General features: G+C 46.8%; 5 protein-coding genes across 5 annotated transcripts; 3 read left to right on the top strand and 2 right to left on the bottom strand.

Annotated features, from left to right (window-relative positions):
* Window positions 1-23951: 23951 nt before the first annotated feature.
* LOC122689184 (interferon lambda-3-like) lies at window positions 23952-25594 on the bottom strand. The gene is made up of 5 exons (XM_043895390.1): window positions 25409-25594; window positions 25061-25138; window positions 24327-24470; window positions 24138-24221; window positions 23952-24050 (listed from the first exon to the last, which is right to left on the bottom strand). The coding sequence occupies exons 1-5, from the start codon at window positions 25592-25594 to the stop codon at window positions 23952-23954; spliced, it is 591 nt and encodes a 196-aa protein (XP_043751325.1).
* A 5818-nt stretch (window positions 25595-31412) lies between these two features.
* LOC122692764 (interferon lambda-4-like) lies at window positions 31413-33190 on the bottom strand. Its single transcript, XM_043900595.1, has 6 exons — window positions 33163-33190; window positions 32722-32801; window positions 32213-32284; window positions 31984-32127; window positions 31673-31747; window positions 31413-31511 (listed from the first exon to the last, which is right to left on the bottom strand). Exons 1-6 carry the CDS (start codon window positions 33188-33190, stop codon window positions 31413-31415), a joined length of 498 nt encoding a protein of 165 aa, XP_043756530.1.
* A 7938-nt stretch (window positions 33191-41128) lies between these two features.
* On the top strand, window positions 41129-42891 carry LOC122692762 (interferon lambda-4-like). Its single transcript, XM_043900594.1, has 6 exons — window positions 41129-41156; window positions 41418-41596; window positions 42020-42091; window positions 42177-42320; window positions 42557-42631; window positions 42793-42891. The coding sequence occupies exons 1-6, from the start codon at window positions 41129-41131 to the stop codon at window positions 42889-42891; spliced, it is 597 nt and encodes a 198-aa protein (XP_043756529.1).
* A 2946-nt stretch (window positions 42892-45837) lies between these two features.
* On the top strand, window positions 45838-47286 carry LOC122689167 (interferon lambda-3-like). Its single transcript, XM_043895360.1, has 5 exons — window positions 45838-46023; window positions 46296-46373; window positions 46768-46911; window positions 47017-47100; window positions 47191-47286. Exons 1-5 carry the CDS (start codon window positions 45838-45840, stop codon window positions 47284-47286), a joined length of 588 nt encoding a protein of 195 aa, XP_043751295.1.
* Window positions 47287-67990: 20704 nt separating this feature from the next.
* On the top strand, window positions 67991-69400 carry SYCN (syncollin). The gene is made up of 2 exons (XM_043895474.1): window positions 67991-68423; window positions 69235-69400. The coding sequence occupies exons 1-2, from the start codon at window positions 68029-68031 to the stop codon at window positions 69242-69244; spliced, it is 405 nt and encodes a 134-aa protein (XP_043751409.1). The 5' UTR covers window positions 67991-68028; the 3' UTR covers window positions 69245-69400.
* Window positions 69401-69785: the final 385 nt, after the last annotated feature.

Here is a 69785-nt window from a genome sequence, read left to right as displayed (position 1 = left end):
AGAGGATAAAGGTAAATCTGTGAGGAGTGACTGAGAGGGGACAGGTGGGCAAGGTAGGGGAGGGGAGCCACAGCTGGAAGAGAAACTGTGAGAAGGTGGAGTGACGCGCTCAGGGAGTTGGGACCCTGAGGAAGTTGAGAGGAAGTTAGGGGAGGGAGAAAAGTGAGGAGAGACAGTTCAGAGAGGCTGGGGAGAAGAGTCTAATGAAAGGGCCGGGTGAGGCGACCGAGAGGCAGGAGTTAGGACACTGCTTCTCTCTGACTTGCTCCTTGCTTGTGCCCGCCACCCGCACCCACCGCCTGCACCACTCAAATGTGTCTCCTCACCTCTCTGTCTTCTACCTGACTTTGAGAGTCTCCTGCCCCCCTTAACCTGACCCATTGTCCTGTTCAGCTTTGACCCTCACATATACCCATCTTTAGGCTCCCCCAACTCCTCGCGTGCTATGGCAGGTCTCAGCTTTCCCATCCTGTTGGGGGGCAAGCAGGAGCCATGTCCACCAACTCCCTGAGAATTCTTTCATTTTATATGTATGTATGTATGTATGTATAGTTTGTTTATTTTGGCTGTGCAGGTTCTTCCCTTGCAGAGTGCAGGCTTCTCTAGTTGTGGAGCTCAGGCTTACTTACCCCATGGTACGTGGGATCTTAGTTCCCCGATCAGGAATTGAACCTACATCCCTTGCATTGGGGATTCTTTATTTTTAACACCAAAAAGATTTTGTATTGGGGTGAAATTGAAAGTCTCTCAGTCGTGTCCAACTCTTTGTGACCCCAAGGACTACACAGTCCATGAAATTCTCCAGGCCAGAATATTGGAGTGGGTAGCCATTCCCTTCTCCAGGGGATCTTCCCAACCCAGGGATCAAACCCAGGTCTCCCTCACTGCAGGCAGATTCTTTACCAGCTGAGCCACAAGGGAAGCCCAAGAATACTGGAGTGGGTAGCCTATTCCTTCTCCAGGGGATCTTCCTGACCAGGAATTGAACTAGGGTCTCCTGCATTGCACGTGGATTCTTTATCAACTGAGCTGTCAGGGAAGCCCCTTGTATTGGGGTATAGCCGATTAATGATGTTGTGATACTTTCAGGTGAACGGCGAAGGAACTCAGCCATACATATACAGTTCTCCGTTCTCCCCAAGCCCCTCTCCCATTCAGGCTGGTACATAACATTGAGTAGAGTTCTATGTGCTATATAATAGGTCTTTGTTGTTTATCCATTTTAAATATAGAAGTGTGTACATGACCTTCCCAAAGTCCCTAACTATCTCTTCCCCTGTAAGGGGGATTCTTAATCACTGGTCTGCCAGGGAGGTCCCTCTCTCGTCATATGTTAATGAGCCTGTACCGTGGGCAGAGTGGGAGGGGGTCTCAGCCCACAGAATGAGGGATGGGGAGGGGGATAGACCTCAGTAGTAAGAGCTATTTCTGTTGTCTCCCAGTGAAGGAGAGTGTGAGTCCACAGAGGCCCTGAGAGAGGCGTGCTGAGAGTGGGAGCCCTGGAGGTAAGCTTTTAGCGGGACAAGTAGGAAGTCATAAACCACGGTGGTGATATTTGAATGCTTACCCTATACTAGGCCCTGTTCTAAATGCATCACTTGTGTTATCCCCCTAAATCCTCAGGACAGTCTCAGGACCTAGTCAGACATATTATTTCTATTTCCCATTTTCCAGATGAGCAAATTGAGACACAGAGAAGTAAAGCAAAGTGCCCTAGGCCACACAGCTTAGAAGTGATGGAGTCCATTCCATCCCAGGTGTGCCTGACTTGAGAACTGCTTAACACTCACGGGTGTGTGCATCTATGTCACTTCAATTGTGTCTGACTCTGTGATTCTATGGACTGTAGCCCGCCAGGCTCCTCTGTCTATGGGATTCTCCAGGCAAGAATACTGGAGTGGGTTAACATGCCCTTCTTCAGGGCATCTTCCTGACCCAGGGATCGAACTGATGTCTCTTATGTCTCCTGCATTGACAGGCAGGTTCTTTACCATTAACGCCACCTGGGAAGCAACATTCATGGGAGAGGCTCACAAAGATGGTGAGCTTGAGCTGCTCTCTTGAACTCCTGGGGACTCCAACCTCACAACACAGCTGTATCTCCCAGGTGTGTGCCCCTAAATGTGCCACTTGGACCACGGCTGGACCTGTGGCCCTACCTGCTGGATGGAGAGGCTGAAGGGATAAGGACATGGCAGGGAAAAGTGAGTCATGGCTGGGCCACGGACTGGGCAGAGGGATAGATGGATAGACAGACAGATGTTGATCAGGGGAGGGAGGACGGCCTCACCCAGATTTGCCTCTAACTTCTGTGTGGGGAAGGGGTTGGTGCTTCTTCTCTACAGGTGTATTTCTCCTGGAATCTCTGTCTCCCTTGTTGGGTGAGCCTGGGTTCGGCTTTTGCTTTTTTTTTTCACAGCACTGGGTCTTCATTGCGCCTCTCAGGCTGATCCTCAATCAGACCAGGGATCGAACCCCATGTACCCTACATTGGAAGGCAGATTCTTCACCATTGGACCACCAGGGAAGTCCCTCGGTTCAGCTTTTGACTTGGGTTTCAGACTCTGGCTCTTTGCCGCTGTCTGTTTTCCGGCTCTGGCCTCTATCTGGGTGTGTGCATCTCCATTTCAGTCTGTTTTCATATTTTATCAATATCTTTGTGGCTCCTGAGGCCCCCTGGGGAGGGGCCCGCTTTTAGCCTTGCTCTGTGTTTTTTAGCCTCAGCTGCACTTTAGAAACAGCTGGGAAGCTGATAATATAGCAAACACAGCAAGTGTTTATTGGGTGCATATCTGACACTGTTATAGTTAGGTTAACTCATTTAATCCTGGTTATGTGCTTATAAGGTAGGTATTATTATTATTCTCATTTTATAGATGAGGAAACCGAGAACTCAAGAAACCACTTCCTAATCTCATAGTTAATAATAGGCAGCACTGGGATTGAGCCTAGTACTCCCTCAACTTTAACATATGTATGAATCACCTGGGGATACTGTTAACATGCAGATTTCTGATTCAGTATGTGGGGGGTTGGGCCTGAGATTCTGCATTTCTAACACTCTCCCAAGGTGATGCTGATGGTCTGTGGATCACACTTGAGGAGCAAGAATTTTAACTATTGTAAGTTACCACCTCTTGGTATAGAGCAGTGGTTCTCAAAGTGTGGTCCTTGGGCCAGCAGTATCAGCTTCACCTGGAACTTCTTTTTTTAATTAAAAAATTTTTTAATTTACTTATTTATTTTTAGCTGCGCTGGGTCTTTGTTGCTTTGCAAAGTCTAGTTGCGGCGAGCGGGGGTTACTCTCTAGTTGTGGTGCGTGGGCTTTTCATTGCGATGGTTTCTCTTGTTGTGGAGCATGGGCTCTAGGGCGCGTGGGCTCAGCAGTTGTGGCGTACAGACTTAGTTACCCCTTGGCATGTGGAATCTTCCCAGACCAGGATTGAACCCATATCCCCTGCATTGGCAGGTGGCTTCTTAGCCACTGGACCACCAGTGAAGTCCCCTGGGAACTTCTTAGAAATGCAAATTCTCTGAGCTACAGTGAATCAGAAATTCTGGTCGTGGAGTCCAGTCTCCTAGGGTTTAAGCCAAGAACTCCAGCTGATTTTGATCCACATTAAAGCTTGAGAGCACCACTGATCGAGTATAACAATTAAGACCAATCAAATCTCTGGGACAGCAGCCCAGACACTGGTGTCTTTACAGTTCCCCAAGTGATTGTAAAGCTAGCAAAGACCCTGAACCGCTGGATTGGCTGGAGGGACAATCCTAGTTTATGTAAGTAAACAAACACACTAGCTGAATTGTAATTTGCTGTCAGAGTTTGGTCCAGCCTGGGGAAGCCTCAGTGGGCATGGCCAGGAGATGGCAGATGAAATGCTGAATTTGGGGGAGTACCAGAAAAACTGAATTTGGGAGGCTAGGGACTTCCCTGGTGGACCAGGGGCTAAGACTCCATGCTTCCAATGCAGGGTACAAGGGTTCGATCCGTGGTCGGGGAGCTAGATTCCTCATGTTGCAACTAAAGATCCCGCATGCTGCAAGGAAGATTGAAGGTACCTTGTGTTGCAACTAAGACCTGGAGCAACCAAATAAATAAATAAATAAAAAGGAAAGGAGGCTAGAATAGGGATCCTGGGATCCTTCCAAAAGAACCCTGGACAGGCACATCCTTAGAATCCATAGAATGGTGGGAGGGGAGGACGTTGCCCTGAGTCTCCCCTATTTTCCTTGTGAGGAGCACAAAATAAGGGAGCAGATGTTTTTGCATAAATTGGAGCATGGAAGAGGGCTTTCTTGGAATCCTAGGGGACATATGTAGGGTTTGGGGGGGGGGTGCCAGAATAAAAAAGATGGGTTTAGATGAGTTGTTTCAAACACCTTCCATAATAAATAATGATGATGGTGGTATATGAAATGTGCTAAGTGCTCTATACCCATCATTAGAGAGATTCCCTGAGATGAACCTATGCAATGTTGCTTTCCTTTTCCTGTTGATAAAATTGAGGCTTCATTGTATCCATCAAGTCATCCTTGATTTTCCTCTTTCTCCCTCTGTCTGTCTGTCTGTCTCTTTCTCACACCTGGCCCATACTGTTTTCAATTTATCAGCAAATCCTGCTGGCTGGTACTTTCAAAGTGTTTCCAAATTTATCCACTTCTCATCCTCTCCACATTCCCCATCCTGGTCGTGTTATGCCCACCTCCTGCTCAGACAATCACAGCAGCCTCCTCCCTGGTGCTCACTCCCACCCTAGTCTGTCTCCCACACACAGAGATTATGTCCCCTTTCTATTCAGGAGCCTCTCATGACTCCCATTTCACTCAGAATCAAATCCAAACCCCTACCATGTTTTACAGAGCCCTTTGAGGGCTGGCCCTCCAGGTCTTCTAACTTCATCTCCCTCTTCACCCCTCTCTCCTCTACCAAATGGCCTTATTACTGTCCCTTCAACAAACCCCTTCCTGTCTATATCTGTCAGGGCTTTTAGTTGCAAACAACAGAATCCACACTGGCTAGAGCAGTAAAGACATTCAGTTAAAGACTTTGGGAAGCTTGTGGATTATCAGAAAGGGCAGAATGGCAGCTTATGAAGCCAAAGTGAAAGTGAAAGTCGCTCAGTCATGTCTGACTCTTTGCGACCCCATGGGTTATACAGTCCATAGAATTCTCTAGACCAGAATACTGGAGTGGGTAGCCTTTCCCTTCTCCAGGGGATCTTCCCAACCCAGGGATCAAACCCAGGTCTCCCGCATTGCACGCGGATTCTTTACCAGCTGAACTACCAGGGAAGTCCAAGAAAACTGGAGTGGGTAGCCTATCCCTTCTCCAGGGAATCCTCCTGACCCAGGAATCGAACCGGGGTCTCGATTCTTTACCGACTGAGCTATCAGGGAAGCCAAAAGCCTGGACTAATCTCCAACCACACCATGAGGGCCTCTTTGGGGAAAAAAAACCCTGTACCTGCTGCTTAGAATCGCTAAAGGTCAGGATCAGCCTCCATGAAAGTCCTTCACAACCTCCCCCAAAGAACCAGAGGCTTTAAATAGATTTTTATTGAAGTATGCTGTGCTGTGCTTAGTCGCTCAGTCGTGTCTGACTCTTTGTGATCCCATGGACTGGAGACCACCAGGCTCCTCTGTCCATGAGATCCTCCAGGCAAGGATACTGGAGTGGGTTGCCATGCCCTCTTCCAGGGGATCTTCCCAACTCAGGGATCGAAACTGCATCTCTTGTGTCTCCTGCATCGCAGGCAGACGCTTTACTACTAGCGCCACCTGGGAAGCCCATATATACATATATCCACTCTTTTTTAGTCTTTTTTTTTTTTGTTTTGACCATGCTAGGAGGCATGTGGGATCTTCGTTCCCTCATCAGGGATCGAACCCATGCCCTCTGCATTGGAAGTGCAGGGTCTTAAACAGTGGACCACCAGGGAAGTTCCATAGATTCTTTTCCCAGAGGCATTTTATTGTAAAAGCCACTGAATGACTGCTTTCCATTTTTGTGGCCACCTACTGTAGCTCTCTCCCTCTCCTTTTTTAAACAACAAAACCCAAGATTTATTGAGCATGTTTTATCTCCCAGATATTGTTGCCTTCTTCATTTAATTCTCACAACAAGTACATGAAGTAGATATTATTATTATTCCAGCTATATAGATGAGGAAACTGAGGGTCAGCAAGGTGAAGCAACCTACTCAAGCAATTGTAATGTGGCTCCAGGCTTTATATTCAAGTCTGTCTTCTGTGCTTCAAACTGCAGATTCTCGGTGGCAAGGAGTCTGCCTGCCAGTGTAGGAGATGCAGGAGACACAGGTCGATCCCTGGTTTGAGAAGATTCCCTGGAGTAGGAAATGCCCACCCACTGGGATATTCTTGTCTGGAAAATTCCATGGACAGAGGAGCCTGACAGACGGCGTGGCAAGGAGTCTGTATCTCTACCTGACATTGTATTACATATTTTTTGGTAACAGCTTTATCAAGATATAATTCATACTCCAAGTAATTCACCTACTTAAAGTGTACAGTTCAATACTAACACAACATTAGGATTTTCCCTGGCAGTCCAGTAGTTAAGACTCCATGCTTCCAATGTAGGGGGTGCAGGTTCAATCACATATGCTGTGCAGCCTGGTCAGATTAAAAAAGAAAATAAAAAAAAATAATAAAAGGGCCCTTTAAACAGCGACTACATCACCCCAACCTAGTCTCCCTTGCCAGTGGAAACATCTCCTTTCATCTGAGGAGGCTGTTCCTCTCTCCCCAAAGCAATCTTGGTGTTGTCAGTATAATTGGGAAAATAAAAATTCTTCAAAAACAAAACTAACACAACATTGTAAATTAACTATACTTCAATGTAAAACAAAAGAGTACAATTCAATGGTTCTTATAGATTCACAGAGTTGCAAAGCCATCACCACAATCAATTTTGGAACATTTTCAACACCCCCAAAAGAAATCCTGTATGTTTTATCAGTCACTCTCCATTTCCTCTCAATCTCTTCTCTTCACATACAGCCCTGGTGGTGATCGTTTAGTTGCTAAGTTGTTTCTGACTCTTTGCGCCCTAGACAACCACTGGTCTACTTTTTAGGGCTTCCCTGGTGGCTCAGCTGGTAAAGAATCTGCCTGCAATGCAGGAGACCCCATTTCTATTCCTGGGTTGGAAGACCCCCTGGAGAAGGAAATAGCAGACCACTCCAGTATTCTTGCCTGGAGAATCCCATGGACAGAGGAGCCTGATGGACTACAGTCCATGGCGCTGCAAAGAGATGAACACAACTGAGTGACTACACGCTTTCAATCTACTTTCTGTCTCTATGGATTTGCCTATTCTAGCCATTTCATACAAATAGAATTATATAGCATATGATCTTTTGTGTCCGGCTTCTTTTACTTAGTATGATGTTTTCAAGGTTCATCCATATTGTAGCATGGATCAATACTTCTTTTCTATTTATGGCTGATAATATTCCATTGTATGGATATACCATATTTTGTTCATTCATTTATCAGTTGGTGGACCTTTGGGTTGTTTTCCACTCTTTGGCTATTATGAATCATGCTGTTAGTACATCTTTGTACAAGTCTTTTTGTGGACATGATAAATGACAAGAAAGGTAAGGACCTAAGAGAATCAGAAGATATTAAGAAGAGGTGGCAAGAATACACAGAAGAACTATACAAAACAGATCTTAATGACTCAGATAACCACCATGGTGTGATCACTCACCTAGAGCCAGACATCCTGGAGTGTGAAGTCAAGTGGACCTTACTTGAAATTTTGTAGCATTACTACAAACAAAGTTAGTGAAGGTGATGGAATTCCAGCTGAGCTATTTCAAATCCTAAAAGGTGATGCTGTTAAAGTGCTGCACTCAATATGACAGCAAATTTGGAAAATTCACCAGTAGCCACAGGACTGGAAAAGGTTAGTTTTCATTCTAATTCCAAAGAAGGGCAATGCTAAAGAATGTTCCAGCTATTGTACAATTGTGCTCATTTCATGTGCTAGCAAGATTATGCTCAAAATCCTTCAAGTTAGGCATCAGAGAACTTCCAGATGTACAAGCTGGGTTTTGAAGAGGCAGAGGAACCAGAGCTCAATTGCCAACGTTCGTTGGATCATAGAGAAAGCAAAGGAGTTCCAGAAAAACATCTACTTCTGCTTTATTGACTATGCTAAAGCCTTTGACTGTGTGGATCATAAGAAACTGTGGAAAGTTATTAAAGAGATGGGAGTACCAGACTACCTTACCTGTCTCCTGAGAAACATATATGAGGGTCAAGAAGCAATAGTTAGACTCTTACATGGAGCAACTGACTGGTTCCAAATTGGGAAAGGAATACAAGACTGTATATTATCACCCTGCTTATTAAACTTATATGCAGAGTACAACATGCAAAATGCCAGGCTGGATGAATCACAAGCTGGAATCAATATTTCTGGAAGAAATATCAACAACCTTAGATATGGAGATGATATCACTCAAATGGCAGAAAGTGAAGAAGAACTAAAGAGCCTCTTGATAAATATGAAAGAGGAGAGTGAAAACTCTGGCTTGTTTCAATGTTGTTTCAACATTAAAAAAAACTAAGATCATGGCATCCTGTACCATCACTTCACGGCAAAAAGATGGAGAAAAAGTGGAAGCAGTGACAGATTTTGTTTTCTTGGACTCCCAATCACCGTGTACAGTGATTGGAACCATGAAATTAAAAGATACTTGCTTCTTGGATGGAAAGCTCTGACAAACTTAGACAGTGTATTAAAAAGCAGAGACATCACTTTGCTGACAAAGGTCCATATAGTCAAAGTTCCTTGGACTGCAAGAAGATCCAACCAGTACATTCTAAAGGAACTCAGTCCTGAATATTCATTGGAAGCTGAATGCTGAAGCTGAAACTCCAGTACTTTAACCACCTGATGGGAAGAACTGACTGATTGGAAAAGACCCTGATGCTGGGAAAGATGGAAGGCAGGAGGAGAAGGGGATGACAGAGGATGAGATGGTTGGATGGCATCACTGACTCAATGGACATGAGTTTGAATAAGCTCCGGGAGTTGGTGATGGACAGGGAAGCCTGGTGTGCTGCAGTCCATGGGGTCGCAAAGAGTCGGACATGACTGAGTGACTGAACTGAACTGAACTGATAGTCATGTACAGAGGTGAGAGTTAGACCATAAAGAAGGCTGCAACTGAAGCTCCAATACTTTGGCCACCTGATACGAACAGCCAGTTCACTGGTAAAGACCCTGATGCTAGGATGGATGGAAGTCAAAAGGAGAAGGGGGCAGCAGAGGATGAGATGGTTAGATAGCATTGTCGACTCAATGGATGTGAATATGAGCAAACTCCAGGAGAATGTGGTGGACAGGGGAGCCTGGCATGCTGCAGTCCATGGGGTCACAAAGAGTGAGACATGACTTAATGACTGAACAACAGTTTCATAGGTTGATGAGAGGATTAGAAAAATTAATGCATGCAGAATACTTAAATCCATGCCTGGCATGTAGACAGCACTCAATAAACAGTGTCATCATTAACACTTTTCCCCTTCAGCTCTGGTTGGCTTGTAGGTGTTCCTAAGGACTCTTGTGTCAGTTGTGAATTATATTTGACTGTTAGAACAGAGGTCACTTATGCAAGATAGAAGTTTATTTCTGCCCCATGCAAAACAAATCCAGAGGCAGGGCTAGTATTTCAGCTCCACATTAGGGATCCAGGCTCCTTTCAGCCTTCTGCTCTGCGAGTCTCAGCAATGTGTTCCCATCTTAAGATCATTTCTTGGGACTTCCCTGGTAGTCCAGTGGTAAAGCATCTGCCTTGCAATGCAGGGGATGTGGGTTTGATCCCTGGTTGGGGAACTAAGATCGCACATGCCTCAAAGCAGCTAAGCCCATGTGCTGCAACTAGTGATCCCTGAGCCTGCAAGCCACAACTAAGACCCAAGGCAGCCAAATATATAAATGTTAAGAAAAAATAATTTCTTCATTCATTGTGTTTGCTGGAGCCCAAGCCACATTCAAAGCAGATCTTACATGGAAGGATAAAGGGCATAAAGGGTATCTGCCAGCTGCCTATTCCCTTTAAGAAATTTTCCTGGAAGCCCCATCCAATGACTTGAGAGTTTTTTGTTTGTTTTGCTGCACCACAAGGCTTGTGGAATCTTAGTTCCTGGACCAAAGATCGAACTGGCACCCTTGGCAGTGAAAGCTGAGTCCTAACCACCGGACCACCAGGGAATTCCTTGACTTGAGGGATTTTTTTTTTTTTGTCTTAGCTGCAAGGGAGGCTGGTAAACATCTTTTAGCCTGGACCATTGCCTTCTGCCATTAAATCAGGATTCTGTTATTAAAGAAGTGGAGGTTGGATATAGCCTAGGCCAGTAGCAGTCTTTGCCACACACCTGTAGCCAGGTGGTGAATGTGCTGGTGTGGAGAATGCCAGAAATGTGAGCTTGGGAAGCATTTTCCACTAGACTGCCACAGTTCTATGAGAGCAAGGATTTTTAGGTGTTCTGTTTACCACTGCTTCCCCAGTGCCTTAGAATAATGCCGAGCACACAATAGGCTCTCAGTAAGAATTGAATGAATGTGCCTCTGGGTAACACTCCAAGGAGCAGGAAGAAAACTTAAAATCATTTGGAATATGGAAGAAGTTTTAAAAAAATATACTTGTTGATTTGCCTCCAGTTTTTTATTTTGAAAACTTTCACTCTTATAGAAAAGTTACAAAAGTAGTACAATGAGCACTTGTATACCCTTCACCTTGATTCACCACTGTTAATTTCCTTTCTCTCTTCCACTTGAAAGTAAGTTGCAGACGTTACAATACTTCCCACCTAAACACTGTCTTCGAAGCTCCTAGAAACAAGGACATCTCCTACCTAAATCACAATACTCCACAATTTTAACATTAGAGTAACAGGGTCAACTGTATATTACCTAATATGCACTCCATGTTAAAATGTATCCAGTTATACCAACAATAACTTTGTTCTTCATATTTTTTCAAATTCAGGATCCTATCCAGTCAAGGACTGTGCATCACATTTTGATGTGAATGTCATCTCTCTTGCCATCCTTTGATCTGGAGCAGTTCCACAAGCCTTTTTTTTTTTTTTTTTCTTTTATGACATTGACATTTTTGAAGGCTCCAAGCTAGTTGTTTTGTAAGGTATTTTGGCTTGGGTTTGTTTAATTCTTTATTCATGATTCAATTCAAGTTAAACGTTTTGGCCAAGAATAATTCAGAGATGATGTTGTGTCCTTGGTGTATCACATCTCAAGGGACATGCTGTCAGTTTCTCTCTTTTTTTTGCTGATTGGGTTAAGGTGTGTGTGTGTGCTCAATCTCGACTGACTCTTTGTGACCCCGTGGGCTGTAACCCGCCAGGCTCCTCTATCCATGAAATTTTTCAGGCAAAAATACTGGAGTGGGTTGTCATGTCCTCCTCCAGGGGATCTCCCTGACCCAAGGATCGAAGCTGCATCTCTTGTGTCTCCTATATTGGCAGGTGTATTCTTTACCACTGCACCACCTGGGAAGTCCTTGGGTTAAGGTGGAGTCTGCCAGATTTCTCCATTGTAAAGATTTCTTTCCTTCCTTCTAGTTAATGAGTCATCTGTGGGATTATACTGGAGACTGTGTGAATATCCTGTGCTCCAACAACTTCTATTTCTTTTTAAAAAAATATTTTATGACCCAGAGGGATGGGATGGAGGGAGGAGAGGGAGGTTCAAGAAGGAGGGGATATATATATATATCTATATATAACTATGACTGATTCACATTGTTTTATGGCAGAAAGCAACACAACATTGTAAACCAATTGTCCTCCAATTAAAAAATAAATTTAAAAATATTTTATTTAGTTTACTTTTTTGCCACACCACCCAGCTCGTGGGATCTCAGTTCCCCAACCAGGGATTGAACCTGTGCTCCCTGCAGTAAAAGGTCAGAGGCCTAATCACTGGACCACCAGAGAACTCCCATCCAACAACTTTTCACCCAAAGGTTTTAGTGTCCATTGCTGATCCTCTTCTGAAGCAATTATTCCACTGGTGGTTACAAAATGCCGTGAAGATTTTGAAATATCCGTCTTTGTTCTAGCTTACACAGTGCAGATTTTCCACAGAAACAAGTTGCTCTTTCTTTTTTCTTGAAGTCTTTTTGTAGCTAGATTGCCCCCAGCCTGAATCTATTTATCTGTCTGTCCCTGTTCCCATCCTGATTGATTTTTCCCCTCTTCTGGTTCAGAACTTCTTGGAAAGACTGGCCAAGAGTCCCTATATCCCAGTGTTTGTAGAGAAAACATTAAACTCAAGTGGGCAATAAAGCTTCAGGAACACGAATAGGTGATGATGCTCGTGATGATGATAACTAACATTTATTGAGCAGAGATGATGTGCTGAGAATTATTCTGTGATTTAGATGTTAAATAACCATAGATTTTCAACAACCTTATGAGTTAGGTGTTATTTTTACCTTTATTTCAGAGGAAAGTGAGGTACAGAGAGGTTAGAAGATTTGATCAAAGGCACATACCTAGTCAGTGGCAGATCTGGGTCCTGAATCCAGTGATCTCACCTGAGATTATCCATCTGACTCACCTCAGCCCTTAACAAAGAGACTTTATAAAGAGAAAGACTTTGAAGCAGTTAACAAGTGTCTTGTGAAAAGACCAATACTGACATCAGTCAGGGTTCATTTCTAGAAGGAATAAACCAGTCTAGCTATTTTAGACAGAAAGGAGTGTAACAGTAAAAATTAGGTAGTTAATTTTATGTGTCTATTTGCCTGGGCCATGGTACCCAGGTATTTGGTCAAACATTATTCTGGATGTTTCTGTGAGGGTGTTTTTGGATGAGGTTAACATTTAAATCAGTGGACTTTGAGTAAAGCAGATTATCCTCCACCATGAAGGTGGGCCTCATCCAATCAGTTGAAGGCCTGTATAGAACAGAGAACTGACCTTGTCTGATCAAGAGGAAGTTTAGCCAGCAGAATGGCTTTGGACTTGAACTGCAACATCCCCTCTTTCCAGGATATCTAGCTTTTCAGTGCACCCTACAGATTTTGGACTTGCCAACTTCCATAGTCATGTGAGCCTTAAAATAAATCTCTGTCTCTTTCTTTCTGGCTCAATCTATATCTAAATCTGTATCTATCTGCTTCTCTGGAGAACCTTAATACACTTATAAAATCATTTAAAGGCTCAGAGGAGAAAGCTGTGGGCTTGGCCTCCAGAAATGATTCTCAAACAATGCTGCAGAACTGAACCAGAAATTGCTATTTCTGCCACAAATGGAAGATGGAATTCAAGAGACTATTGCAAGACTGTTGAATTCAAGAGCATGTTGGGAAGACTGTTTATTCATCTGTAGTCTCAGCCTCAAGCTCGTTTGTCTCATCTCTGCTCTGTGATTATAGGGCTGAAAGCTTACAAACTACATTTGCCTAGACTCATTTGCCATCTTCTGATTCATTTCTGCCAACGAGAGAAGAGAGCAGGAACTTCCTTCAGCTCCACATCCTCTCAGTCTCTGTGTATTATGGCTGGGGTCCCTGAGGAGAGACTAGGGAGGGCTCTTGAGATCAACACCTGTGAAAGTGAGGGGACTGAATGAGGCTTGTGCAGAGAAGTTGAGCTGTGATGTATTCTCAATAAAGACCTCTCCTGACCTTCCAGGGGCTCTGGATGGCTCTTCAAATTGTCTTGAGTTGCACTCCTGCATTGAGTTGGACTCCTATTGGACTCCTGGGTCTTTACATCTCCTTGTTCATCAGTCATTGGGTACACTGGTGTGAGGTGTGAATTTAGGCAAAGCCGTTTTATTCAACCTAGGCAATTCCTAAAGCCAGCCGACGGCTAAGCATTCCCAACACCTGGAGAAGTAAGTTTGTCATTCCTAAATGAGTTTGGGAGTTTGGGTCATTTATCATGGCATCTACTACACAATGGATAGCTCTAGTTTCAGCTGAAATACTGCAGTGTTCCCGGTCCTAACTACTTTGTACGTTTCCTCCCCCCACAAATATACCAGCAGGATATGTCAGGATGATCAAAGAACCAGCTGCAGGGGACCTGCATTTGGACATCAGAAAATCAGCTTCACAGTTCTCCTTTTGGAGCTTGGGCACCTGTTGCAGGGGCTCCCTTCAGAGGCCAGAGCTGAACTGCCTTGGTGCCTCCTTGGAGGTCCCAGCCCCAGCTCTTGGTAATCTTGGAATCCACCAAATGGGGCCTCATCTCTAAAACCCTGATTCTGGGAGTACCACCTGCCTTCCTTTGCTCCTTCAGTCCCAGAGGTGATAGTGGATTTATTCCATTACAATCTTTGGGTTACCCTGACATTTTTTTTTTGCTCATCCAGCCTTCCAACACCTGTGCAACCAATTAATCTGATTTATGTATTTAAAAATTTATTTTTTATTGAAGTTGAATTACAATGTTGTATTAATTACTGCTGTACAGTAAAGTGACTTAGTTATTAATACATATATGACATGGGCTCAACTTAACATGCATGCATGTGTATATATATATATACACATGAATATACATATACAAGAATACAATAAATACTCTTTTTCATATTCTTTTCCATTATGGTTTATCACAGGATGTTGAATACACTAGGATCTTATTTATCCTTTCTATATATACCAGGTTGCATCTGCTAATCCCAAACTCCCAATCCAATCCTCTCCCATACCTCTCCCCTTTGGCCACTACCAGTCTATTCTCTGTGTCCATGATTCTGCTTCATAGATAAGTACATTTGTGTCACATTTTAGATTCCACATATAAGTGATATGGTATTTGTCTTTCACTTTTAGACTTACTTTGCTTGGTAGTCAAGTGATCATCTCCAGTTGCACAAATATCTGAATTTAAAACCCTCTTGCCTGAAATAACCTAGAGTGGTTCCATTTTCCTGACTGAACCCTGACTGAACCCTGACTGATCCCTCTGCCACAAATAGGTGGAGATGGAAGATCACAAGGTTATCCTTGAAACTGATGACTTCAACAATACATCCTGTGTTGGGACTCAGTGATTATGAGGTTGTTCTACTGCTTCTTGTTTGGTCGAGCCACGTGGCATTGGGATCTAACCCTGACTAGGAATTGAGCCTGTACCCCCTGCATTGGGAGCACAGAGTCTTAATCATTGGACCACCAGGGAAGTCCTGTCCTACTGATTCTTGACACTTGTGAATCGGTAGGAATTTACTGGAATGTTCTGTGTGTGTGTGTGTGTGTGTGTGTGTGCGTGTGCATGTGTGTGGTCAGTCGTACCTGACTCTTTGTGGCCCCATGGACTATAGGCCTCCAGGTTCCTCTGCCCATGGGATCTCCCAGGCAACAATTCAGGAGTAGGGTGCCATTTCCTACTCCAGGGGATCTTCCCAACCCAGGGATGGAACCCAAGTCTTTTGTGTCTCCAGCATTGACAGGCAGATTCTTTACCACTAGTGCCACCGGGGAAGCCCAACTGGGATCCTGCTGCAGAACAAAATCAAGAAAGTGGGAGGAAGGTCTGTATCTCACTCCTCCCTTTTAAATCTCTTAGACTACACCTCATTGGCCAAAACTAACTTGCATCCAGAGATTAACTGGAAAGGAGTCTGAGGAAGGTTTTTTGGTTTCTAGCTTCATGATGACACAGTGGAAGGAGGTTGGAAAGGATGCCTCTCGACCAGTTAAACCTTCTGACCCCATCAACAAAAGGCTGCCCCAAAACTTTACCACTGGCAGTCATGGTAGGCAGGCAAGGCTGGGGGCCAGATTGTAGGGGTTGAGTGAAGAATTGGGGTGAATCTAGAAGACCGAGAGGCTGAGGTAGTTTGAGCAAATTCAGGTTGGTTGGAAGAGATAACAGGGCCTGAGACAGTTGTTGGGTGGATAAGACAGAAGTGAACGACGGGGAAATTCACTTTCACCGCCAAGGGCCTGGGTTCAATCCCTAGTGGAGGAATTAAGAAACCGCAAGCCGAGTGGCATGGCCAAATAAAAAAAAGTGACAGAAGTATGTTACATGGCAAAAAGGACTTTGCACATGTAATTGATGTTTCGGGCAATAAAGTAGAGAGATAATCCTGGGTTATCTGAGTGAAAGTGTTAGTCACTCAGTTGTGTCTGACTCTTTGTGACCCCATGGACTGTAGCCCATCAGGCTCCTCCGTCCATGGAATTTCCTAGGCGAGAATACTGGAGTGGGTTGCCATTCCCTTCTCCAGGGAATTTTCCCAACCTAGGGACTGAACCCGGGTCTCCCATATTGCAGGCAGATTCTTTACTGTCTAAGCCACCAGGCAGCTTGTATGAGTGGGCTCAGTCTAATCCCATGAACCCTATAAAAGCAGAGGACTTTCTGTGGCTGGGGTCAGAGAACTGATCCTGAAGGAGAAATCAGCGCAGTTCAAAGTGTGAGAAGGATTCCACCCAGGATTGCTGGAAGGGGCCCGCATAGAAACCACCAGAAGGAATGTAGGCAGCCTCTAAGAGTAAAGACCGATTCCTTCTGGACACCTCGGGAGGAAGCAATACCTCGGTCCTACAGTTGTGGGGACAATTCCACCAGCAACGTGTTTGAGCTTAGAAACGGATTCTTCCCCTGAGCCTCCAGGAAGGAAGGCAGCCCTGATAACACCTTGATTTTGGCTTGGTGACAGACCCTAAGCAGAGGACCCAGTGGAGCCCACTCAAAATTCCCATCTACAGAAACTGTAAAATAATAAACATGTGTTGTTTCAAATGGCTAAATGCGTGGTAATGTATCACTGAAGCAACAAAAACATAAAAAAATAAAATAAGAGTGAAAATGCCCCCAGATGAACAGTCTTTCTGCCTAATGATGTCCATGTGTGTTGCCTCAGCCTGCAGAGGAAGGCTTGGCCCAGCGTGAGCGGTTTCTGGGGCCTGAGTCCTAATGATATAAATGAGTCACCCAGTACGTGATAGTTTTCTGACTTATTTAGAAGTGAGTTAATAAGCAAGGTGGGTGCGAGTCCTTCCTTGGTGGTACAGTGGATAAGAATCCACCTGCCAATGCAGGGGAACATGGGTTTGATCCCTGGCCCGGGAAGATTCCACATGCTGCAGAACAACTAAGCCCGTGGGCCACAACTACTGAGCCTGCACCCTAGAACCCACAAGCCGCAACTACTGAAGCCTGTGGGCCTAGAGCCTGTGCTCCACAACAAGAGAAATTACTACAATGAGAAGCCCACGCATCGCAGTGCAGAGTGGCCCTGTTCGCAGCATCTAGAGAAAGCCCATACACAGCAATGAAGACCCAGTGCAACCAAAAATAAAATCAATTAATTATTTTAAAAAATCAGCAAGGAAGGGAAGAGTTACAAAGTAGCAGGACAATACTATAGAGGCTAGTGATATGGTTATTATCTTGATTGTGGTGGTGGTTTCACAGATAAGTTCATATATCAAAAGTGATCAAGTTGTAAATTTAAATATGTGCCATTTACTATATGTCATTTGTATCTCAAGACTACATATAAACTATACATAAAAAATAGACATGGTGAAGACATGAAAAGACAAGCCATGGAGGGGGAGAAGATATTTGCAAAACTATCTTTGAATAAAGATGTTTTATCCAGAATATGTTTTTGAAAACTTGCAACTCAGTAATAAGCCAAAGAACCCAATAAAACTGAGAAAAAAACATTCAAAGACACTTCACCAAGAAAGATATATGGATTGCAGATAACAATAGGAAAGCATGCTCATCATTGTTAGTCATTAGGGAAATGTAAATTAAAATTGAAGAATTGGTGCATTCGAACTGTGGTGTTGGAGAAGACTCTTGAGAGTCTCTTGGACAGCAAGGAGATCAAACCAGTCAGTCCTAAAGGGAATCAACCTGACTATTCATTGGAAGGACTGATGTTGAAGCTGAAGCTCCAATACTTTGGCCACCTGATGCAAAGAGCTGACTCATTTGAAAAGACCCAGATGCTGGGAAAGATTGAAGGCTGGAGGAGAAGGGGACGCCAGAGGATAAGATTGTTGGATGGCATTACCAACTCGATAGACATGAGTTTGAGTAAACTCCAGGAGATAGTGGAGGACAGGGGAGCCTGGGGTGCTACAGTCCATGGGGTCACAAAGAGTCGGACATGACTTAGCGACTGAAAAACAGCAACAACAAAATCACAGTAAGACACCATTATTCATCCACCTGAATGACTTTAAACAGAAGGATTAAAAATACCAAGTGCTGAGACTTCCCTAGTGGTCCAGTGGTTAAGACTCCACCTTCCAATGCAGTGGACGTAGATTTGATCCCTGGTTAGGGAACTAAAATCCCACATGCCAGCCATGCTCTGCAAATAGGGAAGCCAATGCACCATGACAAAGACCCAACACAGCCCCAAACAAACAAACAAACAAAACAAAATGAAGAAGATAAATGAAAATCAAGTGCTGGAGAGCTTGAGAGTAATCAGACTGGGAACTCCATGAGGGCAGGACCTGGGCTCTCTTTGTCATCACGGTGTCTCCTCATCACCCAGTTCAGGGCCTGGCACAGAGCAGATGTTTATTGAGTAAGTGGACAAAATTATTTGGGAGTACATTTCTTGATGACTTCTGGGGTCCCAGAGCAATTGAACCATCTCTCCTAGGGGCTCTCCCTTTATATCTCTCTTATGATGATGCTTGCCTGAGCATTTCCATCTCAGCCTGATAATTCAAGATAATTTCATCTCAAAATACTTAATTTAATCATCACGTCTTAAAAAAATCTTTGCTTTTCCTTCCCCAAGTAAGGTCACTTTTATAGGTCCCAGGGTTGGGCTGTGGATATCTCTGGGTCACTTTTCAGCCTACCACAAGAAAGATCATAAAATCTTTCTTAGAGCAGTCACCTCCTCTCAAGCCAAATTCCCCTCAGCATGGGTCAGAATCTGACCCCTGTGAAAAGTGTCCTGTCTTTCTTCCTTTTTTTTTTCGCCCACTCTACGGCATGAAGGGATCTTAGTTTCTCGACCAGAGATCAAACTCTGTCCTCCTGCAGTGAAAACGCAGAGTCCTAACCACTGCACTGCCAGGGAAGTCCCCAAACACGTCCTCTCTTTTCCCTCTAGATTCACTCTCTGCTCCGCTCTAGGTGGGGGTGTGTGGATTACATCCGTTGGGACTCCCTTGCCTTCTGCCTTCCAGCTGGGTTCAGCCATGGGAGGTGTTAGCAGAAAACTGGAGGGAGGAAAAGAGCAGGTGGATATTGACTCTCCTGACTAGCTCCCAGCTGAGCTGGCAGCAGTGATGTTGCAAGAATCTATGTCAGGGGACTGGAAATCACTCCCTCCCAGGTCCCTTCTGGAGGAACGGTGGCAGCTTCGGGCTGTTGGCTGGGCCGAGGGTGCTGCCCTCTGTTGGTTTCCCTTAGCTATGCACCCGCATCTTGTACAGTTGTTGCTTCAATAAATCCCTTGCCCCATCTGATCATTTGGTCTCCCTAGGGGATCAAGAGGATCGTGGCTGATCCAGTCACCTGGTCAAGCTTGCGCTAGTCCTCAGCAACAGGACAAGTGCAGGCTGGCTTAGGTCAATCAAGAATGACGCTGATGGAGGGGAGGGGGAAGAAGAATTCCCTGGCAGTTCGGTAGTTAGGACTCCGTGTTTCCATTGTGTGGGTCACAGGTTCAATCCCTGATCCCTGATCCAGTTCCCAGCAAGCCACGTGCCGTGGCCAAAAATAAAAGGTGTATAAATTATTGTTTAAGAAAAGAGTAATGTGGGGAAGGGGCTGTGCCAAAAAGAATGACCTGAGACATTTTTGTTGGGCTGCCCACAACCGTGTCTCCTTTAACCATTTTAGTGATAGGGCCTTAAGATAGAGCTCCCTCTCTTATGCAACAGTTCACACGTTAGAAAAAAAAATTTTAATGATGATAAATTGATTTAATAATGAGTCCTTATGTTATGCCAGGGATTGTGTCTTGGTACTTGACATGATTTAACACATTTAATTCCCACTACCTCCCAATGGGGGGAGGATATTATAATTTATTTTACTGATTGGAAACTAAAAGCTTAACTGACTTGCCCCGGGTCACGCAGTCACTAAGTGAGCGTTGGTTGAGATTCCAAGATCTCTCTGACCTCAGAGCTCGCATTTTCAACCATGACCATCATCCTTTCTCAGACTTGAGATACTTCTGTTCATCAGATGAGATGCTAATCTCTTGGCATATATTGTTTCTAACCTATGGAAGAACCTCTTTTTTTTTCCATTTATTTTTATTAGTTGGAGGCTAATTACTTTACAATATTGTAGTGGTTTTTGCCATACATTGACATGAATCAGCCATGGATTTACATGTGTTCCCCATCCCGATCCCCCCTCCCACCTCCCTCCCCATCCCATCCCTCTGGGTCTTCCCAGTGCACCAGCCCTGAGCACTTGTCTCATGCATCCAACCTGGGCTGGTGATCTGTTTCACCCTTGATAGTATACTTGTTTCAATGCTATTCTCTCAGAACATCCCACCCTCACCTTCTCCCAAAGTCTGTTCTGTATGTCTGTGTCTCTTTTTCTGTTTTGCATATTGGGTTATCGTTACCATCTTTTAAAATTCCATATATATGTGTTAGTATACTGTATTGGTGTTTATCTTTCTGGCTTACTTCACTCTGTATAATGGGCTCCAGTTTTACCCATCTCATTAGAACTGATTCAAATGAATTCTTTTTAATGGCTGAGTAATATTCCATTGTGTATATGTATCGTAGCTGGAAGAACCTCTTTACTTGAATATATGTCACCATCATCTCTCACCCAAACTCCCTCATCTACTCTTAGGTGCTCCAGGGAGCTCTCCTCTTCTGAGGCCTGAACTTTTAGAAACATAAATCTGAGCAGTTATATCTTTGATTAAAACTCTGCAATGACTCCCTGTGTATCTTACAGAAAAATCCAAATGCTTAAAGACTTCACAGACACCAAAGGCCCTGGTCCCGATTGACCAGTCTAACCTCACTCCCAGCCATTCCTCTGAGGAGTTCTAGACTCCAGCACACTGGCCTTCTTTCTGTTTCTCAAACTTTAATAACCAGTGTCCTCCCTAGACTGAAGTTCCTGGGAGGACAGGAGCCCGTGGCTCTGTATCAACAATACTGGCAAATAACAGGCGACTAGGAAACACCATCTGTGTAGAATGAGTGGATGACTGAATGGCTGCAGGGATGACTAAATGAACCTTTCAAAGAGAGGTATCCTTCAGTTCTTTTCTTAAAAAAAATTTTTTTTTTAATTTTTATTGTATATTTATTTGACTGCACTGGGTGTTAGTTGAAGCACACGGATCTTCTGTCTTCGCTGGGGCATACAGGATCTTTAGATGTGGCATTCGCACTCTTAGTTGCGGCATGTGGGATGCAGTTCCCTGACCAGGGATCAAACCCGGACCCCCTGCATTGGGAGCAAGGGGTCTTAGTCACTGGACCACCAAGGTAGTCCCCTTAAGTTATTTTCAGATGAAGAAATCTAGAGGCCAGGCAAGGTAAATGTATTACGACAAGTCACTCAGCAGATAAATGTCCCATCTGGGTATCAAATTCAGGTCCAAGTTCAAAGTCAGGCTTCCCTCACTCTCCCTATCTCAGAATGATTGCTCTCACTAGTAAATGTAACACCACTTAATAAATGAAAATGAACTGACACCAGGAGAAAAGAATACCACCAGAGACATGGGGTTTGCAAACATGGGGACACACAAATAGCAGGACCCAGAGTATTATAACTGTGAACTTTGACATCTGTGATCCCCAGATCCCTCAGAGAATGAGACTTGCTTGGGTGGGGAGAGCCAAGAGTTACAGACTCATAGAATCCCCCAAAGACATTGAAGGTTCAAATCAGAGGACCAGCCCTATAATGGTTAGAGGAACACATGCAATTATGTAAGACTGGTTTTTGGTATGTGGGGGTCAGTGACCAAAGCAACCCAGCAATCAAGTCTTCTACTGACCACCCGAGATGATATTCTGTGGCTGTGCATCCCACAGAAATGGATGCATCCAGGGAATGTGTTCTAGTCTTAGGGAAGAACTAGTGTCTCTTGCAACCACTGTGGGTGGGTCAAGGTTCAGTCGATGGTGGCAGAGAAACCATCTGCTGGTGTTCTACCCACTCCAGTATTCTTGCCTGGAGAATTCCAGGACAGATGAGCCTGGTGGGCTACAGTCCATGGGGTCGCAAAGAATTGGACACAACTGAGTAACTGGCACTTATTTGGGGCTTCCCATGTGGCACTAGTGGTAAAGAACCCACCTGCCAATGCAGGAGACTTAAGAGATGCAGGTTCGATCACTGGGTTGGGAAGATCCCCTGGAGGAGGGCATGGCAACCCACTTCAGAGTTGTTGCCTGGAGAATCCCATGGACAGAGGAACCTGGCGGGCTACAGTCCATGGGGTCGCAAAGAGTCAGACACAACTGAATTGACTTAGCAGCACAGTAACAGTAAGGCAAACTCCATCAATAGATGCTAAAACAAATGGGTCAGAGTTTGAGAAGTAATAGGGATTTACATGGTATCAAAGTCTACCCACATCCTTATTTACTCCAAAGAGAAAAATAGTAACTGTACAGTGGAGAAACTTGGCAGGCACCATCTGAAAAAATAAGAAAAACAAAAAGTCGTTAAATTCTGGAGGATATCTTATCTTAGAACACAGCTCTGCTTGCACTGGCTACCTCTCAAATACATGATAGCTACATGTGATCTGGAGACCATACTGAACAGCTAGGCTTAAATGGACCTCACTGTTCGAGATTTCTCATCCTATACAGTAATAAATGTTCTCATTATTAAGGCATTTTTAGTTAATATTACTTTACTTAGAATGCATTCTAGGAAATTCCCTGGTGGTTCAGTGGTTAAGACTCTGTGCATCCAATGCAAGGGGTACGAGTTTGATCCCTGATAGGGGAACTAAGGTCCTACATGCTGAGTCATGGCTAAAAAAAAACCCAAAAAACTAATAATAATAAAAAATTTAAATAAAATAAATTAAAAAGAAAGGGTTTAAAAAAGAATACTTTCTAGTGACACTGTCACACCATCACATAGGTACTGTGGGAGGATCAATAATGTCCCCCAAAGATGCCAACCTCCCATCCCTGACCTATGAATAAATTCTATTACACATGCAGGTGTAATAAAAGGATCTGAAGATGTAATTAAGATTTATGGACTTTGAAATAGAGAGATTATCCTGGATTCCCTGAGTAGACTCAATCTACACACACGTTCTTAAAAGCAGAGAAATTTCTCATGCTGAAGGTAGAAGAGAAATGTGGAAAAGGGAGAAATGAGAGGGACTGCAAGCATAAGAAGGATTTGACTCACAATTGTTGACTCTGAGATCTACGGTCCTCGTTAACCGACCAAGAGCTAAGGATGGGCCATCACAGCAAAGGAACTGGAACCTTAGTCTGACAACCATAAGGAACAGAATCCTGCCGAAAACCTAAATGAGTTTGAAAGGGGATCCTTTCCTGAGCCTCTGAAACTATCCAGCCAGCCACACTTTGACTTAGCCTGTGAGACCCACAGCAGAGAAACGACCCAAGCCCACCCAGATTCCTGACCTGTATAAGTGTGAGATAATGAATTTGTGTTCTGTGGAGTCATTCAATTTGTGAGAATTTGTTGTGGCAGCAAAAAAAAAAAAAATTCACATACACAAACACAGAGACTCACACCAGAGGAAGTATCATTTTTTCATTGTTTATTTGTACACTTTTTATAAAAAGTAGAAAAATAAACATACTGGGTCTGAGTTTGGGAAATGTTATCCATAAATAAAGAAATAATTATTTGAAGGTAATAAATTAAAAAAACTGGTTTTGATGCATAAAAAAATATCTAAAAAGGTGGGACAGGTTGCAGGCGGGTCTCCAGGGTCAGACACACTGGTCTCCACTGGCAACACATTTCAGGTCCCGGGTGAGGAGGCGGAAGAGGTTGAACATCACAGAGGCTTCGAGGCAGTCCTGGGACTCCTGAGGGGAGAGAGGGATGGCTCAGTATCTCCCACGCCTGGGATCCCAGCTGCCCCAGACATCAGTTTGGCTTCTCTGCTCACTCACCTTCTTCTGGGCCTCCTGAAGCCGGTGCAGCCAGTGGTGGAGGTGGCCCCGGGGCCTGGGGCTTGCTGTGGGCTGAGCTGGGACCTGTGGGCAGAGGATAGAGGGGTGAGGCTGTGAGGCGGAGCCGGGGACCGAGGGGGACATCCAAGTGGTCAGAACCCAGACCCGGCCCGGGGCCTCAGCACTCACACAGGCCTGGAGCTTGGAGTGGATGTACCGCAGCGTGAGAAGGGGCCGCTCCAGGCTGTGGTCCAGGGATGAGTTAGCCATGGCCTCCAGGACCGTCAGTGTCAGGGCCAGCTCTGCCTTCAGAGCCACGGGGCGCTCCCACACCTGAGGAGGAGACAGAAGACACGTGAGAGCTGCACGTGAGAGAGGGACAGGTGAGGGGACAGGTGAGGGGACAGGTGAGGGGGACAGGTGAGGGGACAGGTGAGGGGACAGGGGAAGGGACAGGTGAGGGGACAGGTGAGGGGGACAGGTGAGGGGGACAGGTGAGGGGGGACAGGTGAGGGGACAGGTGAGGGGGACAGGTGAGGGGAAAGGTGAGGGGGGACAGGTGAGGGGACAGGTGAGGGGGACAGGTAAGGGGAAAGGTGAGGGGGGCAGGTGAGGGGGACAGGTGAGGGGACAGGTGAGGGGGACAGGTGAGGGGGGAAGGTGAGGGGGACAGGTAAGGGGGACAGGTGAGGGGACAGGTGAGAGGGACAGGTGAGGGGGGGGCAGGTGAGGGGGACAGGTGAGGGGGTCAGGTGAGGGGACAGGGGAAGGGAAAGTCAGGGTCAGGTGAGAGACACAATCCGCGTGGTTGGCTGAGGGGAAGCGCAGGGGAGGACAGGGAGAGAAGGACACGTGAGAGGAGGGAGGGGCACCTGCAGAGCCAGAGCGGGTGAGGGCAGGTGGGCCTGACTCTCCCAACTCACCTGCAGGTGCTTCAGGTCCCGGGTCCTGGGGAACAGGCGGGCGCTGCAATTCCCGTCCTTCTGCAGGAGTGAGTCCTCCTAGAGAGCAAGGGCAAAGTCAGATCACAGCGGGAGGGACGGAGGGGGGACCCCAGGGAGACCCGAGGATGGCCAACAACAGGAGGGGAGGTGAACTTCCCAAAGGATGGTAGAGGCTCATCCAGGGCAGGACAGGCGATCGCCCACTGCGGGGAGCGGGGAGGCCAGCCCCGTGAAGGGAGGGCAGGCCCGCCTGCAGCCCAGGTCATCTAGGAGCCCACAGGAGGGGGCTGGGGGCTCACCCACTGCAGGAGGGGTGGGGAGACTCACAAAGGCATCCTTGGCCGTCTTGAAGGCCTGCAGCTCTTGCGGGGACAGAGACTTGAACTCGGCCATGTGGCAGCCCCTGGCAGGAGGGACGGCCCTGGGGGCAGAGGGCACAGGAGCTGCCCCTGTCCTGCTCAGCGCCGCGGTCAGCAGCATCAGCACCAGCACCAGCGTGCAGCCCGGGGCCATGTCTGCTTCAGGAAGGATAGAGAGGTGAGGGGGGGAGGGCGTCAGGCAGGGAGGGTGCAGGCTGTGGGGAGGCGAGGGTCCCAGACAATGATGTGGGGGCTCACCCAGCTTCATTCCTGCTCTCTGGTCTCTGTCAGAACGGGGGATCAAGTGTCCACTCTGAGGCTGTTGCCTGGGATCTCAGTCTTGTCTGGCGTCTCTGACTTCAGCCTCCTCTTCTGGATCTCGGCTCGTTGCTCCGTTTGTGTCTCTGAACTTCCAGCTCCGTCTGAGGTGTAACTGCTGCCTGAGCTCCATGGTGCAGCTTTTAGCCTGTGCAGCCGGGCAATCCCAGCTGATGTACGAAAAGTGAAAACACAGGTAGTGGCTGACAGTGGCCACCAGGGGAGACCCGGGCTGGGAAAGCCCAGAGCAGGGCGGAGCCAGTGAGCCAGGTGAGCAATTGAGCGAAAGATAAAATGACATCGATTTATGCTCATTTCGAATGAGTAATAAAGTAATGAGTGAGTAATGAAGACAAAATTAGGACGGGGATAGCTTCAGCTCCACAAGGGGTGGGGAAGTTTCTCCTGCAGGGACCAGGCTGATTTAGGGTTGGATGGGGAGGGGACTGGAGAAGGCAATGGCAACCCACTCCAGTACTCTTGCCTGGAAAATCCCATGGACAGAGGAGCCTGGTAGGCTGCAGTCCATGGGGTCACGAAGAGTCGGACACGACTGAGTGACTTCACTTTCACTTTTCACTTTTCACTTTCATGCATTGGAGAAGGAAATGGCAACCCACTCCAGTGTTCTTGCCTGGAGAATCCCAGGGACGGCGGAGCCTGGTGGGCTGCCGTCTATGGGGTCGCACAGATTCGGACACGACTGAAGCGACTTAGCAGCAGCAGCAGCAGCAGGGGAGGGGACAGAGGGATTTTCTCTTTTGCAGATGCCCCAATGCAGGAAGTAGAAGGAAAAGGCACCTGTTGGAGGTGTTACCATGAACAACCTGGACCTTCCAAGAGGAAGGCTGTTCAGAGGATGGGAGAAGATCCAGGGGTGAAGTTTAGGGTGTGGAGAGGAGGTCAGAAAGGCAAAAACACTCTGGAGCTAAGAGAGGAGACCAGCTCCTCCCCACCTGGTACTGATATCGACAGAATAATAGGGGAGGGGCGGAGTCTGCACTAACCTGTTCTCTGATTGTCAGGCACAGGAATAGGAGGATCTGTTATGAAATTGGAGTGTGACCAAGACTTCAGGGAAATCAACTGGGTTTGAGAAAAATGACTTCATTCATTCACTAAGTAATTACTCACCCCCTCCCTCACTTTGGGTCAGACCCTTTTAAGGCGCCAGGAAGAGATCATTAAAAAAAATACAAGGCATAAAACTATGCTTCATGAAGTTTTTTTTTGTTTTTTTGTTTTTTTTACAAGAAAAAGGTACCAGAGAGTATGGGATGGGGGGATTAGGCATGTAGGATGTATTATGTTACATAACATCAGATAATGAAAATGAAAGAAATGAACCAGGGTTGAGAGCAGAGTGGAAGGGAAACTTTGCATTAAATAAGGTAATGAAATGACACTTGAGGGCAGACCTAAAGGAAGTGAGGGAAGGAGCGCTGTGGAGATCTGAGAGGGAGCCTTCTAAGAAAAGGAAACAGTGCAAAAGGAAAAGAGAGAGAACCTCCTCCTTTTGTGAGCCTGTCTATGTCTCTGCTGCAATGTGGTCTTGAATACTCGTGATAGCACCAAAGACATCCATGCTTTAATTCTGTATTTCAAATACAGAAGATGGGGCGTGGGGGGGACCCAGAGAGGTTAAGAAAGTTGTTCACGGTCACACAGCAAATAACCAGTGAGGGCAGGATATGAACTGAATTTTGTCTGAAACCGGAAAATAGCCACTGCACTCAGCAGCCCCACTGTAGTTAGATCTCCTGGACTTGGAGGGAGTTGATTTTTTCAATAGAAAGTGTGGAGTCCTTTTGACTATTCCTCCCACTCCCTCTTCCCTTCATTCGTAATTCCAGGGAGAGGGTGGACCAAAGTCTTCAGCTGGGGATATCTTTGAACACTAATAATAAAGATTCCAAAGCAACCGCAGGGATGTGCCCAAGGCACCTACCAGTGTTCTGGTTCAGTCAGTTCAGTTCAGTTCAGTCACTCAGTTGTGTCCGACTCTTTGCGACACCATGAATTGCAGCACACCAGGCCTCCCTGTCCATCACCAACTCCTGGAGTTTACTCAAACTCATGCCCATCGAATCAGTGATGCCATCCAGCCATCTCATCCTCTGTCGTCCCCTTCTCCTCCTGCCCCCAATCCTTCCCAGCATCAGGGTCTTTTCCAATGAGTCAACTCTTTGCATGAGGTGGCCAAAGTACTGCAGTTTCAGCTTCAGCATCAGTCCTTCCAATGAACACCCAGGACTGATCTCCTTTAGGATGGACTGGTTGGATCTCCTTGCAGTCCAAGGGACTCTCAAGAGTCTTCTCCAACACCGTAGTTCAAAAGCATAAATTTTTCGGTGCTCAGCTTTCCTCACAGTCCAACTTTCACATCCATACATGATCATTGGAAAAACCATAGCCTTGACCAGATGGACCTTTGTTGGCAAAGTAATGTCTCTGCTTTGTAATATGCTATCTAGGTTGGTCATAACTTTCCTTCCAAGGAGTAAGCGTCTTTTAATTTCATGGCTGCAATCACCATCTGCAGTGATTTTGGAGCCCCAAAAAATAAAGTCTGACACTGTTTCCACTGTTTCCCCATCTATTTCCTATGAGGTGATGGGACCAGATGCCATGATCTTAGTTTTCTGAATGTTAAGCTTTAAGCCAACTTTTTCACTCTCCTCTTTCACTTTCATCAAGATGCTTTTCAGTTCCTCTTCACTTTCTGCCATAAGGGTGGTGTCATCTGCATATCTGAGGTTATTGATATTTCTCCCAGCAATCTTGATTCCAGCTTGTGCTTCTTCCAGCCCAGGGTTTCTCCTGATGTACTCTGCATATAAGTTAAATAAGCAGGGTGACAATATACAGCCTTGACATACTCCTTTTCCTATTTGGAACCAGTCTGTTGTTCCATGTCCAGTTCTAACTGTTGCTTCCTGATCTGTATACAGGTTTCTCAAGGGGCAGGTCAGGTGGTCTTGTATTCCCATCTCCTTCAGAATTTTCCACAGTTTATTGTGATCCGCACAGTTGAAGGCTTTGGTGTAGTCAATAAAGCAGAAATAGATGTTTTTCTAGAACTCTTTCGCTTTTTTGATGATCAAGGGATATTGGCAATTTGATCTCTGGTTCCTCTGCCTTTTCTAAAATCAGCTTGACCATCTGGAAGTTCTTGGTTCACGATTGCTGAAGCCTGGCTTGGAGAATTTTGAGCATTACCTTACTAGCGTGTGAGATGAGTGCAATTGTGCGGTAGTTTGAGCATTCTTTGGCATTGCCTTTCTTAGGGATTGGAATGAAAACTGACCTTTTCCAGTCCTGCGGGCACTGCTGAGTTTTCCAAATTTGCTGGCATATTGAGTGCAGCACTTTCACAGCATCATCTTTCAGGATTTGAAATAGCTCAACTGGAATTCCATCACCTCCACTAGCTTTGTTCATAGTGATACTTTCTAAGGCCCACTTGACTTCACATTCCAGGATCTCTGGCTCTAGGTGAGTGGTCACACCATTGTGATTATCTGGGTCGTGAAGATCTTTTTTGTACAGTTCTTCTGTGTATTCTTGCCACCTCTTCTTAATATCTTCTGCTTCTGTTAGGTCCATACCATTTCTGTCCTTTATTGAGCCCATTTTTGCGTGAAATATTCCCTTGGTATCTCTAATTTTCTTGAAGAGATCTCTAGTCTTTCCCATTCTGATGTTTTCCTCTATTTCTTTGCATTGATCGCTGAGGAAGGCTTTCTTATCTCTCCTGGCTATTCTTTGGAACTGTGCATTCAAATGGGAATATCTTTCCTTTTTTCCTTTGCTTTTTGCTTCTTTTCATTTCACTGTTACTTGTAAGGCCTCCTCAGACAACCATTTTGCCTTTTTGCATTTCTTTTCCATGGGGATGGTCTTGATCCCTGTCTCCTGTACAAAGTCACAAACCTCCGTCCATAGTTCATCAGGCTTTCTGTCTATCAGATCTAGTCCCTTAAATCGATTTCTCACTTCCACTGTATAGTCATAAGGGATTTGATTTAGGTCATACCTGAATGGTCTAGTGGTTATCCCTAGTTTCTTCAGTTTAAGTCTGAATTTGGCAATAAGGAGTTCATGATCTGAGCCACAGTCAGCTCCCGGTCTTGTTTTTGCTGACTGTATAGAGCTTCTCCATCTGTGTTCTGGTTAGTCCTGTCAATTGCAGGGACTTTATATCAGGGGAGGAGACACTGCTAAAAGGAATCCTGAAAATTGACAAAATACCTCAAAATTCTTAAACATCATAGTGCTTCTCTTACAAAGGAAGTTCAGGGGAGTGGTTAAGAGCTTGGGAAGAAAGTGAAAGTGTTAGTCCAGTCACATCTGACTCTTTTTGAACTCTTGAACTGTAGCTCACCAGGCTCCTCTGTCCATGGGATTCTCCAGGCAACAATAGTGGAGTGGGTTGCCATTTCTTCCTCCAGGGGATCTTGCTGACCTAGGGATTGAACCTGGGTCTCTTCCGTTGCAGGCAGATTGTTTACACTCTGAGACACCAGGTAGGAGCCTGGGAGCTGGAGTCAAAGATTCTGGGATTCAAACCAGGCTCTGACCATCACTGGTTGTGTGACCTTGGGACCAGGCCTGTTTCCAAGCTATCCATAAAAATTGTTCATCCACAGGTTCAGACTATTTTTTTGCCCCACAACGGGGCAAATAGGATCTTAATTCTCCAACCAGAGATCTATCTCAAGCCCCCTGCACTGGAAGCCCAGCATCTTAACCACTGGACCACCAAGGAAGTCTCTTGACAAAATTTTGAAGTCCAATTGTTTTGCATTTATATGTGTGGTGATTTAATGGAGATCAATTATTACTGCCATTCCATGACTTCAGCTGGAAGTTTCAGAAACATTATTTTAATGTATATTACTCACTGCAAGAGAAGCGCAATAATGCCATGGCATGGATAAGAAAACTGAAGCTCAAAGAGAATTTGTCCAGACACACAACTATGAAGTGGCAGGGACAGAACTGAAACTCAAGTCACCTGATTTCCCTGTCTCAGCATTTTGTGATCAGCAGCCCTCCCCACAAGGATCACAGGAGAAACAACCAACAGAAATGCAAAAAAATATTTAATAATTGGCAATAAATTAACAATAGAATACAGAATAGCAAACACACACAGAAACGTCATCAATACAAAACACACAAGTTACAGAACTAAAAGAAAAAACAACAACAACAACTGCTTCTCAGAAGGACTTTTGGCCCCTTTACTACCCAGGCCCTCAGGGAATGAGGCCTCCCCAGCGGGAGCTCTAAAAGTCACAGATTCGTGGACTCTCAAGGGGACCACTGAAGGTTCAAAGCTGGAATTGGAACTTGTCACGGGACAGGGGTTCCTGTAACTACAGAAGTAGAAACCGGTCCATGGTCCGTGGTGGTGGTCAGCGACCAAGGCAGACACAGACTCCAGTCATTTCCTGGGAGGTTCTTAGGGCAACGCATCCCACGGGAATACCGCTGGTTTCAGGGAAATCCTCCGGTCTTTAGGGAAAGGGCGCCTCTGGCACCAGCGCAGGCGGCTGAGAGACCCCCTGGGTCAGTGAACCCTCGGAGGAGGGCGGCGCGCGCAGCCAGGCGCCCTGAGCGCTCCGGGTCCAGGCGGAGCGGCGGCGGCATCACAGACAAGGCCCCGAGTGCGCCACCAGCCGCAGGTCCCACGCGAGCAGGTGCAGGAGGTGGAAGATGACGGTGGCTTCGTGGCACCGAGGCGAGTCCTGCAGCCCGGGAAGGAGGCAGAGCGGGGCTGAGTCAGGAATCTCCTTCCCGAGAGACCCCCCGCTCCGGACCCTCAGGGCTCCAAGCCCGGCCCCCGCCCCGTCTCCACCTCCCGCGGTCCTCCCTGCGGTCCAGCCGCGCTCGCGCTGGCTCCACTCACAGCTCGGCGAGTCTTGGGACGCCTCCCGGGCCGCGGCGGGGACCTCCTCCAGGAGCCTGGCCGGGCCAGCTCGAGCTGGAGCGGGGAAGGAGGTCAGCGAAGGCGGTGGAGACCCGAGCCTCCCCTCCCCTCCCCGGTGACTCGGGCCCTCTCCCTTCCGGCGGCCGCAGAGCAAAGGCGGGAGGGTGCGAATCGTGTCCGTGCCCGCTTCCGGGCTCAGGGGGACAGCTTCGCAGTGCGGGTCGTGGCCCTGAGACCAGGGGCGCAGAGCGAGGCGCGAGCGGCGCGGGGCCGGGCCGCCGAGCACTCACGCAGGCCGCCACGTCCCGGCCCGCGGCCGCCAGCAGCTCCAGGGTCTGCCCGACGCCGGGGAAGAGCTCGGGGCTCGGCAGGCTGCTCAGCACGGCCTGGGCGTCGGCGAGGTCGCGGGCCACCCGACGGAGCATCGCACAGGACTGCGGGGAGCCGGCTGGAGTTAGACAGGGCGGCGCCCGAGCCGCCCCCCACCACACACACAACCCCGCCGGCCTCGGGCCTCACCGACGGCCGAGGAGGGTTCCTCTTCTGGCGGATCGAGCAGTTTTGGGGCCCCCAGCTCAGCGTCTCTTCTTCCTGCGGGACAAGAGCTGGGGTGATGCAGGGCCTCCTGGCCAGGGCCACTGGAGCACTGGGGACGTCGAGGATTCCTGGGCGTGGATCAGTGGGTCGGGACGGTGGTGTTTTTCGTGTCCCGCACCAGGCTGCGCTCTGATGAGTGAGCGGAGCTGTAATGCTCACGCCTTCCCGGTGCGGAGCCTGCGCCTCGACGTGGAGTTAAGTCCGCCTGGAGGGGGCGCCCCTCTGTGACCCTCACCAAGGCCGTATATGAGCCGACCACGGGACCCCCGGGAAGACGTCAGAGTCACAGTTGTGGACCCTGAAATCAGAGATGTGCCTGCTGGACGCTAGAACATGGGCGCCCCTCGGGCCAAAACCTGCTGTCTCTGAGCCTGGAGGGACCAGGGCTGGGCGAGGGGGGGTGGGGGGCAGGGCCTCAGAGCATCACTCACATATCGGTCCCTCACTGCCTTAACAGCCAGCAGCGCCCAGGGGTCCAAGGAGCGATAATGTGAGAGGAGGCAGCGCCGGGCTCAGTCATGTGGGGTATGCCACCACACCCACAGTCTCCAAAACCCACAGCCCGACGACGGCTGCTGTGGCTGCGCCACTCCGCCCCATCTCTGCTCCTGCTGCAGGCGACGGATGTCAGGGAGCCCAAAGAGAAGGCCCTGAGTCCAAGCCCCTGCCTCTGGTTAGACTGGCAGAAGGACAGCCCCTCACAGCGTGGACGCTGATCACACCCAGGGGAAGAGGCAGGGAGGGTCCTGACAGCCCTCCTACCCTCAGCCTCTCTCCCCTCACTCCTCACCTGCACTGTGTCTTGGGTTCCTGGCACTGCAGCAGGGCCTGTCTTCCACTGGCCTCTGGGTGGTGTCCAGAGTGGTGCCCACCTGGGTCGGTGGTGCCTGCACCCTCCATGGTGGCTTTTAAGTGTTTTTAACTGAGACCAGTGAGCAACCGGGCTTCCCCGGTGCAGAGTAAGCTTTCCCAACGTCAGTGCTGGCCACTGGCTGGTGTGGGTGGACTTCTACCCCCCTGGGCCAGTGCCAGCGATGACTCTGCCTGACCCTCGCTCCCGAGCCAATTGCTACTGTTTGCTTTCTGGACTCTGTCTTTTCTGTATGTTGATCTTTCTTTTGCTCTCTAGCGATGAACTGAAAACACACCTTTGCCTTCAGTTGGAAGCTGCAAGCTTGGCAGAGGTACCAATACAAGTGCCTGCCCTCCAGGAGCTCATACTAGGGTTTCTAATGCTTGCTCTTCCATCGCTCTCTTTTGTCATTACATCCTGTCTTCTTTCCCTGTCTTTTGCTTTCTCTTTCCTTGCACAAATATCCCTCCCTTCTGTTTTTCAGCTTTTTTACTCATCCAGGTCTTAGAAAAATTCTATCTTCCTTAGAGTATTATTTCCTGTGTGTGCATGTTAAGTTGTTTCAATCGTGTCTGACTCTTTGTGATTCCATGGACTGTTGTCCGCCAGGCTCCTCTGTCCGTGGGATTCTTCATTCAGGAAGTGCTCAGCATGTATCAGCTATAATTATTGTTAACAATGTTTGAGAAAAACATGTCTGCAATTCCAATTTTCAACAGCAAATGAAAATAGTTTTATAATTAGTAAATGAATAAATATCATTTAATAGCACTCTATTAAATGATATGTAGTCCTTTACCAACTACCAGCTAACAGGCTTAGTTGCTCCACAGTATGTAGGATCTTCCCAGGCCAGGGATTGAACCCATGTCTCCTGCATTGGGAGGCGGATTCTTTACCACTGAACCACCAGGGAAGCCCCACATGTTTAGTTTTTTGAGAAATGACCAACCCTGTTTTCCAGAGGGGCTATACCATTTTGCATTTACACCAGCAATGAGTGATCAGTTTCCTGTATCCTCACTAGCATTTGATGTTGTCACTATTTTTTTAGGCATTCCGATAGCCGTATTATATTATCTCATTGTGGTTTTAATTTGCATCTCTCTAATGACCTGTCTCTTGAGAAACCTGTATGCAGGTCAGGAAGCAACAGTTAGAACTGGACATGGAACAACAAACTGGTTCCAAATAGGAAAAGGAGTATGTCAAGGCTGTATATTGTCACCCTGCTTATTTAACTTATATGCAGAGTACATCATGAGAAACACTGGGCTGGAAGAAGCACAAGCTGGAATCAAGATTGCCAGGAGAAATATCAATAACCTCAGATGTGCAGACGACACCACCCTTATGGCAGAAAGTGAAGAGGAACTAAAAAGCCTCTTGATGAAAGTGAAGGAGGAGAGTAAAAAAGTTGGCTTAAAGCTTAACATTCAGAAAACTAAGATCATGGCATCTGGTCCCATCACTTCATGGCAAATAGATGGGGAAACAGTGGGAACAGTGTCAGTTATTTTTTGGGGCTCCAAAATCACTGCAGATGGTGATTGCAGCCATGAAATTAAAAGACGCTTACTCCTTGGAAGGAAAGTTATGACAAACCTAGATAGCATTTTTAAAAGCAGAGACATTACTTTGCCAACACAGGTCTGTCTAGTCAAGGCTATGGTTTTTCCAGTAGTCATGCATGGATGTGAGAGTTGGACGGTGAAGAAAGCTGAGCGCCAAAGAATTGATGCTTTTGAACTGTGGTGATGGAGAAGACTCTTGAGAGTCCCTTGGACTGCAAGGAGATCCAACTAGTCCATCCTAAAGGAGATCAGTCCTGGGTGTTCATTGGAAGACTGATGTTGAAGCTGAAACTCCAATACTTTGGCCACCTCATGAGTATCCAATGAGTTGACTCATTGGAAAGCACCCTAATGCTGAGAAGGATTGGGGGCAGGAGGAGAAGGGGATGACAGAGGATGAGATGGCTGGATGGCATCACCGACTTGATGGACATGGGTTTGGGTAGACTCCAGGAGTTGGTGATGGACAGGGAGGCCTAGTGTGCTGCGGTTGCAAGGAGTTGCAAAGAGTCGGACACAACTGAGCGACTGAACTGAACTGAACCGAATGGCTAATAATGTCCAACATCTTTTCATATACTTATTTCCCAACTTTCACTCTTTGGTGAAATGTCTCTTAATGTCTTTTGCCCATTTCCCAAATGGGTTGTTTAATTTTTCTACTGTTGAGTTTTGAGAGTTCTCTATCTATTCACGATACTAGTCCTTCATAAGGTGGGTGGTTTGCAAGTATTTTCTCCCAGTCTTTAGCTCATCTTTCTATCTTCTTTTTTAATTAATTAATTATTTTGGGTTGTGCTGAGTCTCCATTGCTTCACGAGGGCTCTCTCTGGTTGCAGTGCTCTGGCTTCTAATTGCGGTGGCTTGTTGTGGAGCACGGGCGCCAGGCACACAGGCTTTAGTAGTTGCAGCACTTGAGCTCAGTAGCTGTGGCTCACTGGATCTAGAGCATGGGCTCAGTAGTTGTAGAGCACAGGCTTAGTTGCTCCCAGGCATGTGGGATCTTCCTGGATCCAGGATTGAACCCATCCCCTGGATTGGCAGGTGGATTCTTATCCACTGTACCATGAGAGAAGTCCTATCTTCTTAACATGGTCTTTCACAGAGCAAAAATTTTTGATCCAGTTCAGTTGATCAATTTTCCTTTTATGGATTAATCCCTTTGTCCACCTCTAGACCTTGAAGATGGTCTTCCTAGATTTTTCTAACTTCTATAGCTTTATGTTTTACATTTAAGTCAGTGCTCCATATTGAGTTAATTTTTATTTTCGTGTGAGTTTTAGGTCAAGGTTCATTGTTTGGCCTACGGTTGTCCAATTACTCCAGCATTGTTTTTTTAGTTAATCAATTTACTTATTCTTAGCTGTGTCTGGTCTTCATTATTTCACAGACCTTCTCTAGTTGCAGCAAGTGAGATCTACTCTGCATTTCAGTGCATGGGCTTCTTATAGTGGTGGCTTCTCTTGCTGCGGAGCAGGGGCTCTAGGGTGCTTCAGTGGGGGCTTTAATAGTTGCAGTTCCTGGGATCCAGAGTACAGGCTCAATAACTGTGCACAGACTTAGTTGGTATGGGTCATGTGGAATCTTCCCAGACCAGGGATCGAACCAGGTGTCTCCTGCATTGGCAGGCAGATTCTTCACCACTAAGCCACTAAGGAAGCCCAGCATGGTTTTTGAAAGGGCTATTTTTTTTCCAGTGAATTGCTTTTGCATGTATGAGTATTTCTAAACTCAAGGAGTGTCACAACATGTGTATTGTTCTCAACAATTTCCTTTTTTCACTCTATGTCTTGAAGATTTTTCCATGTTAATACATATAGATCTATTTCATTCTATTTAAAGTCCAGCTTAACCTGAGTTTCATGAACTACCCCTACGGTAGGATTCAGGGGAAAGTGAACTTGCATGGGAGAAAGTTACATCTCCTTCACTAACCTCTAACTGAAATTTAGCATTTCTTTCCCTGATGAATGTAAGCAACAAGCTACAATAATATTAGCAGAAGTTGTGACTTTGTCATAAAAGAAGGCACAGATATTTCATAGCATACTACAGATATGGCACATGTCTTACAATATCATTTACTCCTATTACTACCTCAAAAGTATAGTAGTTGTTAAACGTATTGCTCTATCTTGTACTTAGATCATTAATAAAGAGAAATATGTATCACTTATTGCAAAGTTACTCTAATGTTTTGGTAACTGTGTTTCAATATAATCAATTTTCTTAATAGTCCTGTGTATTTAATTTTATGTCTTTAAAAACACATGGAAAAAAATACATTTTTGAATCAATAAGCAATTACAGCAAGGTGTCAGTATATAAGGTTAATACACAAAAGCCTATTGCTTTCAATGAACAATTTGAATTTGAAATTAAAAATACCATTTACATTCAGCATCCCCCAAAATGAAATACTTAAGTATTAATACGAATCTAACAAAATATAAACAAAATCTGTATGAGAAACACTATAAAACTCTGATGAGAGAAGTAAAAGAACATCTAAAAATAGAACTCTTCTGTGAATATGGATAGGAAGATTCAATATTGTCAAGATGTCAGTCCTTCCTAACTTAATCTATAGAGTCAATACAATCCAAAGTTCTAGCAAGTTAATTTGTGGATATTGACAAAGCGAAAGTTTAAACAGAAATTTGAAAGACCCAGAGTAGCTTTCACAGTATTAAAGGAGAAGAACAACGTTGAAGGATGGACACTCTCACATTAAGACTTACTATAAAGCTATAATAATCAGGACTCTGTTATTAGTGAAAAGATAAATAAATCAATGTAACAGAAAAGAGTGCCCAGGAATAGACCCACACAAATGCAGTCAATTGATTTTTGAGAAAGGACCAAAGGCAATTATTCAATAAAGAAAGGATGGTCTTCCCACAAATGGTACTGAAACAACTGGATAGGGAATTCCCTGGTGACCCAGTGGTTTAGACTCCAAGCTTCCACTACAGGGGGCAAAGTTTCAATCCCTGGTCAGGGAACTAAATCCTGCATGCCTTAGGGTGTGACCAAAAATAAATATAAACAAATAAACCTAGATGCAGACTTTGCACATTTTCACAAAAGTTAACCTAAAATATATCATAGACCTAAATGTAAAGTGCAGAACTATACAACCCCTATAATGTAGTATAGGAGAAAATCTAGGAAACCGTGATGATGATTTTTTTGTATACGTTGAAAACACAAGACATGGAAGAAAAAAAAATTGATGAATTAGAAAAATTTAAAATTTCAGCTCTATGACAGACACCGTTAAAAGAATGAAAAAGTTACTCCCTTTCTCTCCCCTAGTCTTAAGAAGCATGACTTTGACAAAAGACTGGAAAGAATATCAATGCCCACCAATAGGAGTTTGGGATTGGTTATTCAATCCTTACTAGTGGTACATGCAAATTGTCTTCCATCTGCCCCTCCAAGGTCATTCTTCCCACTTCTTGAGCCTCCTCTGGGCCCCAGAAGCTGGCGTTTGGCTTCTGTTGAGTGCAGTCAATGGGGAGCCTAGTAATAGTGTTAGGGGAAGCACACTGATTGAAACTGCCCACCCTGGCCAGGCACCATAGTAACCATTTGCATGAGTTGTTTTATGGCAGGAGATCCTGATAAGGAATACGGAACTAATAGGCCACCACCAGCCGGAAGAGTTCGGGAAAGATCGAGAGGAGACACTACCTGTCCGTCCACTTCCCAGAATCCCTCTTGCTAGCATCCATCTTGGCTGAGCGATGCGTGCGCCACCAGGAAAGACTCTGAATTAGAATGATTGGCCAAAGACCACCCGGAAACTAATCCCATCACCATAAAACCCAAGACTGCGAGCCACGCGGCAGAGTAGTTCTCCTGGTTTCCCTTACCCTCCTGCTCTCCACCCAGGTGCCCTTTCCGAATAAAATCTCTTGCTTTGTCAGCATGTGTCTCCTCGGACAATTCATTTCTGAGTGTTAGACAAGAGCCCAGTTTCAGGCCCTGGAAGGGGTCCCCCTTCCTGCAACAACAATAGGGCCTGAGAGGGAAAGTAGAATACAGTCAGTGTATTTACCTCTCTTCTCCTCCACCTGTGTGTATGACTCTTCTTCCGGGGTCAGGTAACCCCTCCCTCCCCCATCCGCTTTCTTCAGGCTGAGGGATGACAGACCCACACCAGCTGGGCCCCAAGACCTTGAACTACTTGTCCTCTGCCCCCTTTACCATCCAGTCCCTTGGTAAACACTCCTGGTATTATACCACTTCAAATTATCCTAAATTGATTAGGCCATCTGTTTCCTGCAGGGGACCTCACTGATACAGTATAATTAAAGACGTGGGGGAATACAGATGAGAGATATTGTTAAGACACAAAAAGCAGACTACCAAACTGTATACAGACAAGCTCCAACTTGGCAGAAATTGTTCATAGAGGAAAAAAAAAAAAGGAGGATTAGCAACTAACTGCTAAAAAGATTACCTCCAGGAAGTGGGATTAAAGACTTTTTTAAGTCTCCAAATTGTGTTTTTTTAATTGGCTGAATCTTTATAACGAATGTGTTACTTCAATAATCAGAAAACATACACACAAATCAATATATGTAACATTTCTACACATTGGAAAAATTGTTCCAGAGCTGGGGTGAGGCGAGACAGGGTGAGGTGGGTGGTGAATTTACAGATTTTTTTTTTCTCCTTTATGCATGTCTCTATTTTTCAGGCATTATCCAATGACCCTGCATTACTAATTTTATCAGGAAAAGTAGTAGGTTTTATTATTTATTTATTTAATATTTTTATTTATTTATTTGGCTGCACCAGGGTCTTAGCTATGGCATGTGAGACCTAGTTCCCTGACCAGGGATCAAACCCAGGCCCCCTGCGTTGGGAGCCCAGAGTATTAGCCACTGGACCACCGGGGAAGTCCCTTTTATTTATTTTTATTTTGACTCTGTTGGGTTTTTTTTGCAGGCCTTCTTCAGTTGCAGCGAGTGAGGGCTACTCTCTAGTTACGATGTGCAGGCTTCTCATTGCAATAGTTTCTTTTGTTGCGGAGCATGGCCCTAGAGCACTGGCTCAGTAGTTGAGGTGCATGGGCTTTGTTTTCACTCAGCACACGGAATCTTTCCAGACCAGGGATGGAACCCATGTCCCCTGCATTGGCAGGTGATTCTTTACCACTGAGCCACCAGGAAAGCCCAGCAGATTTTATTTTTAAACCAAAACAAAGAGACTGACTGAGACACACAGAGACACTTGAATGCTTGCGATGTTGACTAAAAAAATAGTCACAACCTAAAAGTTGAGTTACATTTTATTCGGTGGAAATTTTCAGGACTTAAGTCCAGGAGGCAGCATCTCAAGTGGTCCCGGGAGAACTACTTGGAGGAGGTGGGAGGGGAGGGAGTCAGGTTACATTGAAATTTGCATCAAGGGGTAGGTAGTCTGAACATCAAAAGTATTTTTGTGAATTAAAGAAAATCAGATAGCACAAGTTAAGGAATTTAGCGCTTTTCCTTGTATGCAAAGATGGAAGAGTCTGGACTCACTGAAATCATTCCTTTCATATGCTTCTCCGCTATCTGGGGCCAGTATCCTGAGTTCCCCAGCTTTTATCGTAGGGAGTGGTTAATTTTGGTGGCTGCTGGATGTTGTTCTCCTTCATGGGCTCAGAAATTCACCTTCAGAGGGCCGGAATCACTGATGGCTGTGACATCCTTGTCTATTGATATGGCAGGAAATACTCCATTTCTCAGTGAAAAAAAAAAAGGAATAAGAAACAAATGAAGTTACTGACAGAGACAAAAACAGGATCAAAGAGGTGGAGACAAAAGGGGAGGTGACTAGAGAGGGAAGAAAGAGAAACAGAATGAAATGACAGAAAAGGAAAGAGAGGAGGCACTAAATCAGATATGGGCGGGAGGGCGGCAGTAGTTATGGCTTAGAGATAAGCTTTGAAGCTGGTTTGAAAACAGGTTTAAATTCTGCCTCTGCCGATTATGAACTGCATATCTTGGAGAAGTTCCTTCGTCTTACTGTGCCACGGTTTTCCCATCTGCAAATTGGAGGTATAATAGAACAATTCTTGCAGTGTCATTTTTTGAACATTAAGTGAGATGAGTACATATCAGTACCTTGGAACAGGGCCTGGTAACTGTGTAAGAGCTAATTGGCATTATAGAAAAGAGATAACGACACCCAGGGTGATGAAAGTGAAAGGATATAGAAAGGGACTGGAAGTGTTGGCAGTTAGCTGGGGTGGCATCATTGCTGGCATTGCCCCACTGTGGGTTAAAGTCCTCACATCCCTGCCTACAACCCTCTGGGCCGATCAATGGCCAGCACTGACGTTGGGAAAGCTTACTCTGCACCGGGGAAGCCCGGTTGCTCACTGGTCCCAGTTAAAAACACTTAAAAGCCACCATGGAGGGTGCAGGCACCACCGACCCAGGTGGGCACCACTCTGGACACCACCCAGAGGCCAGTGGAAGACAGACCCTGCTGCAGTGCCAGGAACCCAAGACACAGTGCAGGTGAGGAGTGAGGGGAGAGAGGCTGAGGGTAGGAGGGCTGTCAGGACCCTCCCTGCCTCTTCCCCTGGGTGTGATCAGCGTCCACGCTGTGAGGGTCCGTCCTTGTGCCAGTCTAACCAGAGGCAGGGGCTTGGACTCAGGGCCTTCTCTGTGGGCTCGCTGACATCCGTCGCTTGCAGCAGGAGCGGCGATGGGGCAGAGTGGCGCAGTCGCAGTGGTCGTGGGATTGTGGGTCTTGGCGACCACGGGTGTAGCTGCCGACCCCGACGTGACAGAGCCTCAGCGCTGCCTCCTCTCCCACTATCGCTCCTTGGACCCCCGGGCGCTGCTGGCTGTCAAGGCGCTGAGGGACCACTATGTGAGTGATGTTCAGAGGACCCGCCCCTCCGCCCCTGGCACCGCCAGGCCCAGAGATGCCAGTCTTTGTCCCGAGGGGCCTTGGCGAACTAGAGTCTAGTAGGTGCATGGGGGATCTCAGAGTCCAGAACTGTGAACCCCGACCCCTTCCCTGAGGCTCTGGTGGTCTGTCATACAAGACGAAGCGCATCACAGATGGGACGCCCCCTCCAGGCGGACTCGGCTCGAAGTCTAGGCATAGGCTCCGCACAAAGAGCGCGGGAGCATTACAGCTCCGCTCACCCATCAGAGCGCAGCCTGGTGCGGGACACGAAAAACACCACCGTCCCGACCCACTGATCCACGCCCAGGAATCCTCGACGTCCCCAGTGCTCCAGTGGCCCTGGCCAGGAGGCCCTGCATCACCCCAGCTCTTGTCCCGCAGGAAGAAGAGACGCTGAGCTGGGGGCCCCAAAACTGCTCGATCCGCCAGAAGAGGAACCCTCCTCGGCCGTCGGTGAGGCCCGAGGCCGGCGGGGTTGTGTGTGTGGTGGGGGGCGGCTCGGGCGCCGCCCTGTCTAACTCCAGCCGGCTCCCCGCAGTCCTGTGCGATGCTCCGTCGGGTGGCCCGCGACCTCGCCGACGCCCAGGCCGTGCTGAGCAGCCTGCCGAGCCCCGAGCTCTTCCCCGGCGTCGGGCAGACCCTGGAGCTGCTGGCGGCCGCGGGCCGGGACGTGGCGGCCTGCGTGAGTGCTCGGCGGCCCGGCCCCGCGCCGCTCCCGCCTCGCTCTGCGCCCCTGGTCTCAGGGCCACGACCCGCACTGCGAAGCTGTCCCCCTGAGCCCGGAAGCGGGCACGGACACGATTCGCACCCTCCCGCCTTTGCTCTGCGGCCGCCGGAAGGGAGAGGGCCCGAGTCACCGGGGAGGGGAGGGGAGGCTCGGGTCTCCACCGCCTTCGCTGACCTCCTTCCCCGCTCCAGCTCGAGCTGGCCCGGCCAGGCTCCTGGAGGAGGTCCCCGCCGCGGCCCGGGAGGCGTCCCAAGACTCGCCGAGCTGTGAGTGGAGCCAGCGCGAGCGCGGCTGGACCGCAGGGAGGACCGCGGGAGGTGGAGACGGGGCGGGGGCCGGGCTTGGAGCCCTGAGGGTCCGGAGCGGGGGGTCTCTCGGGAAGGAGATTCCTTACTCAGCCCCGCTCTGCCTCCTTCCCGGGCTGCAGGACTCGCCTCGGTGCCACGAAGCCACCGTCATCTTCCACCTCCTGCACCTGCTCGCGTGGGACCTGCGGCTGGTGGCGCACTCGGGGCCTTGTCTGTGATGCCGCCGCCGCTCCGCCTGGACCCGGAGCGCTCAGGGCGCCTGGCTGCGCGCGCCGCCCTCCTCCGAGGGTTCACTGACCCAGGGGGTCTCTCAGCCGCCTGCGCTGGTGCCAGAGGCGCCCTTTCCCTAAAGACCGGAGGATTTCCCTGAAACCAGCGGTATTCCCGTGGGATGCGTTGCCCTAAGAACCTCCCAGGAAATGACTGGAGTCCGTGTCTGCCTTGGTCGCTGACCACCACCACGGACCATGGACCGGTTTCTACTTCTGTAGTTACAGGAACCCCTGTCCCGTGACAAGTTCCAATTCCAGCTTTGAACCTTCAGTGGTCGCCTTGAGATTCCATGAATCTGTGATTCTTGGAACGGTTTCTACTTCTGTAGTTACAGGAACCCCTGTCCCGTGACAGGTTCCAATTCCAGCTTTGAACCTTCAGTGGTCACCTTGAGAGTCCACGAATCTGTGACTTTTCGAGCTACCCCCTGGGGAGGCCTCATTCCCTGATGGACTGGGTAGTGAAGGGGCCAAAGGTCCTGAGAAGCAGTTTTTTGTTTTTGTTTTTTTTCTTTTAATTCCATAACTTGTGTGTTTTGTATTGATGAAGTTTCTGTATGTATTTGCTATTCTGTCTTCTGTTGTTAATTTATTGCCAATTATTAAATATTTTTTGCATTTCTGTTGGTTGTTTCTCCTGTGATCATTGTGAGGGGGGCTGTTGATCACAAAATGCTGAAACAGGGAAATCAGGTGACTTGAGTTTTGGTTCTGTCCTTGCGACTTCATAGTTGTGTGTCTGGACAAATTGCTTCTCTTTGAGCCTCTGTTTTTTCATCTATGCCATGACATTATTGCACTTCTCTTGCAGTGAGTAACATACATTGAGATAATGTTTCTGAAGCTTCCAGCTGAAGTCACAGAATGGCCTTAATAACTGGTCTCCATTAAATCACCACACACATAAATGCACAAAAACTGTACTTCTTTCATTTGTCCTGACCTGTGGATGGGCAACCATTGTAGCCAAGTGCAAAGACTGTTTCCCAAGGTCACATAGCTAGTGATCAGAACCAGGTTTGAACCCAGAATATTTACCTCCAGCTCCAATGCCCCTAACCACTCCCCTGAACTTCCTTTCAGAGAAACAGTATTTAGGAATTTTCAGATAAACAGTCAATTTTCATGATTCACTGCTGTGGGGATATCTTCTCCCCTGATATAGGGTGCGTGCAGTTGACAGAAACCGACCAGAACACTGGTAGGTGTCCAAGGCACATCCCTGTGGTTGCTTTGGAAACATGATTATGCACTGGAACTCGTAGATATTCCCAGACGAGGACTGTGGTCCACCCTCTCCAGGACTCCACACTTTCTGCTGGAGAAATCCATTCCCTCCAAATCCAGATTTAGCCACACTGGGGCTGTTGAGTGCAGTAGTTACTTGTCTGCTGTTAGACAAAACTCAGTTCATATCCTGCCCTCACTAGTTCTTTGCTGTGTGACCTTGAACAACTTTCTTAACCTCTCTGAGTCCCTGCAGTGTCTTCTGTATTTAAAATGTAGGTAAGCATGGATGTCTTTGGTGCTATCACGAGTATTCAAGACCATATTGCAGCAGAGACATAGACAGGCTCACAAAAGGAGGAGGTTCTCTCTCTTTTCCTTTTGCACTGACTGTTCCCTTTTCTTAGAAGGCTCCCTCTCAGATCTCCACAGAGCTCCCTCCCTCACTTCCTTTAGGTCTGCCCTCAAGTGTCATTTCATTACCTTATTTAATGCAAACTTTCCCTTCCACTCTGCTCTCAACCCTGGTTCATTTCTTTCATTTTCCATTATCTGATGTTATCTGACATAATACATCCCACATGCCTAATCACCCATCCCATACTCTCTGGTACCTTTTTCTTGTAAATAGCTTCATGAAGGATTGTCTTTCATTTTTTTCAATACTGTTTTCTTGGCACCTTAAAAAGGGTCTCACCCAAAGTAGGGAGTAAATAATTACTTAGTGAATGAAGGCATTCTTCTCAAACCCAGCTGATTTCTCTGAAGTCTTAGTCACATCCCAATTTCATAGCATATCCTCCTATTCCTGGGTCACCCTGTGCCTGACAATCAGAGAACAGGTTAGTGCAGACTCCGCCCCTCCCCCATTCTGTCACTATCAGTAGGTGGGGAGGAGCTGGTCTCCTCTGTTAGTTCTAGAGTGTTTTTGCCTTTCTGACCCCCTCTCCCCACCCTCAACAGCACCCCTGGATCTCCTCTCATCCTCTGAACAGCCTCCCTCTTGGAAGGTCCAGGTTGTTCAAGGTAACAGCTTCTACAAGTGCCTTTTCCTTCTATTCCCTGCACTGGGGCATCTGCAAAAAAGAAAATCCCTCTCTCCCCTCCCCGCCCAATCCTAAATCAACCTGGTCTCTGCAGGAGACCCGCCCTTGTGGGGCTGAAGCTACTCCAGTCCTGATTTCGTCTTCGTTACTCACTTCCTCGGAGGTGAGCACAAATCAACGTCAGTTTCTCTTTCTCTCAGTTGCTCACCTGGCTCACTGGCTCCGCCCTGCTCTGGGCTTTCCCAGTGTTAGCCTGTAGCCCTGTTTTCACTTTTCGTACATCAGCTGGGATTGCCCGGCTGCACAGACTAAAAGCTGCACCATGGAGCTCAGGCAGCAGTTACACCTCAGACGGAGCTGGAAGTTCAGAGACACAAACGGAGCAACGAGCCGAGATCCAGAAGAGGAGGCTGAAGTCAGAGACGCCAGACAAGACTGAGATCCCAGGCAACAGCCTCAGAGTGGACACTTGATGCCCCGTTCTGACAGAGACCAGAGAGCAGGAATGAAGCTGGGTGAGCCCCCACATCATTGTCTGGGACCCTCGCCTCCCCACAGCCTGCACCCTCCCTGCCTGACGCCCTCCCCCCCTCACCTCTCTATCCTTCCTGAAGCAGACATGGCCCCGGGCTGCACGCTGGTGCTGGTGCTGATGCTGCTGACCGCGGCGCTGAGCAGGACAGGGGCAGCTCCTGTGCCCTCTGCCCCCAGGGCCATCCCTCCTGCCAGGGGCTGCCACATGGCCGAGTTCAAGTCTCTGTCCCCGCAAGAGCTGCAGGCCTTCAAGACGGCCAAGGATGCCTTTGTGAGTCTCCCCACCCCTCCTGCAGTGGGTGAGCCCCCAGCCCCCTCCTGTGGGCTCCTAGACGACCTGGGCTGCAGGCGGGCCTGCCCTCCCTTCACGGGGCTGGCCTCCCCGCTCCCCGCAGTGGGCGATTGCCTGTCCTGCCCTGGATGAGCCTCTACCATCCTTTGGGAAGTTCACCTCCCCTCCTCTGCTGTTGGCCATTCTCGGGTCTCCCTGGGGTCCCCCCTCCGTCCCTCCCGCTGTGATCTGACCTTGCCCTTGCTCTCTAGGAGGACTCACTCCTGCAGAAGGACTGGGACTGCAGCGCCCGCCTGTTCCCCAGGACCCGGGACCTGAAGCACCTGCAGGTGAGTTGGGAGAGTCAGGCCCACCTGCCCTCACCCGCTCTGGCTCTGCAGGTGCCCCTCCCTCCTCTCACGTGTCCTTCTCTCCCTGTCCTCCCCTGCGCTTCCCCTCAGCCAACCACGTGGATTGTGTCTCTCACCTGACCCTGACTTTCCCTTCCCCTGTCCCTTCCCCTGTCCCTTCCCCTGTCCCCTCACCTGTCCCCTCACCTGTCCCCTCACCTGTCCCCCTCACCTGTCCCCCTCGCCTGTCCCCTCACCTGTCCCCTCACCTGTCCCCCTCACCTGTCCCCTCACCTGTCCCCTCACCTGTCCCCCTCACCTGTCCCCCTCACCTATCCCCTCACCTGTCCCTCTCTCACGTGCAGCTCTCACGTGTCTTCTGCCTCCTCCTCAGGTGTGGGAGCGCCCCGTGGCTCTGAAGGCAGAGCTGGCCCTGACACTGACGGTCCTGGAGGCCATGGCTAACTCATCCCTGGACCACAGCTTGGAGCGGCCCCTTCTCACGCTGCGGTACATCCACTCCAAGCTCCAGGCCTGTGTGAGTGCTGAGGCCCCGGGCCGGGTCTGGGTTCTGACCACCTGGATGTCCCCCTCGGTCCCCGGCTCCGCCTCACAGCCTCACCCCTCTCTCTTCTGCCCACAGGTCCCAGCTCAGCCCACAGCAAGCCCCAGGCCCCGGGGCCACCTCCACCACTGGCTGCACCGGCTTCAGGAGGCCCAGAAGAAGGTGAGTGAGCAGAGAAGCCAAACTGATGTCTGGGGCAGCTGGGATCCCAGGCGTGGGAGATACTGAGCCATCCCTCTCTCCCCTCAGGAGTCCCAGGACTGCCTCGAAGCCTCTGTGATGTTCAACCTCTTCCGCCTCCTCACCCGGGACCTGAAATGTGTTGCCAGTGGAGACCAGTGTGTCTGACCCTGGAGACCCGCCTGCAACCTATCCTTCCTTCTTAGATATTTTTTATGCACCAACTACCTCCACTAGATTATTGGTTCTAGAATCCTATTTTTTTATGAAGCCCCTAAATTATATTTATTCTTGCACTTTTTATACAATATGTAAAAATAAACTATTTGTTCCTAACATTGACCTTGTTTATATGTGTCTGAATATGTGACTGCATATGTGGCAGGGGGAATGGGAAGAGAGAAATGAAGAGAATATGAAAGAACGGGGACTTGCCTGGTGGCACAGTGGAAAAGAATTCGCCTGCTAGTGCAGGGAATGTGGTTCAGTTCCTGGTTGGGGAGAATTCCACATGCCATGGAGCAGCTAAGCCTGTGGGACACAACCACGAGTTATGCTCACATGCTGTAGGCCCTCAAGGTGCAACTACTGAAGTACATGCACGCATGGCCTGTGCCTAGCAATAGAGAGACCACTGCAATGAGAAGCCCACGCAGTGAAACAAAGTGTAGCCCCTCTTTTCTGCAACTGGAGAATTCCTGCGTGCAACAATAAAGACCCAGCACAGCCAAAAATAAAAAAGTAAATAATTTTTTAAAAGAGAATATGAATGAATGAGCAAGGAGTGAAAGAATCACTAAGGATTTTTCCAACCACAACAAGGGAAGATTTTATTGCACCACAAGCTGCCATTACATTAAGAAATAAGGTGTCTAGAGCTGTCTGGGTCTGGGTCAGATCGGTGGGACAATGTCTATCATGAACCTACGGTCTGTATCTGTGAGTGTGTCTAAGGATATATGTTGAAATTGTGTTCATGGTTCATTCACCTCAACCACCTGTGGTTCTGAACCTGGGATGGCTTGTCAGATTGGAGATTTGCTGGGAGAAATATCACAGAGGAAGTTATCACCAAAAATTATTTAGTTCCACTGTGAGCATTGCTCTATGTAGAGAATTGTGTTGGCTACAAATCATTTTTGTTTCTGATCTATGTGTCTTTCATTTTCTTTTCTTGCCTTATTGGAATGGATAGGACTGCACCACTACGTTGAGTAAGAAGGGTGAGAGAGGACATGTTTGCCTTCTTCCTGATCTTAGGGGGAAAGCATTCAGTTTCACCAGTAAGTGTAAATGTCAGCTGTAGGGTTTTTTTTTGGTAGATGCTCTTTTCATTTCTTTCTTTCTTTTTTAAAAATTTATATATTGATTTGGCTGTTCCAGGTCTTAGTTGCTGCATGTGGGATCTAGTTTCTCAACCAGGGGTCAAACCCTGGCCCCCATGGAGTCTTAGCCACTGGGCCACCAGGGAAGTCCCAAGATGCTTTTTTGCAAGTTGAGGAAGTTCCTTTTCATTCCTATTTTTCCTAAGAGTTTTCAAAAATCATAAATGGATGTTTGTGTTTGGTAACTGTTTTTTCTTCATTGATATGATCATGTGATTTTTTTTCTTTAGCCTGTCTTGGTGAATTGTATTGATTGGTTTTCAAATGTTGAACCAATCTTGTATCCTTGGAATGAATCCGTTAGGTGGTAGGGTATAATTCTTTTGATGTACTGCTGAAGTCTACGTGCCAACATTTTGTGAAGGATTTTTGTGTCTATATGCATTACTTCACTTTGTGTTAGATAACAAGTTCAAATTATTTTTTAAGCCAGTTGAGTTAAAACTTACTGTTGTGCTGTGCTATGCACTGTCACTTCAGTCATGTCTGACTCTGTGACCCCATTGGCTGTAGCCCACCAGGCTCCTCTGTCCATAGGATTCTCCAGTCAAGAATACTGGAGTAGGTTGCCATGCCTCCTCCAGGGGATCCTCCCAGCCCTGGGATTGAACCCACATCTCTTGTGTCTCCTGCATTGCAGGAGAATTCATTATTGTTGAGCCACTAGGTAAGCCCAAAACTTACTATTACTTGCAGCCAAAAGCATCCTTAATGATACGCATGGAAATGAAAGGCAGGTTTCCCACAGAGCTGACGAATTCTGGCTGCATGGGATTGTTATGCCTCCATGCCATACCCAAGACTGTCATTGATACAAAGCTGCAAAGAGTCCTCATAATCAGTATCCATGGAAAGGGGGGCAGGAAGATGAATAACCTGGGGCTACAATCCAGGGAAACAGGCTCTTCTGCCTACCTCAGTCTCTATGACATCACTATTCCTTCAAACCTCTGTTTCTTGAAAGTTTCACTCCAACTCTTTGAAGTCTTCTCTGCTTCCTCTTATCAGTGACTCCATCATGTCTTTTCCCTCTCTCCAAACAGATTACTTTGCTCTCTTCCTCACAGAAGCTACCAGGTAGAAATTCCACATCATCTATACCACACCCTACCTGTCCCCACCCTCCTCTTGCTTCCCCATCAAGATCAGTGAGTCGCCTTTCTTTCTAACTTGGACCAGTGCCTGATTCTGGTCCCTCTTATGTCCTTCCTCCATAAATTATCCTTCTCTTAGCCTCCATTTTCCAAAGCTTCCTTTCTACAAGTACCTGCCCATCGGTAGTCTCCTCTTTTATTAAATCCCTTTCTTAATCTGTCCTCTTTTCTGCAACTATTTCTCCATCTCCCTCTACTGGCTCCACTTCCTTCTCGATTCCAAGTCTCCATAACCCCTACATTTGGCTTCTGTTCCCAGATCTGCATTCCCCAACAACAATCTCCTTATAGCTAAATCCTGCATTGCTTCTCCAGTTCTCACCCTAGAAGACTCCTCAGCAGCATCTAACCCATTCCTCAGTAACTCCTTCTTGCAACTCTCTCCTGCTTTGACCTTTGCGATACCACCCTCTCCTTGTCTTCCTTCCACGTCTGACTGTTTCTTCTCGGTCACATTTTCTGATTCTCTTTCTTCTTCCTATCTCTTGAATACTGGAGTGTCTCAGGGGCCTGTCCCAGATTCTCATTTCTCTTCTCTATACTCTCTTTGGGGTCTTCTCACAAATCCTCATGGATTCACCAACTATATTCTCATTGACTACTTTTGTATCAGTCTGCTTAGGCTGGGTTATGCTTCAGTAACAAATGACCTTCAAACCAGAGGCTTATAACAACAAAGGTTTATAGCTTACTCATGCAACACAACCATCTTGAGTAGGTTGACTCTCAGCTCCTCACTGGGATCCAAGAGGAAGGTGCAGTTCTATCTTGGACTTTGATGGTCTTAGAGAGAGTAGAGAGACAAGAGTACACAATGGACTAGTCACTGGCTCTTAGAACTTCGGCTCAGAAATGATACAGATCCATTCACTTCCATCCCCATTTCATTGGCCCAAACAAGTGACACAGCCATGCCTGAGGTCAATAGGGTAGAGATTAACAATTTCCCACAAGAAATGGATTCCTCTCTTTGGAAGGTGAGAAGATATATTTATTTATTTTTGACTCTGCCTGGTCTTACTTGTGGTGCAGGGGCTCTTCTTTTGCTGAGCGCAGGCTTAGTTGCCACACAGCATGTGGGATCTTAGCTCCCAGACCAGAGATCAAAACCGCATCTGCTGCGTTGGTAGGTGGGTTCTTAATCATTGGACCACCAGGGAAGTCCCCAGAAAGAAGATATTTTGAATGATAAGGCAATATAAAACATCTTAAGTTCTTATCTCCAACTCTGACTTTAAAGACAGGAAATATTTGCATTATTATTGTGCATAGAAACAAGCTCAAGTTCAGATCCTAACTGGACCAGTTGATAAGCCAATAGCAACAAAGACTCTGTCCCTAAAAGTTTCCTTGCCATCTTCTGAATAATGGTCCTTGGAAAGGGACTAGTGGAAACTCCCATAAGAAGAGCTAGTCCACAGGGCTGAGAAGTCAGGGTAAGCGTCCATTCTCCATCGTTCTGAATACCACTGACAGCTAGAAGAGGGTGGTTTCTTCCATTGCTGGGAGCTTGGTGAATGCCTGTTAACTTCTTCAGCACTTACAGATTTTTTAAATGAAATACTGTCACATCACATGTGGTTGTAGATCAAATGGAACAATCCTACTGTGTATGAAATGCACATAAGTTTACAGGGATTTTTTTTTTCTTAAATAACAGAAAACTTCAACTCAACTTGCTTAAACAATCAGGACTTTGTAATTTCATACAACAAGAAATCTGATGGTAAGATAGATCAGGAGTTGGTTAATTCAGAAAACCACACTCATGTTATTAATAATTCAAATTCTTCCCATCTTTCAGCCTTGCATTTCATCTGCATCCTCAGGTTTGAACATCTCAGGTTGTAAGGTAGCTACCACAGTTCCAGACATTAAATCCTTTGGGCAATTCTTTGGAAAGAAAAAGGAAAGAATATCCATGTGTCCTGCTTATCACTAAGGAAAACCTTTCCCAGAAGCTCCCTAGCAGACTTCCCTTAAACCCCACACCAACAAGCCATTAAAAATAGAAAATCCCAGGACTTCCCTGGTGGCTCAGTGATTAACAATCTGTTTTGCAATGCAGGGGATGTGGGTTCAGTCCCTGTTTGGGGAACTAAGATCCCACATGTCTCAGACCCTGTGTGATGCAACTACTGAGTCTGCAAGTCACAACTAGAGAGCTCATGCACAACAACAAAAGGTCCTGTGGGCCAAAACTAAGACCTGACATAGCCAAATAAGTAAATAGTTTTTAAAATTTGCAAATCCTCTGTGCTGTACTTAGTCGCTCAGTTGTGTCTGACTCTTTGTGACCCCACGGCCTGTAGCCTGCCAGGCTCCTCTCTGTCCATGGGGGTTCTCCAGGCAAGAACACTGGAGTGGACTGTCATATCCCTCTCTGGGGGATCTTCCCAACTCAGGGATCAAATCAGGGTCACCTGTATTGCAGGCAGATTCTTTACCGACTAAGCCACCAGGGAAGCCCTAGGGTTCTGACGTCCCAGTGCTTGACTTTCCACCTCTCCCCCCAGCAAATATCTCCTTCTAACATATCGTAAATGTGCTTACTTACTGGAACTCCCCTGGCAGTCCAGTGGTTAAGACTTTGAGCTTCGACTTCAGGGGGCATGGGTTCGATCCCTGGTCAGGGAACTAAAATTCCACTTGCCATAATGTGGTCAAAAAGTAAATAAATAAACAATAAAAACAAGGACTTCCTTGGTGGTCCAGTGGCTGGAACACCATGCTTCCAGTGTAGGGGGTTCAAGTTCGATCCCTGGTCAGGGAACTAGATTTCAGATGCTGCAGCTAAAGATCTCCCATGCTGAGATGAAGATTGAAGATCCCACGTGCTGCAATTAAGAACTAGCACAGCCAAATAAGTATTTTAAAAATTAAAATAAAGAAATTCCAGCTCAATCCTATACCCACTCCAGCTACCACATTTCTCTGCCTCCTTGTATTAGTCAGGATTCTCCAGAGAAACAGAACTCTGCTGGATACAGATAGAGGTATAGACAACATATATATATATATCGTTGTTCAGTCACTAAGTCATGTCCAACTCTTTTGTTACCCCATGGACGGTAGTCCACCAGGCTCCTCTTTCCATGGGATTTCCCAGGCAAAAATAATGGAGTGGGTTGCCATTTCCATCTCCAGGGGATCTTTCTGACCCAGGAATTAAACCCATGTCCCCTGCATTGGCAGATGGATTCTTTACAGCTGAGCCACCAGAGAAGCCCTATGTGTGTGTATGTATATATGTGTATATATATATATATGTATATATTTATTTATTTATTATAAGGAGTTGGCTTATGCACCATGGAGGCCAAGTCCCAGGGTCTTCCATTGGCCACCTGGAGACCCAGGAGAGCTGATGTGTAGTTCCAGGATAAGTCCAAAGCCCTGAGAACCAGGAGAGCTTATAGTGTAAGTTTCAGTCCAAAAACCAGGATGTTTGTTACTCAGGAAGAGCCAGTGTTCATCTCGAGTCTGAAAGCCAGAAAAGAGCACAATCTCAGCTCAGTGCAGTCAAGCAAATGGAGTTCTCTCTTACTCAGCCTTTTCCTTCTATTCAGGTCTGCCATTAATTAGATGAGGTCCACCCACCATAGGGAGGCCAATATGCTTGACTTATTCTACCAGTTCAAATGTAATCTAATCCAGAAACACACTCACAGACATACCTTGAACAATGTTTGGCCAAATGTTTGGGCACCCCATGGCCTAATCAAGTTGACATATAAAGTAGACCGTCACACGCCCTTTTCAGCAATGTTTGTCAAAAGAATTGTCTAGGAACTTCCCTGGTGGTCCAGTGGTTAAGAATCCACCTTCCATTGCCAAACCCAATGGTTGATACTCAGACCGATGTTTCCTAATCTTTCAGAAGTAATTGACATGGGTGCTCATTCTTTGATCCGTGAAACACATCCGTCTCTGGTTCCCACTTTCCTGGTTTTCCTCCTCTCTCTGGTGGCTCCTTCTCAGTTCCTTTTCTGATTTTTCCATCTCCTGGAACATCTGGGGCTCATCACAGTGCTTATCTCTCATCTATCTGTGATGCATGTATCTATTCTCATGGCTTAGAACCCAATTCCATCTCTATAGTCATGGCTCTTGTGGCAGATTGAATTCTTGGTACATATTCTTCCCCTTCCCTGCATTTACACCCTTCCCATGGCCTCATTGAAGGCAGAGTTTACTTCTCTGTCCCTTGATTTTGGACTCAGCCATGTGACTTTTTAAAGCCAATGATATATATATATATGCAACGATATACAACAATGCATCTGTTCTCAGTCCAATCCTCAAGAAGCCTCATGGGTTTCCTGTGCTCTCCTGGGGTTTTGCTCTGATGATGAGAAGAGCTCTCCTGGCTTGCTGCTCTCCTTTAGCCTGGCCTCAGACCTGAGCCATCCAGACCCTCAGCTTGAATCAGAGCCACCTAACTGAACCCGAACGGAATCATCCAACCCCAGAGGTCAGCAGAACCATCCCCAGCTCATCTGCAGAGAGCTGAGCTAAGTCAATGGTTATTGTGTCTTTGAGATTTTTGTGGCTGTTTATTACACAGCACACACTGACTGATATACCTCCCAAACTTAGCTCTCCAGATCTCACTCTTGAACTCCAGGCTTATACATCAAACTCACTACTGAACAATTTCATTTGGATATCCAATGGGCTTCTCAAACTTATCATGCCAGAAGTGCAACTCCTGCTCTTTCCCACCCTAAACCTGTTTCTTCTGCAATCTTTCTTATCCTAGAAAATGGAAGCCCCATGTTTTCAGATCCCCAAGCCAAAGACCTTGGAATCATCATTGGTTCCTCTCTTTTTCCCACCTCCCACATCCAGTTAGTAAGTCCAGTTGATGTTACTTGTAAGAATATGCTGCACTGGACCATTGCTTACTCTCTCACTGACCCCACCCTGCTCCTGTCCACCCTCTCTCAGCTGGACCATGGCGGCAACCTGGGCTCCCCAGTCCTGCTGTGGACCCTTAGTCTGATCCCCACGTGAAGCCAGAGGGAATCTGTAAATACCCGAGTCAAGTCAGGCCCCTCCCCTACCCAGAGCACGCTTTTGGCTCCATCTCACTCATAGTGTGTCCACTGACCAATGAATAAATAAACCAAATAATGATATATATGCTGAAGTAAAATCAATCTGAAAAAAAAACAAAAACAAATGGATTTGCATTACCCTAATAAATTCTCCAAGCCAGGCTTCAGCAATACGTGAACCGTGAAATTCCAGATGTTCAAGCTGGTTTTAGAAAAGGCAGAGGAACCAGAGATCAAATTGCCAACATTTGCTGGATCATTGAAAAAGCAATAGAGTTCCAGAAAAACATCTATTTCTGCTTTATTGACTACACCAAAGCCTTCGACTGTGTGGATCACAATAAACTGTGGAAAATTCTGAAAGAGATGGAAATACCAGACCACCTGACCTGCCTCTTGAGAAACCTGTATGCAGGTCAGGGAGCAACAGTTAGAACTGGACATGGAACAACAAACTGGTTCCAAGTAGGAAAAGGAGTATGTCAAGGCTGTATACTGTTACCCTGCTTATTTAACTTATATGCAGAGTACCTCATGAGAAATGCTGGGCTGGAAGAAGCACAAGCTGGAATTAAGATTGCCAGGAGAAATATCAATAACCTCAGATGTGCAGACGACACCACCCTTATGGCAGAAAGTGAAGAGGAACTAAAAAGCCTCTTGATGAAAGTGAAAGAGGAGAGTGAAAAAGTTGGCTTAAAGCTCAACATTCAGAAAACTAAGATCATGGCATCTGGTCCCATCACTTCATGGCAAATAGATGGGGAAACAGTGGAAACAGTGTCAGACTTTATTTTGGGGGGGCTTCAAAATCACTGCAGATGGTGATTGCAGCCATGAAATTAAAAGACTCTTACTCCTTGGAAGGAAAGTTATGACCAACCTAGATAGCATATTACAAAGCAGAGACATTACTTTGCCAACACAGGTCCATCTGGTCAAGGCTATGGTTTTTCCAGTGGTCATGTACGGGTGTTAGAGTTGGACTGTGAGGAAAGCTGAGCGCCAAAAAAGTGATGCTTTTGAACTGTGGTGTTGGAGAAGACTCTTGAGAGTCCCTTGGACTGCAAGGAGATCCAACTAGTCCATCCTAAAGGAGATCAGTCCTAGGTGTTCACTGGAAGGACTGATGTTGAAGCTGAAACTCCAATACTTTGGCCACCTCATGCGAAGAGTTGACTCATTGGAAAAGACCCTGATGCTGGGAAGGATTGGGGGCAGGAGGAGAAGGGGACGACAGAGGATGAGATGGCTGGATGGCATCACTGACTCGATGGGCATGAGTTTGAGTAAACTCCAGGAGTTGGTGATGGACAGGGAGGCCTGGAGTGCTGCGATTCATGGGGTCACAAAGAGTCAGACACGACTGAGCCTGAGCGACTGAACTGAACTGAATAATGAGTGGCCATCTTTACACATGCTTATTTTCCATTTGCATAAAAATAAGTCTTTTTAAAATGTTTTATTTATTTGGCTGCATCAGGTCTTAGTTGCGGCATGCAGATCTTCGTTGTATCATGTGGGACCTTTTGCTGCAGTGCAGGGACTCTCTAGTTGCAGCACTGGGGCTCAGTAATTCTGGTGTGTGGGCTTAGTTGCTCCACAGCATGTCGGATTTTAGTTCCTGGGCCAGGGATTGAATCCACATCCCCTGCATTGCGACAGGAATTCTTAATCACTGGGCCACCACGGAAGTCCCCGAAACGAGTCTTAAAGGGTGAAAATCAAGGTGTCAATAGGGCTGATTCCTTAGGGAGAACTCTGGGAAAAATGCGATTCCTTGCCTATTTGAACTTCTAGTGGCCACCTATATTCCTGGGCTTGTGGCCCCTTACCTATCTTCAAAGAACATCATTCCAGTCTCTGACTTAGCAGGCACACAGCTAATCCAGGACAACCTCCTCATCTCAAGATCCTTAATTTGTTTACATGTGCAAAGTTTCTTTTGCCAAGAAAAGGTCACATTCACAGGTTCCAGGATGAGGACCTGGATATCCTTGGAGGCCATTATCAGCCTACCACAATCAGAATTCCCTCTACTGTACCCAGGTGGGACCCTGATGCTGGGAAAGACCCTGATGCTGGGAAAGATTGAAGGCAGGAGGAAAAGGGGACGACAGAGGATGAGATGGTCCGATGGCATCACCGACTCGATGGACATGAGTTTGAGTAAACTCCGGGAGTTGGTGATGGACAGGGAAGCCTGGCATGCTACAGTCCATGGGGTCGCAAAGAGTCAGACAAGATTGAGTGACTGAGTGACTGAACTGATACTGATACTGATCAGCCTACCACAGTCAAAATTCCCTCTACTGTACCCAGGTGGTGGAAAGGCTGAATTCCCTTTCCCTCCCTGGAGATTTGTGTCCTATGTGACTGTCTCTCATCCCTCAGCCTGCCTCTTACCCAAGCAATGCGACAATACCTCAATATCTAATCAGTATCTAATACATCAATATCTCATCTTCCTTCAGGAACAGGAAACTTGACTTTCCACCAGGCATATGGCTAATCTTTTTTAAAATTTTAATTAATTAATTAACATTAATTTTTGGCTGTGTTGGGTCTTCATAGCTACACATGGGCTTTCTCTAGTTGCAGTGAGCATGGGTTACTCTCTAGTTTCAGCGCACAGGCTTCTCATTGCAGTGGCTTCTCTCATTGCAGAGCTTGGGCTCTAGGGCACGCGGGCTCAGTAGTTGTGGTATGTGGGCTTAATTGCCTCATGGCACGTGGAATCTTCCTGGACCAAACCAGTGATCAAACCGGTGTTCCCTGCAATGACAGGTGGATTCTTCAACACTGGACCACCAGGGAAGTCCACGACTCAACTTCTTATGGCATCGTATGCTCACCTATAACTAAGTTCTGACAGTAGGGTGGGGACAGGTATATCATGTATCACCTCTAGAAAGAGCTCTTAAAGAATAGAACATTCTCTTCTTCCCTCCCTCATATTCTTCATCTGTTGTCTGGAGTAGCGATGCAAAGATGGAGTTCAAGAAATCATCTTGGACCATGAAGAGGAAGCCATATATTGATGATGGAGCAACAAAATAGAAGATGTTTGGGTCTTCGCACTGTGGAGCCCCAGACAGCTTGAGTAGCACCTGTCTTCACATAAAAGAGAAGAAAATTTATTTTCAGGAAAATCAAATACTAATTTGTGATAGACAGTATAACATCCCTGCCAAAGATGTCCTTTCCCAGTCCCTAGTCCCTGTGGATATGTTATATTACACGGAAAGGGGGAGATATGGTGGCAGATAGAATATAAGTTGCTAATCAGCTGACGTTAAAATAAGGAAATTATCCTGCATTATCTGGGTGAGTTCAATGTGATTACAAAGATCCTTCAAAGTCAGGGAGAGGTTTGAAGATGCTATGTTGCTGGTTTTGAAGAAGGAAGGGGCCACAGGCTAAGGAATGTAGGTGGCCTCTAGAAACTAGAAAATGCAAAGAAACAGATTGTTTTCTAGAACCTCTAGAAGTAGGCTTGGTTTTATCCCAGTGAGATCCATTGATTTTTGGCACAGGGAGATCCATTTTAGATTTCTGATTTTCATATCTGTCAGATAATAAATCTTCATTTTATTTAACTATTATATTTACCTCTTGAAATAGACTTCTTCTTCTTTTTTTTTAAGTATTTATTTATTTATTTTTGGTTGCACCAGGTCGTACATCTCTGATCTTCCTTGCAGCATGTGGGATCTTTAGTTGCTGCGTGTAGGATCTAGTTCCCTGACCAGGAATTGAACCCAGGTCCCCTGCACTGGGAGTACAGAGTTTTAGCCACTAGACCACAAGGGAAGTCCCTGTGTTGCTTTAAACCACTAAATTTGTAATCATTTGTTTTGGCATCAATAGAAAACTAATACATAATTGATCCAGTTTTCTTCTCCTGAATCTTTCTGTTTTTAAGGGAGAAAATAATGATAATTATCACATTAATAATGATAATCAAAACCAGCATCAACATTAATAGTCAACAAACTGAGAATTTTTGTGTGCCTGATACAATCTTGGCACACGACACATTATCTTATGTAAGCTTCACAACAATCTCACAGAGGAAGCAGGAAGCATTAAATACAAATGTGGGAAAAGAAAAAAAAGCTGAAAATTAGCAAGCTAAACATCAGTCTCAAATGTTAGGATAAGAACAGCACAATACATTTTAAAAAAAAGTAAAAACCAAATGCACAATAGAAATGAATGCTACATGTTATTATTAATGAAATAAGATCAAATTAAAGAAAAAAACACAAATATACAATACAGAGGATCTATAAAGCTAAGCGTTGGTTATCACTAGTAATTTGAAAAAAAAAATTGCAATTACATCTCAAAGCTGATGAAAAAAATTCAGCCATAAAAAAGGAAGGAAATCTTGCCATTTGAAACAGCATGGATGGCATTATGCTAAGTAAAGTAAGTCAGGCAGAGAAAGACAAACACTGCATGATCTCACCTTTTTTTTTTTTTTTCCTGCACTGTGAGGCATGTGGGATCCTAGTTCCCCTGCATTGGGAGTGCAGAGTTTTAACCATTGGACTGCTTGATCTCACTTTTATGTGAAATCTAAAAAACAGACAAAAAGCTGAACTCATACAGAAACCAAGAATAGATTGATGGATGGATAAAGGTGGTCACAAGGGAAACAGTTCTAGTTATAAAATAGGTAAGTCCTTGGGATGTAACGTACAGCATGGTGACTATGGTTAACAATACCGTATTGTATATTTAAAAGTTGCTGGATTTCCTGGTGGCTCAGTGGTAAAGAATCCACCTGCCAATGCAGAAGACACAGGTTCAATCCCTCATCCAAGAAGATCCCACATGACTCAGAGCAACTAAACTCATGGCCCACAACGATTGAGCCTGTGATCTAGAGCCTGCAAGTGCAACTACTGATACCAGAGTGCCCTAGAAAGAGCCTATGTTCTGAAACAAGAGAAGTAACTAGAGAGTAGCCCCTGCTTGACACAACTAGAGAAAAGCTGGGGCAGCAACAAAGACCCAGCACAGCCAAAATATATAAATAAATTAAAAAAAAAAAAAAAAAGTTGTTAAGAGAGGAGATCTTAACAGTTCTCACCACAAGGGAAAAAATGTAACTGAGGGTATGGATGTTAACTAAACTTACTGTGGCAATCATTTCACAATATATACATATACCATTACGTTGTAGACCTTAAACATATGCAATACTATATGTCAATTATGGGCTTCCTTGGTGGTTCAGACTGTAAAGAATCTGCCTGCAATGCAGAAGACCTGGGTTTGATCCCTGGGTGGGGAAAATCCCCTGGAGAAGGGAATGGCTACCCATTCTAGTATTCCTGCCTGGAGAATCCCATGGACAGAGGAGCCTCATGGAGAGGGGTGGGGGAATGACAGCCCATGGGGTGACAAATAGTCAGACAGGACTGAGCAACTAACACTTTCACTTTCATGTCAATATATCTCAATAAAACAAGAAATGAGAGGAAAAGAGAGAATGTACCAACGACCAAGCAACAGAAAAGGAAAGCTTCTGAAGTTTTGCCATTTGCAGCAACAAGGGTGAAGCTAGAGGGTATTTTAAGCTAAGCGAAATAAGACAAAGACAACTGCTGTACGGTATTATTTATATGTGGAATCTAAAAGATACGACAAACTAGTGAGGATAACAAAAAAAGAAACAGCGAATTCCTTAGCCGTCCAGTATTCTGGAAGATCTCACAGCTGAGGTGTCAAAAAAAAAAAAAAGGAGACACAGAAAACAGTCTAGTGGTTACCAGTGTGGGGAAGCGGGAAGGGCAATATAGGGGTGGGGGAGCGACAGGCACAAACCACCGGGTGTGAGATAGGCCAAGGATGTGTTACAGAACGGGGAATATAGCTAATATTTTATAATAGCTGTAAATGGAATGTAACCTTTAACAACTGTACAAAAATAAAAGGAAACGCTCCTTACAAGTCTCAGAACTAGAAGAGGGAACTAGCTTTTGTGTATATTGTCTCGACTTCACACGAGAGGAAACTGAAGGTCACAGATGCTGAGTAGCTTCCCAAGTTTAGGCAACCCATACGTGGCAGAGTCGGGCTTTGAACCCAAGGCTCCAGCTCTCCCCAGCGGGCTCCACGAATCTCTGCGCTTCGGCGCCACCTCGCGGGTGCGCCCAGCCTCCCCTCGCCCGGCCGGCAGCCCGCGAAACTCCGCCCCCTCCCCAGATTTGGTTTAGGGTTTTCACCGCAGGGGGTGGGGGGAGCGGATCTCTGGGTCAAAAGTGTTACAGCCCTTGGGAGTTTCAGACTCTGCTTCCTCCACGGGTTGCTCTGAAATTTCATTAGATTTTCTTTCTCAGTTTCAACTACTCCCCTGTGGTGCCCCGGGGATCCCTACCGCTCCTCCCCAGCCTTGACCACCTCTGAATTCCTCCATACCCTCCTGGTGGCAGCTTGCCTGTCTGGAGTCAAATTCTTGGCTCTATCTGTCTCAGATGGGAGTGTCAGCCTTGCTTAATGGTCCCCAGCACTGCCAGCTGGTAGAAGACACCGAACCGAAATCCTACCCCAGACCTGCTAAATTATCTTAACAGGACCCTCTCCACCCCACCTCACCCCCAAGTAATTTGGGGCACAGTGAAGGCTGAGTGCCGCTTCCCAGGTGGCGCTAGTGGTAAAGAACCCATCTGCTAATGCTAGAGACCCAAGAGATGCAGGTTGGATCCCTGGCAGGCGAAGATCCCCTGGATGAGGGCATGGAAACCCACTCCAGTATTCTTGCCTGGAGAATCCCATGGACAGAGGAGCCTGGTGGGCCACTGTTCATAGGGACAACTGAAGTGACTGGGGACGCACACATCAGGAAGTCTGAGTAGCCCTGGCCTGGAGCACCAGGGGACCATGGGACCCAGGGAGCCTTCCAGATAGGTGCCTCACCTGAATCAGGTGTAGCTGAGAAATGGTCTTCACCTGTGTGTCTTGAAGTTAGATGATGAGTGACCTTTTGTCTGCACTGGAGAAGATTCAAGTACATTCCAGAAATTTGGCTTCCAGGTATGGTCTAATGAGACTCCGTCATGGAGCCCAAGAGATATTCCCTTTTCTATTGCTAATGGAATTTGGCTTAACTTGTTTGGAAAATTATATGAAATAAACTTTCTAGGAGTTGAGCAAATTGAGCTATCACTACGGAAAATTCTAGATATAATAAACAGTGACTTATGAAGTCTTCGAAGACCAAATCCCTGACCCAGTGTTCTCAAACTCCAGCATCAAGTCCCCAGGAGGGCATTTAAAACTCAGACTGTTGGAGGGTATCCTTGGTGGTCCAGTGATTGAGAAGCCACCTACCAACACAAGGGACACAAGTTTGATCCCTGCTCCAGGGAGATCCCACATGCTTCAGAGCATCTAAGCCTGTTTGCTACAACCACTGAGCCTGTGCTCTAGAGCCTGGGAGCTGCTCCTACTGAAGCCTCTGCAACTAGAGAGTAGCCCGGCTCACTGCAACTAGAGAAAAGCCGGAGTGCGGCAGTGACGATTTAGCACAGTCATAACTGAATAAATAAATCTTAAACAAACAAACAATCTCAGAGTGTTGGGAATTCCCTGAGGGTCTAGTGGTTAGGACTCTGTGCTTTTACAGTCCAGGCTGTGTGTTGGGAACTAAGATCCCTCAAGCCAGCCTGGACAGCACCGTCTCGAAACAAAGCCACAAACAAACAAGCTCAGACTGTTGGGCCCCATCCCTAGAGTTTCTGATTCATAGAACTGGGGTGGAGCTGAGAATCTACATTTCTCACTAGTTTCCAGGGAATGCTGATGGGTGCCAGGGCTGGTTTGGAGGATTGTATCAGCCCTTGAGAATTATATAGAAATGGCCCCTCTCAGTGATCTGTCATTTAAAAAGTGATTCATTCCAGTGATCCAGTGTAAGTTTAAGTACTGATCTGAATATTTTCCAGTATTCATGCAACAGATTTAGCATTTTCATAATGTTATTTATGTTCAGATTCTACCCGGATTGAGACAAAACTTTCTTTTTTCTTCTATTGGCACTTTCACATGTATACCCATCTATTTTTTACAGTCTGATGAAAAATGTCAAATCAAGACATGAGATGTAAAAAGGGAATTTTTTTTCATATTGTTCAAATAAAAATATATCAGTGAATTAAAAAAAAACCCTGCTGTTCTTCCCACTGCATTCCCGGAGTCCTTTGCAACGCCCCTGTAATAGCTCTTTTCATTGTGTTCGAATTATTGATTTACCATCTAACTTTCTCAAGGGCTCATGGGCTCCTCAAGGGCAGGACATTCTTTTATTTGAAGAAAAAAAAAAAAAAACAAACGTGCAGTAAGATGTTTATTTTTCTACCATTTGTCCAGTTTATGTTACTAACAGCAAGGAGATTATTTCCAGAGGAAGATGCCTAGTGGGTGCTCATGTGGGCATGTTAGATGTTTGCATGGAGTTCTGAGATTTTGAGATTTCATAGAGCATAGGGTGGGAGTGGTTGAGAACTGGGGCTTTGTCAGTGATGGTGGGCGTGTGATTCTGTTGGCAAGACATCGTCGAGGCCGTGTTTCTCTGGCACTGTGTATCAAGCATATGTCTACACTTAATCCTCTAGGATTCACCAGTGAGTATCAGTGACCATCAGTGATACTGATTGCGTGAAGGGGTGTCCCTACCTTCCCTCAACTCGTGTGTGTGTCCCTGGATTGGGGATGCTGTGCCCATGCCCTGGGTCTCTCTCTGACTCTGGCTGTCTGCTGTGCCCCAGAGGGTCCTGCGTTCCTGTCCCTGTCAGGGTCTCCTGACCATCCCATGTTGCTCTCTGTGTCTGAAGTTCACGGCCCTCCTGGGTTGCTGGGGCTCTAGGTGACTGTGTCTGTTCCCAAGTCCAGCCCTTGCAGAGCTGGGAGGGCAGGGACTCTGTGTCCTTGAAGTTAAGAAGGCCCGCTGGGAAGTTAGCGGCTGGAGATTAGATTTCATAGTCACGAGAGGAAAGGAGGGAGAAGGATCCAGGTTTGATTTGGGGTCAGGTCAGGCCAGGGTACAGGGTCTCAGAATCATTGTAAGAATAGTCCTAACAGCTTCTGTTAATTGTGCATTTACCATGGGCCAGGCACTGTTCTTTGTACTTATATTTGTACTTTTTTATATTATATTTATACTGTCATTTATAAATATATTTGGGGCTTCCCAGGTGGCTCAGTGGTAAAGAATCCACCTGTCAATGCAGGAGATGTGGGTTCGATCCCTGGATAGGGAAGATACCTGGAGAAGGAAATGGCAACCCACTCCACTATTCTTGCCTGGGAAATTCCATGGGCAGAGAAGCCTGGTGGGCTACAGTCCACGGGGTCACAAAAGAGTCAGACCCAACTTATCGACTAAACAACAACATATTTATATTTATACTATTGTATTTATTCACCATCACAAATAAGTACATATATTTATAAATAATTATGTGAATTATTCCTAATATTTTAAATAGTATTTTATTGGTTATAAATTACTTTATATAGTAATTCTATTAGCATTTTCAATTTCTATCATCATTTTGTATTATCCTATGGAAGATAGGAGGAAATGTTCAGAGAGATGAGTTCACTTGCCCAAGGTCATTCAGTAAGGTGACAGTCAAAATCTGAAGCTAGTTCTTAGTGTTTCCAGCCTTTGGCTTGTAACTCCTACATTACCCTGTGCAAGGCAGAAGTCGGTGTCTAGGAGAACAAGAGGAAGCAGGGTTGGCTGAGTGGCTGTAGATAACAGCAGATTGTTGTCAGTGTAGTGGGGTGCTGGTGTATGTTGACCTTTGTCGTGAGCCAGGCACCATGCTGAGGGTTTTCATAATAAGAATATGGCAAGGACTTGCCTGGTGGTCGAGAGGCTAAGGACTCCGAACTTCCAAAGCAGGGAGCCCGGGTTCAGTCCCTGGTCAGGGAACTAGATCCCACAAGCTGCAGCTCAAGATTCAGTATGCTGCAACTAAGACTGTAGATCTCATGCACCACGACTGGGACCCAGCGCAGCCAAATAAATAAATATTAAAAAAAAAAAAAAGAATAGGCAAACACTCATATGGCACATAGCAAGGGCCCTACTTTAAGTGCTGTTATGTGGATTATTTCATTTATTCCTTACACCAGCATCCTGAGGTGGATACCGTCCGTCCTTGTCTCCATGAGACCCTGAGGTAGAGTCACTGTGAAAGATCGTGGAGGTGCTGGGATCTGGCTCCAGGCAGCCTGGCTCCATAGGCTGTTCCTTTAGCCCCCGTACTTTTCTACTATCCCTTGTAATCTTCACAGCAATCCTAAAGTGTAGGAAGAAATGTCACCCATTTTACAGGTGAGGACACTGAGACCCAGACTTGGACTCACCCACAGAGCCACAGACTTAAACCACTACCTATCTGATCAGCTCATTCACACACCTGACCCTGTTCTCATCTGGCGGGAGGCCAGGGACTCCAGAGAGCCTCTGAAGGGCCTTGGCCAGACTCCCAGATGCCAGGGGCCTCATGTCCTTGAGGTCCTAGCCTACCTAACCTTCCTATGCAGCCCCTTAATTTTGCCTTTGGTTTGTACCATTTTGACTTGCTGATCAGTAAACATTCATGTTACAAAAATTGTCTATTTCCCCCCAGATTATGTTTTTTATTTGTTGCTATACAAAAGGTTTAAGTTTTATACAGTTTAACCTATCCTTTGTTTATTTTATTAAAAAAAAATCTATTTATTTGGCTGTGCTGTGTCCTAGTTGTGGCATGTGGGATCTAGTGCCCTGACCAGGGATGGAACCCAGCGCCTCTGCATTGGGAGTGTGGAGTCTTAGCCAGTGAACCACCAGGGAAGTCCGTTGCTTATTTTATAGATGCAAGATTTCTAATTTTGGTGAAGAAAATCTAGTTCCCTGGGAGTGAGAATTCTGGGGTGGGGGGCAGTGGCAGCTTCTTCCTTCCCTCTCCCTTCCTTGACTTGTCCTTCTTGGGGTAGGTGGCAGAGGGTGTTGTTTGATATCTTGTCAGTTTGTAAGCCCTCTTTATATATGTTGTTGTTGTTTTTCAGTCGCCCAGTTGTATCCAACTCTTTGCAACCCTGGGGACTGCAGCATGCCAGGCCTCCCTGTCCCTCACTATTGACTGGAGTTTGCCAAAGTTCATGTTCTTTGCATCGGTGATGCTGTCCAACCATCTCATCCTCTGACGCCTCTTCTCCTTCTGCCTTCAATCTTTCCCAGCATCAGGGACTTTTCCAATGAGTTGTCTGTTTGTATCAGATGACCAAAATACTGGAGCTTCAGCTTCAGCATCAGTCCTTCCAGAATATTCAGGGTTGATCTCCCTTAAGACTGACTGGTTTGATCTCCTTGCTGTCCAAGGAAGTTTCAGGAGTCTTCTCCAGCACCACAGTTCGAAGGCATCAATTCTTTGGTGTTCTGCCTTCTTTACTGTCCAGCTCTCACAACCGTACGTGACCACTGGGAAGACCGTAGCATTGACTATATGGACCTTTGTTGGCAGAGCAATGTCTCTGCTTTTCAACACACTGTCTAGGTTTGTCATTGTTTTCCTGCCAAGAAGCAATCATCTTCTGATTTCATGGCTGCAGTCACTGTCCACAGTGATTCTGGAGCCCAAGAAATGAAAATCTGTCACTACTTCCACCTTTTCCCCTTCTATTTGCCATGTAGTAATGGGGCTGGATGCCATGACCTTAGTATTTTTAATATGTAGTCTTAAGCCAGCTCCTTCACTCTCCTCCTTCACCCTCAACAAGAGGCTCTTTAGTTCCTTTTCACTTTCTGCCGTTAGAGTGGTATCATCTGCATATCTGAGGTTGTTGATGTTTCTCCCACCTATCTTGATTCCAGCTTGTAACTCATCCAGCCCAGCATTTCTCTTGATGTACTCAGCATATAGGTTAAACAAACAGGGTGACAGCAGACAGCCCTGTCATACTCCTTTCTCCATCTTGAACCATACAGGGTTCAAGTTGTTCCATACAGGTGTTCCATACAGGCTTCTAACTGTTGCTTCTTGACTCGCATACGTTTCTCAGGAGACAGGTAAGACGGTCTGGTATTTCCATCTCTCTAAGAACTTTCCACAGTTCATCATGATCCACACAAAGGTTTTAGCGTAGTCGATGAAACAGAGATAGATGTTTCTCTGAAATTCCCTTGCTTTCTCTATAATCCAGAGAATGTTGGCAATTTGTTCTCTAGTTCCTCTTCCTTTTCTAAACCCAGCTTGGACATATGGAAGTTCTTGGTTCGAATAATGCTGAAGCCTAGCATGCACGATTTTAAGAATGACCTTACTAGCATGGGAGGTGAGTGCAATTGTCCAATGGTTAGCACATTCTTTGGTACTGCCCTTCTTGAGAACTGAAATGAGGATTGACCTTTTCCAGTCCTGTGGCCGCTTCTGGGTCTTCCAGAAGTGCTGGCACAATGAATGCAAAACCATCATCATTTAGGGATTTGAACAGTTCTGCTGGAATTTCATTACATCCATTAGCTTTATTAACAGCAGTGCTTCTTAAGGCCCACTTGACTTCGCACTCCAGAATGTCTGGCTCTGGGTGACTTACCACACCATTGTAGTAATCTGGTTCTTTAAGATTTTTTTATACAGTTCTTCCCTGTATTCTTTCCATCTTTATATATAATAGCTACTAATTATGTGCTGTCCCAAGTGTTGCAAATTTTCCCCCCAAGCCTTTTGTATATTACCTTGCAATGATTTTCCTCCTGCAAATATGTCTAACTAATTTCTCAACCTTGCTCTGGAAGATCTGCTCCTGGGGAGGCGGGGGGCGACTCCCTTCTCATCTCCCTCCCCTCTCCCTTCCCCTCCAGGGTCTGTCTCTCCTTATCTCCAGCTTCTCCTTTCCCAAGGGCCTGCCTGGGGGGAAGGGTAGTGCCCAGCACGGAGGCCCAGCTCCCCTCCCGCTCTTTGGGCCTCTCCCTATTTGGAAGGGGGGTAGGTTGTCCGTTCGATGTCCGTTCGATGTCAGTTTTTAAGAGCTCCTCCCCTCTATAACTATTAACCCTATGCTACCCTCTGTATTCCAAGCCACAGGTCCTGTCATTTGCTACATTCCATCTTAAGCGGCTGAATTTTATGCAAATAAAGTCCATCCTGTAAGCAGCGGCGGTGGTTTCTGATGTAGTCTGGGAAGTCTCCCTGCTCCAGGGCGCCCTTGCCTTCGCTTCCCAAGCCCTTATCTCGCAGCTTTTCGCTTCCCACGGGTCGGGCGCATAAAAGGGAGCGGGAGCTCGGGCCCCGCAGCGTCACCATGTTCCCGCTGTGCCCACTGCTGCTGACCCTGGCCCTGGTGGCCGTCCCCGGCGTCCAAGGCGCCTGCCCGGCGTCCGCCGACCTGAAGAACGCCAACGGGACGCGCACTTGCGCCAAGCTCTACGACAAGAGCGACCCCTACTACGAGAACTGCTGCGCCGGCGCCGTGCTCTCCTTGGAGTCGGGCGCCGACCTGCCCTACCTGCCCTCGGACTGGACGAACGTCATCTCCTCGATCGTGGTGGGCCAGCGCTGCGAGCTCACCGTGTGGTCCCGTCGCGGCAAGGAGGGCAAGTCGCGCAAGTTCTCGGCCGGTAGCTACCCGCGCCTGGAGGAGTACCGCCGCGGCCTCTTCGGGGACTGGTCCAACGCCATCTCCTCGGTCTACTGCAGGTGCCCACCCGCCGGCCCCACCACCCAGACCCCTGAGCCTCTGACCCAAACTGAGCGCCTTAGAAGCAGTTTCCGAGGTCCCCCTTCTCCCCCTCGTCCCCTCTCCCAAGCCCATGCCCCTTGGATCTCCCAGACCCAACTCTGAGATTCCCAGACTTCATTCTGGGAGCTTCCCCTCCCACCTCCCTGAATCCTACCCACCAGACGGCTGCGCTCTCAGGGGAGGGTAGTCCTCAGGCCTAGCCTGGTGATGGGAAGCCATCAACCCCCTCACTTCGAAGCCCCTAGAACCGAAGCTAGTCCTTCCCCACCTTGCTAGATCATCAGATCCCAGGGCTCTCAGACCCAACTCTGGGGCTCCCAGATTCTAAACCTGACTGACCCAGACCTTAAGACCCTAGACTTAATTCCAGGAGTGCCCTATCTAGCCCTCACGCTCCACTCTTCTAGATCCTCTACATCAGCCTTGGCTCCAGAAACTGGTTCTAGTAGCCCCCATTAAGGTTCTGAAGCCTCCAGGCCCAACTTTGGAGGCCCCTGAGCCCACCCCGGACTCACATATCCAAACTCACAGACCCCGCGGCCCTAAATCTAGCCAGGGCACCCTCTAGAACCACCCACCTGCCCCTCTACCCCCAAGAACTCCAAGAACCCCCAGCCCCAAACTCTCAGGCCAGGATGCCTAGCCCCTGAACTTGGAGCCCAGCCCCAGCCCCAGCCCCCAACCCCATCTCAGGCTTCTAGAATCCCTCCTACTATAAATCTCTGAAGCCCTGGCACCTCCTGGCAATAATTTTCGATTCTGTTGCAGTTGCAAATGACACCTCACGAGATCACTCATCTCCAGCCCTCACGAGTGCAGAGCCCCTCACTTGGCCTTGTTCGTGGGGTCTGCTGAAGTCTGTAAGACCCAGGAGAACAGAGGTTTCTGCCTGCCCTCATCTTGCCTTCCCTGTAATACAGCTCTTATGAAGCCATCCCTGTCTGCCATCTGCTTGTGTCTGGGTCCCAAGTCCACGCAGATGTGGTGTTGGGAATGGAGGAGGGAGCAGGGTGGTCAGGGCTGGGTCAGCCCACACCTGGGACAGTACCTGCTGTGGATGGGGACACATACATAGATCCTGTGGGGGCACACGCACGGATTTAGGTGTGCACACACATGCACATACCCATAGGGCATCTGTGTGACAAGCAAAGGTCCGCTGGCTGATTTTTTAAAATATTGATTTGTTTGTCTGTACCAGGTCATGGGCTTTCCAGGTGGTGCAGTAGTAAAGAATCTGCCTGCCAATACAGGAGATGCAAGAGACTGGTTCAATCCCTGGGTCGGGAAGATCCCCTGGAGTAGGAAATGGCAACCCA

This window comes from Cervus elaphus, chromosome 4 (genome assembly GCF_910594005.1).
Source record: "Cervus elaphus chromosome 4, mCerEla1.1, whole genome shotgun sequence".
Taxonomy (NCBI): Eukaryota; Metazoa; Chordata; class Mammalia; order Artiodactyla; family Cervidae; genus Cervus; species Cervus elaphus.
Note: the sequence above shows the minus strand (reverse complement) of the source record. Positions and strands in the feature narration are given on the sequence as shown.

What these genes read in the sequence shown, in the direction of transcription:
- LOC122689184 (XM_043895390.1), bottom strand. Translation starts at nt 25,594, where the DNA reads ATGGCCCCGGGCTGCACGCTGGTGCTGGTGCTGATGCTGCTGACCGCG. An exon ending in GGGACCTGAAGCACCTGCAG is followed by an intron (nt 24,471 to 25,060) that starts GTGAGTTGGGAG and finishes TCTCCTCCTCAG; the next exon opens with GTGTGGGAGCGCCCCGTGGC. An exon ending in TTCAGGAGGCCCAGAAGAAG is followed by an intron (nt 24,051 to 24,137) that starts GTGAGTGAGCAG and finishes CTCTCCCCTCAG; the next exon opens with GAGTCCCAGGACTGCCTCGA.
- LOC122692764 (XM_043900595.1), bottom strand. Translation starts at nt 33,190, where the DNA reads ATGGAGGGTGCAGGCACCACCGACCCAG. An exon ending in AGGCAGTGAGGGACCGATAT is followed by an intron (nt 32,285 to 32,721) that starts GTGAGTGATGCT and finishes CTTGTCCCGCAG; the next exon opens with GAAGAAGAGACGCTGAGCTG. An exon ending in GCCGGGACGTGGCGGCCTGC is followed by an intron (nt 31,748 to 31,983) that starts GTGAGTGCTCGG and finishes TCCCCGCTCCAG; the next exon opens with CTCGAGCTGGCCCGGCCAGG.
- LOC122692762 (XM_043900594.1), top strand. Translation starts at nt 41,129, where the DNA reads ATGGAGGGTGCAGGCACCACCGACCCAG. An exon ending in TGCAGGCACCACCGACCCAG is followed by an intron (nt 41,157 to 41,417) that starts GTGGGCACCACT and finishes CGTCGCTTGCAG; the next exon opens with CAGGAGCGGCGATGGGGCAG. An exon ending in GTCCCAAGACTCGCCGAGCT is followed by an intron (nt 42,632 to 42,792) that starts GTGAGTGGAGCC and finishes CCCGGGCTGCAG; the next exon opens with GACTCGCCTCGGTGCCACGA.
- LOC122689167 (XM_043895360.1), top strand. Translation starts at nt 45,838, where the DNA reads ATGGCCCCGGGCTGCACGCTGGTGCTGGTGCTGATGCTGCTGACCGCG. An exon ending in AGACGGCCAAGGATGCCTTT is followed by an intron (nt 46,024 to 46,295) that starts GTGAGTCTCCCC and finishes CTTGCTCTCTAG; the next exon opens with GAGGACTCACTCCTGCAGAA. An exon ending in ACTCCAAGCTCCAGGCCTGT is followed by an intron (nt 46,912 to 47,016) that starts GTGAGTGCTGAG and finishes TTCTGCCCACAG; the next exon opens with GTCCCAGCTCAGCCCACAGC.
- SYCN (XM_043895474.1), top strand. Translation starts at nt 68,029, where the DNA reads ATGTTCCCGCTGTGCCCACTGCTGCTGACCCTGGCCCTGGTGGCCGTC.